The sequence below is a fragment of the Chiloscyllium punctatum genome, chromosome 30 (assembly GCF_047496795.1).
Source record: "Chiloscyllium punctatum isolate Juve2018m chromosome 30, sChiPun1.3, whole genome shotgun sequence".
In the NCBI taxonomy this organism is placed as follows: Eukaryota; Metazoa; Chordata; class Chondrichthyes; order Orectolobiformes; family Hemiscylliidae; genus Chiloscyllium; species Chiloscyllium punctatum.
Window position 1 is genome coordinate 15,218,650 of NC_092768.1, and position 72,089 is coordinate 15,290,738.

The window sequence follows — 72,089 nt, forward strand, 5'->3', positions numbered from 1 at the left end:
TACATGGGAACACCACTCCCTGCAAGTTCCCCTCTGAGCCACTCACCATCCTGACTTGGAAATTATCACCGTTCCTTCAATGTCACTGGGTCACAATCCTGGAACTCTCCCCCCACCAAGAGCATTGAGGGTCTACCAACAGCTTATGGCCTCTAGGGGTTCAAGAGGGCAGCTCACCACCACCTTTTCAAGGGAGCAATTAGGGACAGGCATTAAATATTGGTCAGACAACGATGCCCACCTCCCACAAATGAATAAAAGACAATCACTGGTGAACACCCCGACATTTGACCTTGTGATGGAGGGAAGGTCATTGATGAAGCAACTGAAAATTATTGGTCCCTGATGAACTCAGGGAAAATTGTACGCTTACACAAACACATACTGCATATTAACCTGAAGGTAATCCTGAATTAGTCCCTTTTTGTTTCATATTTATGAAGCTTTTCTCCATTTAGAAAATAGTCTGTGCCTCTGTTCATCCTCCCAAGTGTGTAACCTCACATTTTCCCACATTGTTTTCTATCAGCCGTTTATCTGCCCACTCTCCCAGCCTGTCCAAGTCCTTCTGCAGCCTCCCTGCTTCCTCAACACAGCCTGTCCCTCCACCTATCTCTGTGACATCCACGATCTTACAACAATGCCCTCAGTTCCTTTCTCCACCTCGTTATTGTATAACGTCAATCGGTGTGAGTCAAGATTAGAGTGGTGCTGGAAAAGTACAGCAGGTCAGGCAGCATCCGAGGAGCAGGAAAAATCGACGTTTCAGGCAAAAGCCCTTCACCAGAAAAATCAAAGTCAATTTTTCCTGCTGCTTGGATGCTGCCTGACCTCCTGTGCTTTTCCAGCACCACTCTAATCTTGACTCTAATCTCCAGCATCGTCAGTAACCACTTCTGCCTTATCAATGATTCTGATCCTAACACTGAGCCCTGTGGAACCCCACTAGTCACTGAGTACCATCCTGTAAAAGAGCCCTTTATCACTGCAGTCTGCCTTCTGCCAGTCAGGCAATCCTCTATCCATGCCAGTACCTTGCCCCTAACACCATGGGCTTATAGCTTATTTAGCAAACTCCTGTACGGCACCTTGTCAAAGCCCTTCAGGGAATCTAAATATGTCACATGCGCTGGCTCTGTTTTGTCTAACTTGCTCATTATATCCTCAAAGAATTCTAACAGATTTGTCAGGCATGACCTCCCTGAGATGAAGACAGTTCTTACCATGCACTCTACAATCTCATCTGTAATGATGGACTCTAACACCTTACCAATGACAGAGGTCAGGCTAACCAGCCTATAGCTTCCTGTCATCTGTCTCCTTCCCTTCATAAAGAAGGATGTTACATTAGCTATTTTCCAGTTCTCTGGAACCCTCCCTGAAGACAGTGATTCCCGAAAGGTATTGTGGAAGCCATGGTCGAGTGGTATTATCACTGGACTGTTCATCCAGAGATCCTTGTAATGTTCCGGGAGCCCGGGTTCAAATCACACCATGGGAAAAGATGGAATTTGAATTCAATGAATATTTGGAGTTAAGAATCTAATGACTCCTATAAATTCATTGCCAATTGTCGGAAAAACCCATCTGGTTCACTGACATTCTTTCGGGAAGGAAGCTGCCATCCTTACCTGGTCTGGCCTACATGTGACTCCAGACCCACATCAAAGTGGTTGACTCGTGAATGCCCTCTGGGCAATTAGGGATGGGCAATAAATGCTGCCCAGCCAGTGACACCGTCATCATCCTGTTAAAGAATAAAGAAAGAAAAGTTCCCCACCAATACCCCTACTATCTCCTCAGCTATCTCCCACAAAGGGCCAGGGTGTAGTTCATCTGTTTCAGCTGATTTATTCACCTTCAGACCTTTCAGCTTCCCCAGCACCTTCTTGTTTCATTTGCAAATCATTGGACATCTATGTCCCTCTCATTCTTGTTCCTGTTCCGAGTGGGAACTGTTTCTCCCTCTCTCCTCTATCCAGCTCAGGATTTCAAAAACCTCAATCAGATCTCCCTCTCAGCCTTCTTCTCTCCCAGAGAAAATACTCCCAAACTCTTCAATCTATCCTCATCGCTGTCATTTTTTATCCCTGGAACCATTCTTGTAAATCACTCCTGCCCTCTCTCCGATGTGTTCCCATCTTTCCAAGAATGTGGGGCCCACACCTGGACACAATACTCCAGCTGGGGTCAAACAAGGGTCTTGTACAAGTTCACCAACACCTCCTTCCTCTTGTACTCTGTGCCCCTGTTAGTAATGCGGAGGACACTGTGTGCTTTATTCACTGCTCTCTCTACCTGTCCTGCCACCTTCAATGGTCTGTGCACATATACCCCCAGTTCCCCCGCTCCTGCTGCACCCCCTTTTTGAATTGCCCCCCCCCCCCCATTTTATATTGTCTCTCAATGTCCTTCCCACCAAAGTGCATCACTTCCCATTTCTCTGCACTGAACCTCATCCGCCTCCCCTCCTCTTTCCCCAAATCCCACACTTATCAATGTGCTTTGGAGTTCTGAACTGTTCCCCTCACATTTTACAATTTTTCCTGGTTCGGTGCCATCCACAAACTTTGAATTTGTCCCCTGCACAGCAAGATCCCAATCATTACTAAATATCAGGTAAAACAAGGATCCCAACATTGACCCCTGACAATCTGAGGGATCTTCTCAGCAGTTTCAAGTCACACCAGGCACCAGCCGAGCCCAATTCAATCCCTTCACTGTACAATACCACCTCTGGAAGGACAGGAGCACACACCCTTGAAGATCAGGTGGATTCTGGGTGGGTGAGATAAGAAGCAAGGTATTTGTGGTTGAATATTAATTACTTCCCACACCATCAGGACAGAATTAATATGAGCTTCCTGCTATTGAGCAAACAGATTGAATAACCTCAAACCCTGAGACCATGCTGCCCAGCTGGTTCAACTGGTCTCTGAGGAAAGGCACCACTGTACCACCTTTACCTCAGTGTGACAACGTGACTCATTCTCTGTTGTTATAAATTAACACAACATTTCCCTTGGTAATCGCTCCTATGTCCAGCGGATTAACCCTTGGGCAAAAAAATCTCGTCAAACAGGAACCACAGAGAATTCCTGGAATGTTCACCATTCAACCGTGACTCCCTAACGCAATAGTTCCTACAAATCATTGTTTCATCCTGAGCACTCAGTACTCTGACAGTACACAGACCCACACATGTGTATAACATTTCACCAGCTCAGAATATACTGAACATCCTTCTCAGACAAATGAATGAGATCTCTGCAAAGCTCTGAAACAGTATCCACAGCACAGACCTTCTGACAGTTTGGCAATCTCTCAGCTCTGACCCTCTGACAATGCGACACTCCCCCAGCACTGACCCACTGACAGTGCGGCACTCCCTCACCACTGACCCTCTAACAATGCAACATTCCCTCACCACTGACCCACTGATAATGTGACTCTCCCTCAATACTCCTCCTCCTACAGTGTGAGACTCCCTCAGCTGTGACTTTATGACAGTGTGGTGTTCCCTCAGTACTGACCCTCCGACAGTACAGCAGCCCCTCAATACTGACCCTCCGACAGTACAGCACCCCTTCGGTACTGACCCTCCGACAGTACAGCAGCCCCTCAATACTGACCCTCCGACAGTACAGCACCCCTTCTGTACTGATCTTCCGACAGTATAGCAGCCCCTCAGTACGGACCTTCCCATTGTGCGGTATTATCCTAGCATTGACCCTCTGACAGGGCAATGCTCCCTCAGCCCTGACCCTCTAACAGTGTGATGGTTCCCCCAAAGCTGACTCTTCGACAGTGCACTCTCTCTCAGTACTGACCCTGCGACAGTACAGCAGTCCCTCAGTACTGACCCTTGAACAGTGCGGTATTATCAGAGTATTGACCCTCTGACAGTGCAATACTCCCTCAGCCATGACCCACTGACAGTGCAATTCTCCCTCAGCCATGACCCTCTGACAGTGTGATGGCCCTCCAAAGCTGTTCTCTGACAGTGCAGCGCTCCCTCAGTACTGACCCTCCAATAATGTGACACTCCTCAGCACTGATCCTCCAACAGTGTGGAATCCGCCCAGCACTGAGCCTCTGATAATACAATGCTCCATTAGCACTGACCCTCTGACAGTGCAGCATTCCACCAGCACTGAACCTCCAACAGGACAGTGCTCCCTTAATACTCACCCTCCGAGAGTGCGGCACTGCTTCAGCACCGATCCTCTGAGAGTGTAGCACTCCATCAGCACTGACCCTCTCACAGTATGGTCTATCTGTAAACCTGCACTGTTCCCCTTTTGGGCCTATTGTGGGAGTTTCATCACTCAAAGTCTTGGAGTAAGGTAGGGGCTGGTGTATCGAAGCTCCACATCCCTTAGATGTGCTGCGTGTCAAAACATGAGAAGGTGTTTCCAGGGAAAAGGTTTGCAGGGCCGAGGGAACAGGATGGGGGTGAGATATGGGACTAATTCAATGGTGTAAAGAGCCATCAGAGGCAGGATGGGTAGAATGGCCTTTATAAATCTAATCCAATCCAATCTTTGTTCCACCCCAATCCAGTGGTGTCTCAGTTTGTGAAATTCCTGGGAGTTCGCAGCAGTGAAACAAAGATTAAATTGGGTTAGATTTATAAAGGCCGTTCAACTCAGTTCCCAAGACCAGCTCGTGATGGAACTGAGGAATGTGAAGCAATAAATTAGACAGCTCTTAGGCTGATGTGATCTGGATAGTCTACAAAAAAATAAAGATCTGGGTTATGAGGAGATCTGAAAATATCAGAAAGTTCTGGCAAAACTCATTAGGTCTCGTACATACTACAGAGAGAGACAGAGTTAACGTTTCGAGTCTCGTGACCCTTGTTCCATGATGACCATCTCAAGTCATGCTGGGGAAGTTGACACCCCCTATTATAATTAACCACATTGGTGTTTTCATGCTAATTATGCTCCCAATGTTAGTAAATACATAAAGCACACACATTTCATCACAGGCTCCAGGATCGAGATCAAGAGAAATTGAGAGTCCTGGCTTTATACAAACAATGATGATTCAATGTCAATCTCCCACTGAGTTCCAACGGGAACCACCTATTCCCACAGCCATGACCTCTCATAAACTATTCAGGAGATAGTGGCACCTAATCCCCACCCACTCACTGCTTTCACAGGCAGCAGGTTGTCTTCATGATTTAACAGAGATATACCCGGTAAATCTGACGGGGTGGGGGGGGGGGGTGTTAAAAAACCAGCCCCTACCTCCAACCTCATTGTTTACCTCAAGCTTTACTCCGAGGCTGTGAGTGATGGAGCAACCACAATTGGCCAGGAAGAGGGACAGCACAGGGATACAGATAGACCATACTGTGGGAGGGTCAGTGCTGAGGGAGTGCCAAACTGTCAGAGGGTCAGTATTGAGTGCGCGCCTCACTGTCAGTGTGTGAGTGCTGAGGGAGTACTGCAGTCTCGGAGAGTCAGTGCTGAGGGAATGCCGCATTGTCAGAGGGTCAGTTCTGAGGGAATGCTGTACTGATGGAAGGTCAGTGCTGAGGGAGTGCCATATTGTCAGAGGGTCAGTTCTGAGGGAGTGCTATACTGATGGAAGGTCAGTGCTGAGGAAGAGCACTGTTGGAAAGTCAGTATTGAGGGAGTGCCCAGTGACCATAGAGTCACTGCTGAGAGAGTGCAGCATTATGGGAGTGTCTGTACTGAGGGAGTGCTGCACTGTCAGAGTGCCAGTATTGAGGCAACATCGCGCTGTCATAAAGTCACTGCTGAAGTAGTACTGCCCTATTGGAGGGTCAGTGCTGAGGGATCGCCACACTGTCAGAGGGTCAGTGCTGAGGGAGTGCCACACTGTCAGAGGGTCAGTGCTGAGGGAGTGCCGCACTGTCAGAGGGTCAGTGCTGAGGGAGTGCTGCACTGTCAGAGGGTCAGTGCTGAGGGATCGCCACACTTTCAGGGGGTCAGAGCTGAGCTAGTGCTGCACTGTCAGGGGGTCAGAGCTGAGCAAGTACCAGACTGTCAGGGGGTCAGAGCTGAGGGAATGCCACACTGTCGGGGGGTCAGTGCTGAGTGAGTGCCGCACTGTCAGGGGGATCAGAGCTGAGGGAGTGCCGCACTGTCGGGGGGTCAGTGCTGAGTGAGTGCCGCACTGTCGGGGGGTCAGTGCTGAGTGAGTGCCGCACTGTCAGGGGGTCAGTGCTGAGGGAGTGCCGCACTGTCAGGGGGTCTGTGTTGTGGATACTGTTTCAGAGCTATGCAGGTATATTGCTAATTTGTTTGTGAAGCGTTTATGGTGTATTCTGAGCTGGTGAAATATTAGAGACGTTACAAATCACACAACACCAGATCTAGTCCAATAGGTTTAATTGGAAGCACTCGCTTTTGGAGTGCTGCTCCTTCATCAGATGGCTGTCCAAATCATGTTATAGACGTGTGTGAGTCTCTATACGGTCAGAGTACTGAGTGCTCAGGGTGAAACAGCAGCTATTGCAATAGGGAGTTGTGTTTGAATGGTGAACATTTCAGAAATTCTCTGTGGCTCCTGTTTAATGAGATATTTTTTGCCTGAGGATTAATTTGACAGATATCGGGAAGAGCGATTACCCAGAGCAATGTTGTGTTTATTTATAACAACAGAGAATGAGTCACATTGTCACACTGAGGTAAAGGTGGTACAGTGGTCCCTTCCCTCAGAGACCAGTTGAACCAGCTGGGCAGCATGGTGCCAGGGTTTGAGGTTGTTCAATCTGTTTGGTCTAGGTACCCTGTTGCGAGAAGGCAACTGTACCATCTCTGAGGCTTGGGTGGTGGTGGTGGTGGTGGTGGTGGTGGTGGGTGGTGGTGGTGGGTGGTGGTGGTGGGTGGTGGTGGTGGTGGTGGTGGTGGTGGTGGTGGTGGTGGTGGTGGGTGGTGGTGGTGGTGGGTGGTGGGTGGTGGGTGGTGGGTGGGTGGTGGGTGGTGGGTGGTGGTGGTGGTGGTGGTGGTGGTGGTGGTGGTGGTGGTGGTGGGTGAGGGGGGGGGGTGGTGGGGGGTTGGGGGTTGGGGGTTGGGGGTGGGTGCCCCCTTGCCACTGACGTCATGTACAGGAATGCTCCCCTGAGACTGATTAATGTGTCTGCCCCAGTGGGTAAGAGTAAACGGTTGGTCATCCTGCAGCAGCTTCCACTGTTGCTGGTTAGGTTCTGGCCGGAGACTTCAACTGTATCATTGATGCAGATGGACAATCCGGTGGGGGGGACAGTAAACTGGACGCCACGTCCAGAGCCCTGATAGACACGGTAAAAGATGCCAAGCTGCACGACATCTTCAGCACCCCTGCAGATGGAGTGCAGCGTAGATACACCTGGTCACGGGCAGGTGGGTCTAGCCGCTCAAGGATGGATTACCTGTTTGTGTCCCGAACGGTCTCGGTCAGATCCACCGACGGCAAGCCGGTGTTCTTCTCTGACCACTGTCTCCTGCTGGCCGACTGTCACCTACAGGACGAGCAGCGGGCTGGTAAGGGAACGTGGAAGCTGAACACAAAGCTGTTGACCCCGGGAAACATTGAGGAGCTCAAGAAGGACTACGCAGGTTGGAGAACCATGAAGCCCCTCTTTGAGTCCCCAGCGGACTGGTGGGAAACAGTAAAAGGGAACATCAAGAGGTTCTTCATCCTCAAAGGTGTTCAGGAGGTGAGAGAGAGGCGGGGAAAACTGTCCCAGCTCCAGGAAAGTATGCAGAACCTGCTCCTGCTGCAGATGATGGGGTCGATGTCACGGAGGACCTCAAGGAGGTGAAGGGCCAGCAAGCCTCGCTCTTTGCCTCGGAGGCCTCCAAGATAATCTTCCGGTCCAGGGTCCGCTCGGTGGAGCAGGACGAGACGTGCTCACGTTTCTTCTTCCAGGAGGTGCACAAAGAGAGCTCTGTGCTCAGCAGCCTGAAGGAAGAAGATGGCTCAATAATGTCATCTCAGGCTGACGTCATGAGGATCAGTAAATCCTTCTACGCCAGTCTGTATGACTTGAAGCCAACCGACAGCGCGGCCTCCCAGTCGTTCCTGTCCTCTATCACGGAGGTCCTAGACGACGGAACACGAGAGAGGCTGGACCAGCCGCTATCTCTGGACGAGCTGACCAAGGCCCTCGAGTCCTTCGAAAAGAATAAAACTCCCGGAAGCAACAGCTTCCCGGGTCGAGCTCTATTCCGCTCTGTGGGACTTGATTGGCCAGGACCTGCTGGAGGTGTATGTCAGTATGCTTCGGGCAGGTACCATGAGTGAATCCATGAGGAAAAGCATCATCACCCTCGTCTACAAGAGGAAGGGGGAGAGGGAGGAACTCAAAAATTGGAAACCAATCTCACTGTTGAATGCGCATTACAAAATTCTGTCAAAGGTTATCGCCAACCGGATCAGGTCTGCTCTGGGGTCGGTAATTCACCCTGACCAAACCTGTGCTGTACTGGGCAGGAAGATCACTGAGAGTCTCGCACTCCTCAGGGATACGATCGCCTACGTGCAGGACAGAGGGTTGTACACCTGCCTGATCAGCCTGGACCAGGAGAAAGCTTTTCACAGGATATCACACAAGTATATGAGAGATGTTCTCTCCAAAATGGGCTTTGTGGAGGGAATCTGCAATTGGATCAGACTGCTCAACACCAACATTGTCAGTGCAGTCTCAATCAATGGGTGAGATTCAGATAGCTTCCCAGTCAGATCTGGAGTCAGGCAGGGATGCCCCCTCTCTCCTGCCTTGTTTGTGTACTGCATAGAGCCATTTGCTGAGTCCATCAGGAAGGATGCGAGCCTGAGAGGGGTGACTATTCCTGGCAGCGGGGGCCTGCAGGTTAAGGCCTCCCTGTACATGGATGACGTCGCTGTTTTCTGCTCGGATCCGCTGTCCGTGCGCAGACTCATGTGCATCTGTGACCATTTCGAATGGGCCTCGGGGGCCAAGGTAAACTGAGGCAAGAGCGAGGCCATGCTCTTCGGGAACTGGGCCGACCAATCCTCTATCCCCTTCACCGTCAGGACTGACCACCTGAAGGTGCTGGGTATTTGGTTCGGGGGGGAGCTGGGGTGTGCACCGAGTCTTGGGAGGAGTGTATCAGCAAAGTGAAGCAGAAACTGGGCAGATGGAAGCTATGGTCGCTCTCCATCGTGGGAATAAAACCTGGTCATCAGGTGTGAGGCACTGTCATTGCTGTATACGTGGCACAGGTGTGGCCTATTCCCAGAACCTGCTGCAGTCACCCGGGCCATCTTCCAGTTTATATGGAGGTCAAAGATGGACCGGGTCCGAAGAGACTCTATGTACAAAGACCGGTGCAATGGGGGAAAAAACACACCCAATGCCACCCTCACCCTGATGGCCACCTTTGTGTGTGGCTGCATCAAGCTGTGCGTGGATCCCCGGTACGCAAATACCAAGTGTCACTACGTACTGAGGTTCTACCTGTCCCCGGTGTTGCGAAGGATGGGCCTGGCCTCGCTGCCGGGGAACGCTCCGAGTAGTTGGACCATTCCGTATCACCTGTTGTTCATGGAGAAGTTTATGAAGAAAAACACCTTTGACCACAAGTCCATCAGGAGGTGGTCAGCACGTAGCGTCCTTGAGACCCTTCGGGAAAAGGAGAGGGCGGATCCTGTCGAGCGGTTCCCTGAGCAGACTGTCAAAGCCATTTGGCAGAATGCCTCATCGCCAGAACTTTCCAACAAGCACCAAGACATGGCTTGGCTGATGGTGAGAAGGGCTCTGCCTGTGAGATCCTTCATGCCCGCCCGGACTTTCAGCCGCACCGCACGTTGCCCTCGAAGGGGGAAGGGTGGGGGGGGGGTTGGTGAGACTGTCACACACCTCCTTCTGGAATGTGCCTATGCAGAAGGAGCCTGGAGAGGAATGCAGTGGTGTTTGTCGAGGTTCGTCCCGAGCAGCGCCGTGACGTGGGACTCCGTGCTCGACGGCCTGTTCCCCGGGACGCACACTGAGATGAACATCAACTGGAGGATCATCAACTCGGTGAAGGACACTCTCTGGGCAGTCCGAAACCTGTTGATCTTCGAGCTGAAGGAGTTGACCCCGACTGAGTGTTGCAGACTGGCCCATTCCAAGGTCCAGGACTGTGTGTTGAGGGATGCGCTGAAGCTTGGGGCAGCTGCCACCAAGGCGCGGTGGGGAAAGACCACCGTGTAACGTCTGCCTGCCTAAAGAAGAACAGGGGACCCACACAGTCAGTTGGGATCTGCTGATGCCTCAGCTAAATATGTAATCGTACAGACCAGGAAATAGGAATGATTACTCTGTTTTGGTATGCAAAGAAATGGAATGTTTACAGATGTATGGCATGTACAAGTGTACAGACCATCAAATTATTTTATGAATAAAGTATATTTTTGAAATAAAAAAAATCTGTTTGCTCAATAGCAGGAAGCTCACATTAATTCTGTTCTGATGGCATGGGAAGTAATTAATATTCAACCACAAATATCTTGCTTCTTATCTCACCCACCCAGAATCCACCTGATCTTCAAGGGTGTGTGCTCCTGTCCTTCCAGAGATGGTATTGTACAGTGAAGGGATTGAATTGGGCTCGGCTGGTGCCTGGTGTGACTCGAAACTGCAGAGCAGTTCCCCACAGCACACATACGCACCCCTCCCCACCACCCCCAACCCCACTTCCTCCCACCATCCCCCACACGCTTCCCCACCCACCATCCCCCACACGCTTCCCAGGAGGCAGTGTTAGGCATTTTGCTTTGCCTGATATTTATTAATGATTGGGATCTTGCTGTGCAGGGCACAATTTCAAAGTTTGGAGTTGGCACCAAATCAGGAAGAATTGCAAACTGTGTCAGGTACAGTGTGGGACTTTGACAATTTGGGGGAGTAGGGGGGAGAGAGGGGGCAGATGGGGTTCAGTGCAGAGAAGTGGGAGGTGATGCCCTTTGGAGGGAAGGACATTGAGAGACAACATGAAATGGAGGGGGGGTGGGGGCAAATCTAAAGGGGGTGTGCCGGGTTAGGGGGAGTTGGGCAATATATGTGCACAGATAATTGAAGGTGTCAAAACAGGTAGAGAGGGCAGTGGATAATGCACATTGTCCTCAGCTTTACGAACTGGAACAGTGAGAGGGACAGACTCAGAAAGGGAGAGGCTGAAACAGTGAGACTGACAGAGACACAGACAGAAATAGACAGAGGGAAACTGACATGGACAGAGAGAGAGTGTAACAGAAAGAGAGAGAGAAACAGGGGCAGACAGAGACTCAGACAGAGAGACAGAGAGAGAGAAGGAGTGGACTAGATAGAGAGAGACAAAATACTACAAACTGTGATTCCACAGGAATCGGTGACTGCTGTGGGAAATTGGTGATATTTTTCAGAGAAATTGTTAAGATGCATCCTTCGATGAAAAAGTGCGGAGTGTTTCAGGTAAACCAGGAACTCTAATCTTGACTCTGGTTTCCAGCATCTACGGGCCTCACTTTTGTCTCATTGATTTGAACCTTACTGAGAATCCTCTTGGAAGGATGCCTACCTTGAAGAAGTTCTCCGGTGCTCTCCACAAGAATCTCAGTGAGTCTCTCTCTCTCACTGCAACCCCCAGGTCATCTCCTCTGCCCTGAAGCTCTTCAACCATGTTCTGAAGATTTTCCTGCTCCTCGGATGTTTCCTGACCTGCTGTGCTTTTCCAGCACCACTCTGATCTAAACTCTGGTTTCCATCATCTGCAGTCTTCACTTTTGCCAGGAGCTCTGAGTGTCTATATCTGGTGCCCTGACATTCCACACTGAACTCGGTGTTCAATCCCACATCATGGTAACCCTGGCAATGTTTCCCACAGTAACAATACCAGCTCGGGTCTGTGAAGTAATCAGTAGGTGGTACCTTAGTGCCAAGGGAAGCTCTGATCTCAACACGGAGAGATGTGCTGGATCGGAATTATCTCTGAATTATAATGTTTCTGTCCCGAGACTGTGACACAATATCAATGGTAAAGGTCATCAGAAAATATTTGAAAATGTTGCCCATGATACTGAGTGTGAGCTGATGAACTCCGCCCTGTTCTGCCTTTCCATTTAAATATTCCACTAGCACAGGGAACTAAGCAGAGTGTTTTAACATTGAGGTAAGTCTCTGTCTCCCATCATCCACATCTCACAATCCTCCCTCCTGCACAGACTCAGCTAGATGGTATAGTCTGGAAGGTTGGGTTTGTAACTGAGTACACAGTCACAGACAGCACTGACTGAATACTCTTTTATCCAAACTCTCCTCATGTTTCACTGGGGCATTTGGACAGGAACAGCCTGACACTCTGTAAACTCTCATGGATTCTCTCCATCCCTGTCTCTCACACTCTTTCTCCATCAATCTCATTCTCTCTCTCCTTCTCTCTCTCTCTCTCTCTCTGTCTTGGTCTCTCAAACACTCTGTCTCTGTCCCTTCTCTCACTCCCTCTCTCTCTGTCCCTATCTCTCTCACACACTCTGTCTCTGTCCCTTTCTTTCATACTCTCTCTCTCTCTGTCCCTTCTCTCACTCCCTCTCTCTCTGTCCCTTCTCTCACTCCCTCTCTCTCTGTCCCTTCTCTCACTCCCTCTCTCTCTGTCCCTATCTCTCTCACACACTCTGTCTCTGTCCCTTTCTTTCATATTCTCTCTCTCTGTCCCTTCTCTCACTCCCTCTCTCTCTGTCCCTACCTCTCACACTCTCTCTCTCTGTCCCTCTTTCACACTGGAGAGGGTGACTCAGTGGTTTGCACTGCTGCCTCACTGCGCCAGGGACTCAGGCGACTGTCTATATGAATTTTGCACATTCTCCCCGTGTCTGCATAAGTTTCCTCTGGGTGCTCCGGTTTCCTCCCACAATCCAAAGATGTGCAGGTTGAGGTGGATTGGCCATGCTAAATTGACCATAGCTTCCAGGGATGTGCAGGCTAGATGAATAAGATGTGGAATTGCCTGGTTGGAGGTTGGGTCTCAGAGGATTAGATTAGATTACTTACAGTGTGGAAACAGGCCCTTCGGCCCAACAAGTCCACACTGACCTGCGTCCACCCAGCATCTAACACTACGGGCAATGTAGCATGGCCAATTCACCTCACCTGCACATTTGCAGACTGTGGGAGGAAACCGGAACACCCAGAGGAAACCCACACAGACACAGGGAGAACTTGCAAACTGCACACAGTCAGTCACCTGAGGTGGGAATTGAACCCAGGTCACTGGGGCACTGTGAAGCACCAGTGCTAACCACTGTGCCACCTTGCTGCCCAAGGCTGCATTTCAAGAGGTCAGTGTGGGCTGAATGGTCTGTTTCCACACAGTGCAGACACTGTCTCTCTCCATTATGGTTATTGGATCACACTTTGTAAGTTATTCTTGTCATTCAGATTAATTAATTCCCAGGATCAGAGGCTCAGCACAAACGGAAAACGTGACCTCACAGAAAAACCGTAAGTTCATTGGTTGCTAACTACTACTAATTTAACTGTGTTATGAATTTCAAATTTCAGGTAAATTGGGGAAATATTTACATGTTACAATGTAAAAGACGAGAAGGAAACTTTGAAAAAACACATTAAGAGCTGAGTAAATGAAATGGAGTTGCAGGGCCAGGGGATGTATTATACCTGGATGGTGGAGATGCTGGTACAGCCCATTGTGCTTCAAAGGGACCACATCTGGAGCAAGTGTTGGTGGTTTGAGGAATTCTGGCTCACAGTTGATGAGCTGGAGTCTGAGCTCCAAACACTGACACACATCAGGGATGGGGAGAGTTACCTGAATGCTGTGTTTCAGGAGGCAGTCACACATCTTCGATTAACTGCCTCGTATTCGGTCAGTGGTCAGGGACAGGAGGGTGTGACTATGAACAAGGCAGGTTCAGGGATCCAGGAGGTAGTGCTGAGGGAGTTAGTCAATCAGATTTGGGATTCTTGCTCCCTGTGTGGATGAGAGTGTGGGCTGGAGGGAGGGTGAGCAAACTGACCATAAACCTGTGGGACAGGATGATGGTCCTGATACAGCCATCCAAGATGGAGGGAAGAAAAGAGAAATGTAAATGTAATTGGGGATAGTATTGTTAGGGGAATGGACACAGCTCTCTGTGGGCAGGATTGTGAAATCTGAAGGCTGTGTTGGCTGGTGCCAGCATTCAGGAGATCTAATCTGGGCTCCAGGGGAATTAGGAATGGGAGGGGAAAGATCCAGTTGTTGTGGTCCATGTCAGTTCAAATGATGCGGGAGAATGAGGAAAACGTTTCTCCTGAGGGAATGTGAACAGCCAGGGGCTAAATTAAAAATCAGAACCAAAAAGGGAATAATCTCTGGATTACTACCCATGAGTTAATTGGCACAGGATCAATATGATTAAAGAGGTTAACGTGAGGCACAGAGATTAGTGTGGGAGAAATGGGTTTGAATTCACAGGAGATTGGCATCTGTACTGGGAAAGGAGGGAGCTGCTTCAGGGTAGTTGTTATGGGGGTCTTTAACTTCCCCAATATTGACTGGAAATACTATAGATCAAATAGTTTAGATGAGTCAGTTTTTGTTCAATGTGTGCAAGAGGTTTTTCTGACACAGTGTGTAGACAGGTCAACAAGAGACGATGCCATATTTGATTTGGTACTGGGGAATGAACCTGGCCAGTAGATCTGAGAACAGATAAGACCCCTGGGCTGGATGGGATTTATCCTCGGATTCTCTGTGAACCAGGGAGGAGATTACAGAGCCTTTGGCTTTGAACTTTATGTCATCATTGTCGACAGGAGTAGTGCCAGAAGAGTGGAGGATAGCAAATGTTGTTCCCTTGTTTAAGAAGGAGAGTCAGGATAACCCTGATAATTATAGGCCAGTGAGCCTTACTTCAGTTGTGGGTAAGGTATTGGAAAGGTTATGCGAGATAAGATTTATAATCATCAGGAAAGGAATAATTTAATTAGGGATAGTCAACACGGTTTTGTGAAGGATAGGTCATGAGTTCTTTGAGTAAGTGAGAAAACAGGTGGATGAAGGTAAATCGGTTGATGTGGTGGAAATGGACTTCAGTAAGATGGTGATCAGGTTCCACATGGTAGGCTATTGCACAAAATATGGAGGCATGGGATTGAAGGTGATATAGCGGTTTGGATCAGACGTTGGCTCACTGAAAGAAGACAGAGGGTGGTAGTTGATGGGAAATGTTCATCCTGGAGCTTGGTTACCAGTGGTGTGCCACAAGGATCTGTTTGGGGGCCACTGCTTGTCGTCATTTTTATAAATGATCTGGAGGCGGGTGTGGAAGGATGGGTTAGTAAATTTGCGGATGACACTAAGATAGGCAGAATTGTGGATAGTTCTGAGGGATGTTATGGGTTACAGAGGGACATAGTTAAGATGCAGAGCTGGGCTGAGAAGTGGCAAATGGAGTTTAATGTGGAAAAGTGTGAGGTAGTTCACATTGGAAGGAGTTACTGGAATGCAGAGTACTGGGCTAATAGTAAACCTCTTGGCAGTTTAGATGAACAGAGAGATGTCAGTGTCCTGGTTCATAAGTATCTGAAAGTTGCCACCCAGCTTGACAGGGTTGTTAAGAAGGCACATGGTGTGTTCGCATTTATAGATAGGGGATTGAGTTTCGGAGCCATGAGGTCATGCTCCAGCTGTACAAGACGCTAGTAAGGCCACACCTGGAGTATTGCGTGTAGTTCTGGTCACCGCATCATAGGAAGGATGTGGAAGCTTTGAAAAGGGTTCAGTGGAGATTTACTCAGATGTTGCCTGGTATGGAGGGAAGATCTTACAAGGAAAACATGGGGCACTTGAGTCTGTTTTCATTAGAGAGAAGAAGGTTGAGAGGTGACTTAATCAAGACGTACAGGATAATCAGAGGGTTAGATATGACAGTGAGAGCATTCTTCGTCAGATGGTGAAGGCGAGGGGACAGAGCTTTAAATTGAGGGGTGATAGATTTAGGAAAGATATCAAGGATAGTTTCTGCAGTCAGAGAGTAGTAGGGGCATGGAACGGCCTGCCTGCAATAATAATAGACACATCGACATTAAGGGCATTAAAATGTGCCTTGGACATAGATATGGATAATAATACAATGGTGTAAGTTAGATGAGCATCAGATTAATTTCACAGGTCAGCACAACACCAAGGGCTGAAGGGCATGTTCTGCACTGTAATGTTCTATGTTTTATGTTCTATGCTCCAATGGCATGGGCTCATGTGAATCAGACAGGGATCAGAGACCTGGAAAATTGCATAACTAGGGCTGTGGGTCGAGCTTTAAGCTGAATGAGGGGAGTTTCAGTCACATGGAAAATTGTGGCAAGTGTTAAAGCAGAGGGGAGGGCTGAGCAGAGGTTATTAAAGTTAACTGAAGAAGTATTAGGTCAGAGTGTCTGGGAAGGGCCAGGAATCTAACTTCAGGCACAGCACATGAAGGGACAACTATGAGAAAGGGTGCAGTCAACACAGGGCTGAGGGTGTTGTACTTAAATACAAACTGGATACAAAACAGGGTAAAGGAGCTTGTGGCCCAGATTGAAATTGGCAGGAAGCAAGGTCGAGTGGGGAAGATAATAGAGCAACAATGGCAGGAGTTTCTGAGTGTAATTAAGGACACAGTACAGAGGTTCATCCCAAAGAAAAGAAAGATTATCCAGGGAGGGTTTAGAAAGCCATGGCTGACAAAGGAAGTCAGGAAATGTATCAAAGAAAAAGAGAGAGCCTATAAAGTGGCTGACAGCACTGGGAAATCAGAAGATTGGGAAGACTACAACAACAAACAGAGGATAACAAGGAGAGAAATACGGGAGGAGAGGATCAAATATCATGGTAAGCTAGCCAGTAATATTAGAAATGATAGTAAAAGTTTCTGTCAATACATAAAAACAAATGAGAGGCAAAAATAGAAATTGGGCCATTCCAAATTGATGCAGGAATGCTTGAGCTGGGAGATGAGGAAATAGCTGAAGTACTTTGTGTCAGTCTTCACAGTGGAAGACATGTTTAATATCCCAACAATTAAGGAGAGTTGGGGGCAGAGTTGAGTATGGTTGCCATTACAAAAGAAAAAGTGCTAGAAAAACAAAACGGTCGTCACATTGATAAATCTCCTGGCCCCGATGGGCTACATCCGAGAGTTCTGAGGGAGGTGGCTGAGGAAATCGTGGAGGTGCTGACTGTGATCTTTCAAAAATCACTGGAGTCAGGGAACGTCCCAGAAGATTGGAAAATCACTGTTGTAACCCCTTATTCAAGAAAGGATCAAGACAAAGGATGGAATATTATAGGCTGATTAGCCTAACCTGGGTTGTCGGTAAAATTCTAGAATCCATCATTAAGGATGAGATTTCTAAATTCTTGGAAGTGCAGGGTCGGATTAGAACAAGTCAGCATGGATTTAGTAAGGGTAGGTCATGCCTGATAAACCTGTTAGAATTCTTTGAAGAGGTAACAATCAGGTTAGACCAGGGAAACCCAGTGGATGTTATCTCTCTATATTTCCAAAAGGCCTTTGGTAATGTGCCTCACGGGAAGCTGCTGAGTAAGGTGAGGGCCCATGGTGTTCAAGGTGATCTACTAGCATGGACTGGGGATTGGCTGTCTGACAGAAGGCAGAGAGTTGGGAAAAAGGGCTCTTTGTCATAATGAGGCATGTTGGTGCCAAGTGGGGTCCCGCAGAATTCAGTGTCGGGGCCACAGCTGTTCACTTTATATATTAATGATCTAAATGAAGGGACTTGGGGCATTCTGGTGAAGCTTGCCAATGATACGAAGTTCGGCAGACAGGCAGGTAATATCGAGAAGGTGGGGAGGCTGCAGAAAGATTTAGACAATTTAGGAGTGTGTTCCTGGAAATGGCTGGTGAAATTCAATGCGAGCAAGTGCGAAGTCTTGCACTTTGGAAAAAGGAATACAGTCATGGACTATTTTTTAAAGTGAGAAAATCCATACAGCCAAAGTACAAAGGGATCTGGGAGTGCTAGTCCCAGATTCTCGAAAGGTTGTGTTGCAATTTGAGTCCGTGATGAAGAAAGCAATTATAATGTTGTCATTAATCTCAAGAGGGTTGGAATACAAAAGCAGTGATGTGCTACTGAGACTTTATAAAACTCGAGTTAGGCCCCGTTTGGAATACTGAATTTGGAATTTTGGGCCCCATACCTCAGGAAGGACATACTGGCACTGGATGGTGTCCAGTGGAGATTCACACGGATGATCCCTGGAATGGTAGTCCTAACATATGATGGTCAGCTGAGGATCCTGGGATTGTATTCATTAGAGTTTAGAAGGTTGAGGGGATATCTACTGGAAACTTTCAAGATAATGCATGGCTTAGAAAGGGTAGATTCTGAGAATTTGTTTCCATTAGGTGGGGAGAGTCAGACCCATGGGCACAACCTTAGAATTAGAGGGGGTCAATTTAGAACAGAAATGAGAGGACATTTCTTCAGCCGGAGAGTGGTGGGCCTGTGGAATTCATTGTTTCAATTCATAAATATGTAAATCCCAGAATTTCTTTCAAATCACATTCACGATAAAACTTAAGGTTATATTAAAAAGGTGATATTGCAACTTAGACAATACTTTAAAGGTGTGATGTTCGAGTTTAGGAGAATATGAGGCCTGTGGATGCTGCAGATCAGAGTCGGAAAATGTGGTGCTGGAAAAGCACAGCTAGTCAGGCAGCCTCCGAGGGGCAGGAGAGTTTCGAGCTTGAGCTCTTCACCAGGAATCCTCAAAACGTCGACAGATTTCTGTGTGTGTGTATGTGTGTGCGTGTGTGTGTGTGTATGAGAGACTGTATGTGTGTGCGTAAGAGACAGCATGTGTGGGAGACCGTGCGTGTGCATGTGTGTATGTATGTCTGTGTGTATGTATGAGAGGGAGCATGTGTGAGAGTCTGTGCATATGTGTGTGTGTCTGTGTGTGTGAGAGAGAGCGTGTGTGACAGACTGTGTGTGTTTGTGTGTGTCTGTGTGAGTGAGAGACTGTATGTGCATGTGTGTGTGTCTGTGTTGTATGTGTGTGTTTTTGTGTCTGTGTGAGAGAGACTGTGTGTGTGAGAGACTGTATAAAAGTGTGTGTGAGAGACTGTGTATGTGTGTGTCTGTATTGTGTGTGTGTGTGTGTGCATGTGAGTGAGAGAATATGTGCGTGTGCATGTGTGTTTGTGTTTATGTGTGTATGTCTGAGAGAGTATGTGTATGAGAGAGTGTGCATGAGAGTGTGCATATGTATGCTTGTGTGTGTACGAGTGTGTGTGTGAGAGTGTGTAGTGTCGTGGGGTGACAAGTAGTGTGACATAAACCCAATGTCCTGGTTGAGGCCATTCCAGTTGAGGCTATCAGCCTCTGCTCGGCCACTCTGCGTTGTAGCGTATACCAAAGTGCATCTTGGACGACGGTCACCTGAAGATCCAACACCGAATGTCCCTGACCACTGAAGTGTTCCTTGACTAGGAGGGAACATCCCTGTCTAAGGTGCTTCTGCTGAAGTTAACTAGGGGTCCATTCAGTTATCCTCCCAGTGTCTCAGATATATGTAAATGCAAGAGATGCCTTGGTTTGATTTTATGAATTCCCAATGTTTGTTTGTTTCACGTACAAAGAGGATACAGGAATGGAAGAGCTAATTATGGCAGATGCTGGAACCTGTAATGATAAAAATAAATGCTGACGTTCACATTGGGTCAGACAGCATCCATGCAGAGACCAAATGACTTTTCACCAATGCATCGTGGGTGACTGCTTTGCAGAACACCTCTGGTCTGTTTACAAACAAGACCCTAATCTTCCTGTAGCTGGTCATTTTACCACAGCATCCTGCTCACATGCTGACATGTCTGTCCTCAGCACGCTGCAGTAGTATAGAGTCATAAAGATGTACAGCACAGAAATAGACCCTTTGGTCCAACTCATCCATGCCAACCAGATATCACAACCTGATCGAGACCCATTTGCCAGCACTTGGCCTATATCCCTCTTAACATTTCCTATTCGTATACCCATCTTGATGCCTTTTAATTCATACAATTGTACCAGCCTCCACCACTTCCTCTGGCAGCTCACTCCATCCACGCACCAACTTCTGCGTGAAAAAGTTGCCCCTTAGGTCCCTTTCATATCTTTCCCTTATCACCCTAAGCTATGCCCTCTGGTTCTGGACTCCCCCACCCCAGGGAAAAGACTTTGTCTACAGTATTTATCTTATCCATGCCCCTCATGATTTTATAAATGTCTATGAGCTCACCCCTCAGCCTCCGACACTGCAGGAAAAACAGTCCCAGCTTTTTCAGCTTCTCCCTATAGCTCAAATCCTCTAACCCTGGTAACATCCTTTCAAGTTTCACAAAATCCTTCACTCTTGTATGAGAAGCTAAGAAGCCTTTGCAGATTTGTATTTGCAGATACATTTTATTTTGTTCAAAAAGCACACAATTTGTAGACAGTCAGTCAATGTGGCATTTTATAAATTCCTACTTTGGAAATAAAGCCAGTCTGATTCCAGGTTAAGGTACAGCCACTTGAAACAAGGCCTTACACCTAAAATGTATTGTCTGAGTGGACATGTCACCTCCTTTATACTGATACAATCTCCATTTATCTCGAGGCAGTGATTTGAAAGAAATTCTGGGATTTGCATATTCATCAGTTGAAACCTGCATATCTCCTTCACCGCCGCTCCCTCACCACCAGACGCCTGGAGGAAGAAAGCCTCATCTTCCGCCTCGGAACACTTCAAACCCAGGGCATCAATGTGGACTTCAACAGGTTCCTCATGTCCCCTTCCCCCACCTCATCCTAGTTTCAAACTTCCAGCTCAGTTACTGTCTCCTTGACTTGTCCGACCTGCCTATCTTCTTTTCCACCTGTCCACTCCACCCTCTCCTCCTTGACCTATCACCTTCATCTCCTCCCCCACTCACCCATTGTACTCTATGCTGCTCTCTCCCCACCCCCACTCTCCTCTAGCTTATCTCTCCATGCTTCAGGCTCACTGCCTTTATTCCTGATGAAGGGCTTTTGCCCGAAATGTCGATTTCGCTGCTCGTTGGATGCTGCCTGAACTGCTGTGCTCTTCCAGCACCACTAATCCAGTATTTGGTTTTCAGCATCTGCAGTCATTGTTTTTACCTTATCCATTTTAACTGTTTGAAGATTTAATCGAGTCAAAGAGTCATAGCGATGTACAGCATGGAAACAGACCGTGCAGTCCAACCTGTCCATGCCGACCAGATATCCCAACCCAATCTAGTCCCACCTGCCAGCACCTGGCCCATATCCCTCCAAACCCTTCCTATTCATAAACCCATCCAAATGCCTCTTAAATGCTGCAATTATACCAGCCTCCACCACTTCCTCTGGCAGCTCATTCCATACAGACACCACCATCTGCGTGAAAAAGTTGCCCCTTAGGTCTCTTTTATATCTTTCCCCTCTTACCCTAAACCTATGCCCTCTAGTTCTGGACTCCCCGACACCAGGGAAAAGACTTTGTCTATTTATCCTATCCATGCCCCTCATAATGTTGTAAACCTCTATAAGGTCACCCCTCAGCCTCCGACGCTCCAGGGAAACAGCCCCAGCCTATTCAGCGTCTCCCTAAAGCTCAAATCCTCCAACCCTGGCAACATCCTTGTCAATCTTTTCTGAACCCTTTCAAGTTTCAAAACATCTTTCCGATAGGAAGGAGACCAGAATTGCACGCAATATTCCAACAGTGGCCTAACCAATGTCCTGTACAGCCACAACATGACCTCCCAACTCCTGTACTCAATGCCCTGACCAATAAAGGAAAGCATATCAAACGTCTTCTTCACTATCCTATCTACCTGCAACTCCTCTTTCAAGGAGCTATGAACCTGCACTCCAAGGTCTGTTTGTTCAGCAACACTCCCTAGGACCTTACCATTAAGTGTATATGTCCTGCTCTGATTTGCTTTTCCAAAATGCATCACCTCGCATTTATCTGAATTAGACTCCATCTGCCACTTCTCAGCCCATTGGCCCATCTGGTCAAGAATCTGTTGTAATATGAGGTAACTCTCTTAGCTGTCCACTACACCTCCAATTTTGGTGTCATCTGCAAACTTACTAACTGTACCTCTTATGCTCGCATCCAAATCATTTATGTAAATGACAAAAAGTGGAGGACCCAGCACTGATCCCTGTGGCACTCCACTGGTCACAGGCCTCCAGTCTGAAAAACAACCCTCCACCACCACCCTCTGTCTTCTACCTTTGAGCCAGTTTTGTATCCAAATGGCTAGTTCTCCCTGTATTCCATGAGATTTAACCTTGCTAGTCAGTCTCCCATGGGGAACCTTGTCGAACGCCTTACTGAAGTCCATATAGATCACATCTACTGCTCTGTCCTCATTGTTACTTCTTCAAAAAACTCAATCAAGTTTGTGAGACATGATTTCCCATGCACAAAGCCATGTTGACTATCCTTAATCCGTCCTTGCCTTTCCAAATACATGTATATCCTGTTCCTCAGGATTCCCTCCAACAGCTTGCCCACCACCGAGGTCAGGCTCACTGGTCGATAGTTCCCTGACTTGTCTTTGCCGCCCTTCTTAAACAGTGGCACCACGTTAGCCAACCTCCAGTCTTCCAGCACCTCACCTGTGACTATCGATGATACAAATATCTCAGCAAGAGGCCCAGCAATCACTTTTCTAGCTTCCCACAGAGTTCTAGGGTACACCTGATCAGGTCCTGGGGATTTATCCACCTTTAACCATTTCAAGACATCCAGCACTTCCTCCTCTGTAATCTGAACATTTTGTAAGATGTCACCATCTATGTCCATACAGTCTATATCTTCCATATCCTTTTCCACAGAAAATACTGATGCAAAATATTCATTTAGTATCTCCCCCATTTTTTGTGGCTCCACACAAGGCTGCCTTGCTGGTCTTTGAGGGCCCTATTCTCTCCCTAGTTACCCTTTTGTCCTTAATATATTTGTAATAACCCTTTGGATTCTCCTTAATTCTATTTGCCAAAGCTATCTCACGTCCCCTTTTTGCCCTACTGATTTCCCTCTTAAGTATACTCCTACTTCCTTTATACTCTTCTAAGGATTCACTCGATCTATCCTGTCTATGCCAGACATATGCTTCCTTCTTTTTCTTAACCGAAACCTCAATTTCTTTAGTCATCCAGCATTCCCTTTACCTACCAGTCTTCCCTTTCACCCTGACAGGACTATACTTTCTCTGGATTCTTGTTATCTCATTTCTGAAGGCTTCCCATTTTCCAGCCGTCCCTTTACCTGCAAACATCTGCCTCCAATCAGCTTTCAAAAGTAATTGCCTAATACCGTCAAAATTGGCTTTCCTCCAATTTAGAACATCAACTTTTAGATCTGGTCTATCCTTTTCCATCACTATTTTAAAACGAATACAATTACGGTTGCTGACCCCAAAGTGCTCCCCCACTGACACCACAGTCACCTGCCCTGTCTTATTTCCCAAGAGCAGGTCAATTTTGCACCTTCTCTAGTAGGTACATCCACATACTCAATCAGAAAATTGTCTTGTACGCTCTTAAGAAATTCCTCTCCATCTAAACCTTTAACACTAGGGCAGTCCCAGTCGATGTTTGGAAAGTTAAAATCCCCTACCATATCTACCCTATTATTCTTACAGATAGCTGAGATCTCCTTACACGTTTGTTTCTCAATTTCCCTCTGACTATTAGGGGGTCTATACAACAATTCCAATGAGGTGATCATCCCTTTCTTATTTCTCAGTTCCACCCAAATAACTTCCCTGGATGTATTTCCAGGAATATCCTCCCTCAGTACAGCAGTAATGTTATCCCTTATCAAAAATGCCACTCCCCCTCCTCTCTTGCCTCCCTTTCTATCCTCCGAGAAGCATTTGTATCCTGGAACATTAAACTGCCAGTCCTGCCCATCCCTGAGCCATGTAATTGCTGTAATTGCTATGATATCCCAGTCCCATGTTCCTAACCATGCCCTGAGTTCATCTGCCTTCCCTGTTAGGCCTCTTGCATTGAAATAAATGCAGTTTAATTTATTAGTCCTACCTTGTCCCTGCGTTCCGTGACTGTTTGACTCACTTCTGTTCTCAACTGTACCAGTCTAAGATTAATCTCTGACCTCACTCTCGCCCTGGGATCCTCCCACCCCCCAACCTTACTAGTTTAAATCCTCCCAAGCAGTTCTAGCAAATTTCCCTGCCAGGATATTAGTCCCCTTGCAATTTAGGTGCAATCCATCCTTCTTGTACAGGTCACTTCTACACCAAAAGAGATTCCAATGATTCGCCATCCTGGGTTTGTTCAATGCATTTACATCAGTTGTATGACCCTTTGACCTTTTACTTATAAATTGTGTGTCTGATGTCCCCTCTCTCCCAGCACCTGAAGGAGGAGAGAGGTTCTGAATGCTTGTGTTTTCAAATAAAGCTGTTGGCCTATAACCTGGTGTCGTACAATGTTTGACCTTATTGCAAAGACTGATCCGAAATGTTTTAGTAACTGTGTATATAGACATATTCAAGTTTTTTATGAATGAAGTATATTTTTGTAACAAAAGATGCTCTCACACACAAAACAAAACTGTCCTTCTCAGTCTCTTGCTCTGTAACTCCTCCTTTTTCAGATTGGATCTTGGAGTTGGAATGGATCAGCACTTATTTAGCTGTTAGCAGTCAGCCTTTTTTAGTCTTTTGTGTGGGAGTGCTGCACTCTTCAAGGGCCAGTGCTGAGGGAATGCTGCACTATTCGAGGGTCAGTGCAGAGGGAGTGCCCCACTGTCGGAGGATCAGTGCTGATGGAGGAGTGCTGCATTGTTGGAGATCAGCACTGATGGGGTATTGCACTGTCAGAGGGTTAGTGCTGATGGAGTGAACATAGAACACAGAACAGTACAGCACAGTGCAGACCATTCAGCCCTCAATGCTGTGCCAGCCTTTCATCCTACCCTAAGATCAGACTAACCTGCATACCCTTCATTGTTCTATCTTCCATGTACCTATGCAAGAATCGCTGAAATATCCCTTATGTTTGTGACTCTACGACCACTGCTGGCAGTGCATTCCACACACCCACCAATCTCTGAGTAAAGAATCTAACTCTGGCATCTCCCCTAAACTTTCCTCCAATTACCTTAATATTATGCCCCTTCATGATAGACATTTCCGCCAAGGGGAAAATGTCTCTGGCTATCCACTCTATGTCTCTCAATATCTTGTACACCTCTATCAAGTCACCTCTCATCCCTCTTTGTTCCAATGAGAAAAGCCCTAGCTTCCTCAACCTTTCTTCATAAAACATACCCTGCAGTCCAGGCAGCATTCTGATAAATGTCCCTGCACCCTCTCGAAAGTTTCCACATAATCCCTCTAATGAGGCGATCAGAACTGAACACACTATTCCAAGTGTGGTCTAACCAGGATTCTATAGAGCTGCAGCATAACCTTGTGGCTCTTAAACTCAATTCCCCTGCAAATAAAAGCTAACACACCATATGCCTTCTTGACAACCCTATCAACCTTGGTGGAAACTTTGAGGGATCTATCAACATGGACCCCAATATCCCTTTTCTCCTCCACGCTGTCAAGAATCCTACCTTTAATCCCATATTCGGCATTCAAATTTGACCTTCCAAAACATATCACTCCACACTTTTGCAGGTTGAACTCCATCTGCCACTTATCAGCCCAGTTCTGCATCCTGTCAATGTCTCGTTGCAACTTACAACTGCCCTCCATATTATCCATGACTCAACCAACCTTTGCGTCATCGGCAAACTTACTAACTCACTTAAAAATCACAAAGACCAGAGGTCCCAGAACCTATCCCTGTGGAACACCACTGGTCACCGAGCTCCAGGCTGAAGACTCCACATCTATTACCACACTCTGTCTTCTATGGGCCAGCCAATTCTGTATCCAGACAGGCAGGTTTCTCTGTATCCCATGCCTCCTTACTTTCTGAATGAACCTATCATGGGGAACCTGATCAAATGCCTTGATAAAATCCTGATACACCATATCCACTGCCTGACCTTATCAATATGTTTTGTCACATCCTCAAAGAATTCAATCAGATTTGTGAGACATGACCTACCCCTCAAAAAAGGTATGCTGTCAATCTCTAATCAAACTATGGTTCTCCAAGTAATCATAAATCCTGTCTCTCAGAGTCCTGTCCAATACTTTGCCCACCACTGACGTAAAACTGACTGATCTGTAATTCCCATGATTCTCCCTATTCCCTTTCTTGAACAAGGGAGGAACATTTGCAATCCTACAATCATCTGGCACTACTCCATTGGACAGTGAGGATGCAAAGATTATCGTCAAAAATGCAGCAATCTTTTCCACGACTTCCTGCAGTGACCTAGGTTATATCCCATCTGACCCAGGGGATCGATCTATCTTTATGTTTTTCAAAATTTTCAGCACATCCTCCTTCCTAACATCAACCTGTCCTAACACAAGGACATGCAACACTGTCAGTGGGTCAATACTAAAGGAGTGCTGCACTGTCAGAGATTCAGTGCTGACAGAGTGCTGCACTGTCAGAGGGTCAGTGCTGACAGAGTGCTGCACTGTCAGAGGGTCAGTGCTGAGGGAGTGCTGCACTGTCAGAGGGTCAGTGTTGATGGAGTGTCTCACTGTTGGAGGGTCAGTGCTGAGGGAGTGCTGCATTGTCAGAGGATCACTACTGAGGTACTGGTGAAATGTCAGAGAGTCAGGACTGAAGGTGTGACCCACTGTTAGAGGGTCAATACTGAGGTAATGCTGCATTGTTGGAGGATTAGATTGACGGAGTGCCGCCCTATTGGAGAGTCAGTCCTGAGGGAGTGCAGCATTGTCAGAGGGTCAGCACTGATGGAGTGCTGTACTTTCAGAAGGTTAGTACTGAGGGAGTGCTGCACTGTCAGAGGGTCAGCACTGAAGGAACGTGGCATTTTCAGAAGGTCAGTGCAGAGGGAGTGCTGCACCTTCAGAAGGTAAGTGCAAAGTGCATGTGACACTGTTAGAGGTCAATATTAAAGGCCCCCTGCACTGTCAGATGATCAGTTCTGATGGAGTGCCGCAGGTTTGGAGGGTCAGTGTGGAGGGAGTAGCAGAAGGCTGATCCTCACAGCTGGGGGTTTTAGGGGATGGGGGATTACCAAGATCCTGGGAGGATATTAAACTGCGCCCCCCCATAACCCCTCCCTCTGGGTCTGACAGCCTCACCCCTCCTTGTCTGTGGTCAGGTTATCAGTTCTCCCTTGAAGTTAACGTCTTCTTACTCTTTGATGGATGGGTTGATCCTTGGATCTGCAGTGAGCAGCTGAAGGGAGCTGATCTTCTAATCAAGCACTCCCAGTTTCTCATGCTCTCCCTCCTCGAATATCTTGTGGTTGCTGTGTAGTTGTTGCCAATGTAAACCACCCAGGGGTTCCCCTTCACCTTCAGGGAGTGAGCAATATTACTGAAGAACTTCAATCCGAGGTTCAGGGTACAACTGTAAAAGATTTCATTGTTCCCCGTGCAGCCCTCGTGTTCATACAGACTTATCTCATTCATCGCTGCGGTGATCTCCCAGAGAGTCTGGGAGGGAGGGTAACAGTCTCTGTGTCTGAGAGGAGAAGCCTTTATATCTGTGTCTGATCCCTGACAGCTCAGCAACTGTGACCAGGAGGTGGGATCTCAGTGCCCTCCTCCTCCTCCTCCTCCCCCTGGAACAGTTACCATCGCTGCTTCTCAGAAACCAGCATCACTGAGGGACAGGAAGGCACTGTGTCATCACACTGTGGTTTTTGGGAGGTTCACTCTGAGCAGCTCTTTGGGTCAGTTTCCCGGGACTCACACTGAGACAAACATTGACTGTGCCTGAAGGGTGACCAGAACTACACACAATTATCTAAATGTGGTCTCACCAAGTTCCAACTTCCACCCTGCTCTCACCTTCAACTTGGTCCCTCTCTGACTCCTCACTTCTCTTCTTCAACATGTTTTCCATTTCTGGGGATAGGCTAGCTACCAATTCCCACGGGAACAGGAAACCATTCTCTCTGACTCTCAGTTCTTATTGTCAGTCATTCACTTAAATCTCTGTCCATGCATCCTTTCAATAATCCCCTCATCTGCCAACCCCTTTCCTATCTCTCTCTCTCTAGATTCCACTTCCAACATTCCACACACCTTTCCCCTACACCCCCACCCCAACATCACCTTCTGCATAAATACCACGTTTTCTGAACTGCAACCAGTTCTGATTAAAAGTCACCAGCCTTGAAATGCTAATTCTGCTTTCTCTCTGCAGCTACTGTATTTTCGCAGCAATTTCTGTTTTTCTTTCAGAACATTATGCCAATATTTCATGGAAATAGCGCAAACTTCAGATTTGAAGTGGGGAAAAGGTACCATGGAACACCAGTTATCATTGGGGACCTCACCTTCTTACATCAGTCTCATCATTGGATACTGATCAGGATAATGAAACCTCCAGCAGCTTTGGTCTTCTTTAACCCAAGGAAAACTGAGGCCAATGACAGTGTCCCTCCTGCAGCCTTGAGGTGGGGTCAGTGAATGAAGCACAAACTCAGTGTTAGCCCCAGGTCATTCAAACCAAAAACTATTTTGTGTCAGATTTTCCTCATGGCAATTCTTGTTTTGTGGAACATAAACATATAATGTCTCACACACATGATTGAGGTCAACACTGAAGCATCATGGTCTAAGACCTATTAAGTCAAAGTTCTGCCTGCTTCCATGAAAGAAAAGATCCCAAATCACCATGTTAGGATCAGAAAGTTCTCTTGCCTTCCTGATCAATATTCCTCTCTGCCACTGGATGCAATGTGGCTGTCTGCTTTGTGGATAGAAGTGACTCAGTTGTAAGTTCACTCCTGAGCAGAGAAGTTTTTAGCCCTTACAAAGTCAAGATTAAATGGCATCAAGGTCATGTTTGACACTTAAAGTTTTTGGAGAAGCTCATTCCTTCTCAAATTATAAAGGTTACAAAAACAAGAAAACACATGCAACTCACATTTCAATAGAATGAAGCTTCTTTCACAAAGCAGAAACAAATATCACTTGTAGGTCTGATCAAGCTCAACCATAAAGCTGAGTAATTATCATGTCACCTTCTTCTTGGAGCCGGTGATGAAATGTGTGTACTTTATATATTTAATAACATTATCAGCATAATTAACATTAAAACACTCATCTAGTAGTTATGGCAGACGATTTCAAATCCTCCAGCATTAATTGGGATGGTCATCATGGAAGAAGAGTCACAAGACTCAAAACGTTAACTCTGTCTCTCTCTCTTTCTGTCTGTGTCTCTACAGTTGCTACCAGATCTGCTGAGTTTCTCCAGCACTATTAGATTGTTTTAGATCTCCTAACTCCCCAGGTTTTAATTTTTTTTTGTCGGTTATCCAGATCACATCAGCCCATTAATTGTGTAATTTATTTCTTCACATTGTTCAGTTACATCATGAACAGGTATTGGGATAGACCAGTCACTGTAACTCGTCACCTGATCTCATTCAGAGACACACAATCCCCACAGAATTGTCACAGTGCCAAATGAGACCATTCAGCCCCCATCCTGCCAGCACTACTTTATCTCCTCACAGCCAATCTCCTGCCTGTTCCCCACATCCCTGTTCCCCATTTATATGCATATACCCATCCAATATCCTTCTGGAATGCCTCAGTTGAACCTGCCTTCCCCACAGTAGGAACAGCTTCTCTCTCTCGACTCTACCCAGGCCCCATTCAGGATTTTGAAAATGGAGAAAGAGCGAATCCCTGAGGGAGGAGAGAAATGAGGAGACTGGGAGGTATCTGACTGAGTTCGAGCTGATCACACACCAACTTTCCAATGGAATTGAGAAGGTGTTTAAAGGGAAAAGGTATGTCGGCCCACAGGGAAAAGGAAATGGGTGAGGTACGGGACTAATTCGATGATGTAAGAGCCATCAGAGGCGTGACAGATAGAATGGCCTTTACAAATCTAATCCAATCCAATCTTTGTTCCACTCCCATTCAGTGGGTTTCTCAGTTTGTAAAAGTCCTGGGAGTTCACAACTGTGGGGCGGTTATTGTGACAGGTATGGGCAGGTCTGAAGATGTTTGTTCCCATCGGTAATTAATTGGAATGTTGTTGTAAGACTGAGCATGTCCTCAGGCAGTTGGAGTTGCAGAATGATGCAGGAAAACAATTGATCAACTCTCAAAGACAGACACATTACTCAATGACTTACAGAATAAGGAACTCTAAATGAACCAATACAGTCTGGAACAAAATTACTGTACACTCCGGATTAACATTGTGAAGGTGTTTTCCAACTCACTGACTGTAAGTTCACTGTTAGCCATCAGTCACATCCAGGTCACATCCAACCTGTTCTGAATGGGGTTTGAAAAACTGCATATTGACAGGTCACTTTTGTACAAACAAGCGAGAAGTGGAAATGTAGCTCCAAACATTCCATTAACATGGGAAGAACCAACATCCTCAGCTGGTCAAAAAATTCTCCCCATCTGCAATTCATGATGGAGGTGTGAAATGGATACTGTCAATCTGTCTTTACTGAAGAGGAGGATTCAGCCCAGACCATGGGATAGAGGAGAAAGCTCTGTCACTGGGAAGGTTCAGAATTAATATAAACGTCTTGGATCGATAGTTAGCTACTTAGATAGCACCTTCCAAACCCATGGCCACTTCCATGTAGAAAGACAAAGACAGCAGATACATGGGTACGTTATCACTGCAAGCTCCCCTCCAGGTCACTCACTGCCCTCAATTGGAAATATCTCGCTGTGACCCACCAGTCCTTCAAGAAGTCGTCAGCACAGAGTATCCTCAAGACCCTGAGGGCAAAGGAGAGTCATAGAATTATAGAGCTGTACAGCACGGATTCAGACCCTTCAGTCCAGCTTGTCCATGGCAACCATGTATCTGAAATTATTCCAGTTCTATTTGCCAGCACGAGGTTTATATCTCTCCAAACCCTTCCTATTTGTAGACCCATTCAGATGCCTTTTGAATGTTGTAATTATACAACCTCCACCATTTCCTCTAGCAGCTCATCCCATGCATGTTCCAGTCCCTGCGTGAACAAAATTACCCCTCAACTTCCTTTTAAATCTTTCCTCTCTCACCTTAAACTTATGACCTCTAGTTTTGGACTCCACTACCTCAGGGAAAATACCTGAACTATTGACCGCATTATGGAGTTGTAGGTGTGTACTGTACCTTTGAGAGAGAGTGAATGCTATTCGAAACTGAGAGCTTACATCTCCTGCGTGATATGACTAGATGTCAGTCCCAGAGTGCACTGGACAATTGAAAATCTGTAACATTTGGCTGTGAAATAGAAACCTGAGTTGTTTGCAGTTTTGACAACAACTTATATTTATTCAATCAGTTTAAATTATGACTCAGAAAAATAAAATCCAATCCAGTTTGAATGTATTGTTTTGCAAAAATTAACCAATGATCAAAATTGAAAAATTGAACCTGCACGGCAGGTTAGTGCAGAGGAGAAATGGGCAGAGGTGCACCAGATTGTGTTTCCGGTGGCATACAGACAGGAAGTGTTACGGGTAGCACATGAATTACCAATAGGAGGTCACCTCGGTGTGAGGAAGACACAGGCTGAGGTAGAAAAACACTTCTATTGGCCTGGACTGCACAAGGATGTGGTTAAACATTGCTGTCCATGACATCTCTGCCAAATGGTAGGTAGGCCACAGACGGGAATAAAACCAGCACTTTTGTTGCTAATTCCTGCATTCAAAGAACCTTTCACACGGGTCATGGCTGATTGTGTAGGTCCCTCCCAAAAACTAAAAGTTGGAACCAGTACTTGCAAACCATAATGGATGTGTCTACCAGAATTCTGGAAGCAATTCCATGATGGAGTATTCGGCAAAAAGTGCGGTGGAAGAGTTAGCAGCTTTCTTTTCACAGTATGGGCTACCCAGAGAGATTCAGTCAGACCAAGGGGCTAGTTTCACTGCTAACCTGTTTCAGAAAGTCATGGATAGCTGAGGCATACAGCACTTAAAATCAAGTGTGTGCACTTTCCTGAAACCCAGAGAGTCTGGGAAAGGTGGCATCAGACACTGAAGACCATGTTAAGAGCTTAATGTCCGGCCTACCTGAATGATTGGGATAAATGGATCCCATTCACATTGTTTGCCATTAGAAATGCCCCAAACAAATCTACTCAGTTTACTCCCTTTGAGTTAATATTTGGACATGAAGTGAGAGGGACTTTGAAATTAATTAAAGAAAAATTGACAGGACCAAAGTCAGAGATCTCACACTTGGATTATGTGTCTGAGGTGTGGGAGAGATGAAATCGGGTCGGTGAGTTAGTTAAACAGCACCTGAAAAGGGCACAGCATAGAATGAAACAGGTGGCAGATAAAAAACACTAATACTTGAATGTTTTCCCAAGGGGATGACATATTAGTATTGTTACCAGTGGGAGGAGATCCCTTCAAAGCCAGGTTTAGTGCTCCCTCTCAAATTGAGAAAAAGCTGAATTAGGTAAACTATCTGGTAAAGATACAGGATAGAAAAATCTGTGTCAGCTATGTCATGTGTTTATGTTGAAACTTTATTAAAATAGAGACAGGGAACAAGAGAAACTGGTGTTAGTTCCTGCCCCACAGAATGAGGAATCAAATCCAGATGTCATGGAGATTAATGTGTCTCAAAATATGTGAAGTAATGAGGAAGCCCTTGAGGAGGGGGATAGGTTAGTGAACTATCTGTCTCAGGAGCACAGAACTCAGTTGGAAGGTTGGTTGCAGCAGTATGAGGACATATGCAGGAATAAGATGGGGAGGATTATTACTATTGTGCATGAGGTGGAAGTAAGGAATCTAGATTAGAGTAGTGCTGGAAAAGCACAGCAGGCCAGGCACCATCCGAGGAGCAGGAAAATCTACATTTCAGACAAAAGCCCTTCATTAGCAATGAGGCAGGGAGCCTCCGGAGTGGAGAGATTAATGGGAAGTGGGTGGGGCTAGGAAGAAGGTAACAAAGAGTACAATAGGTGGATAGAGGAAGGAGTAAAGGTGATAGGTCAGAGAGGAGGATGATGCGGATAGGTGGGAAGGAAGATTAGCGGTTAGGACAGGTCATGAGAATGGCGCTGAGGTGGAAGGTTGGAACTGGTGTAAGGTGGAGGCGCAGGGAAATGAGGAAACTGGTGAAATCCACATTGATGCCCTGGGGTTGAAATGTTTTGAGGCGGAAGGTGAGGCATTCTTCCTCCAGGTGTCAGGTGGTGAGGGAGCGGTGGTGGAGGAGGACCAGGACCTGCATGTCCTTGGCAGAGTAGGAGGGGGAGTCAAAATGTTTGGCCACGGGGTTGATTGGTGCGGGTGTCCCAGAGATATTCCCTAAAGCACTCTGTGAGGAGGCATCCAGTATCCCCAATGTAAAGGAGACCACATTGGGAGCAACGGATACAATAAATGATATTGATGGATGTGCAGGTGAAACTTTGATGGATGTGGAAGGCTCCTTTGGGTCCTTGGATGGAGGTGAGGGAGGATGTATGGGCGCAGGTTTTGCAATACCTGAAGTGGCAGGGGAGGATGCCAGAATGGGAGGGTGGGTTGTAGGGGGTGTGGACCTGACCAGGTAGTCACAGAGGGAACAGTCTTTGCTGAAAGCGGAGAGGGGTGGGGAAGGAAATACATCCCTAGTGGTGGGGCCTACCCCTCCAACCGCAATAAGGACGCAACGTCCTGGTCCTCACCTTTCACCCCATCAACCTCAGCATAAACAGCATCATCCACTGACATTTCTGCCACCTCCAAACAGACCCCACCACCAGAGATATATTTCCCTCCCCACCCCTTTCCACGACCAACTTTGAAGACAGAGGTGCTTCAATTTTTGGGACTAAATGGATTCTTCTGGAAGTTTGTTCCAAACATCAGCAGTGTATGGCACCATTGACAGATTTGCTGAAGCAGAACACAAATTTTCAGTGGATAGAACAATGCCAGGAGGCATTTGTGAATTTAAAAGCAATACTAACCACCGCATCAGTTTTAGCTCTAAAACTCTTTTTGACACCCTTCAAAGTTGCAATCGATGCTCACGATATCTGAGTTGGAGCTGTACTGCTCCAGGAAGATGATGATAGAATTGAACGACCAATTAGCTGCTTTTCCAGGACACTCAACACCCTCCAAAGAAAATACTCTACCACTGAAAAAGAATTATTGAGTGTGGTGCTGGCCTTCCAACATGTGACAAACAATGTGTCAGTGATAGTTGTGTACATTGACCACAATCCTCTTGCAATCTTGGAAAGATTTAAAATTAAAATATGAGACTATTTTGTTGGAGTCTTATGTTACAGACTTTTAATGTTCAAATTGTACATGTTGTTGGTTGTAAAAATGTGATAGCAGATGTGTTATCATAGATTTAAAGGAAAAGGTACAGATAGATTCCAAAGTTTCATGTGTGTGTGTGCATGCAGAAATTAATATGAACTTAGATTAATGACCTATGGCTTTCATTGTAATGGGATTAAGAATTAGAAAATAAAGAAGCTATCTTTTCATTATGATGGTTCTATTTTTTTTCTTTCAGGGGAGGTGTTAGGAAGTTGAAGACATGTACTGACCTTTAAGAGAGAGTGAATGCTGTTTTGAACTGAGAAATTACAAGTGCCTGTGATCTGATGAGATGGCAGTCTCAGAGTGTACTGGAAAATTGAAAGGATGTCACAATTAGCTTTGAAATGGATACCTGAGACTTGGTTGCAGTTTTGACAACAACTTGAATTTAGTCAATCAGTTTAAATTATGCCCCAGAATACTAAAACCCAACCATGTTTGAATTTATTATTTTGCCAACATCAAACCAATGGGACAATCCGATTGTGGGGAGAAGGGCACTACCTGTGAGATCCTTCATGCATGCCTGGACTCTCTGTACCACTGCAGGCCACCCTCGAAGCAGGTGCAGAGGGTGTAGAGACTGTCACACATATCTCCTCCTGGAATGTGTCTTTGCAATGTAACTCTGGAGAAAGATGCAGTGGTTTTTGTCGAGGGGTTATGTGCTATACAGTCTGTTCCCTAGGATGCACTCCCACACAAACACTGATTGATCTGGAGGACTATCAACTCAGTGAAAGATGCTCTTTGGTATTCCAGAAGTAGACCTGACCGAGTGTTGCAGACTGGCACATTCCAAGGTCCAGGACGATTTGCTGAGGGACGGACTAAAGCTTGGGGTAGGTGCAGCTATGGCACAGTGGGGAAAGACCACCATCTGATGACATTCTGATGACATTTTATCAGACCGTCCTAGTCCCTCAATATATACCTTTTAGTATTGCATGTATCGGGGAGGGCTTTGGTTTTTGATTTGGATAGAGTCAAACTCCACTCTGCAGAACTGAACTGCATTTCTGACTATGTCTGCGTACAAAGAGATTTTTAATGATTTTGTTTTAAATTATAAAAAACATCAAAGTTCCTTTACTATCTGTAGAGCAAATTCCTGCAATGCTCTCCCTCAGTGTTCTTGGACTGTAGCAGTTGGATAGAGTGAAAGGTATGAGGCTTTTTCCCAGAGTGGAGGGGTCAAGAATTGGGGGACACAGGTTCAAGGTGCCATCAGGGGGTTGTTTAAAAACAATGTGCAAGGCAAGCTTCTCACACAAAGGGTGGTGAGTGCCTGGAACGTGCTGCCAGAGGAGGTGGTGGAAACAGACACAGGAGCAGGATTCAGGAAGCACCTGGATGAATCCATGAATAAGAAGGGAATAGAGGGATATGGATCCAGGACGTGAAGACAGTTTTAGTATGGAAAGGCAAACAGTGTCAGTGCAGGTTTGGAGGGCCAAAGGCCTGTTTCTGTGCTGTATTGTTCTATGTTCTTTGTCCCACCCTCAAACCCTGAAACCATGCTGCCCAGCTGGTTAAACTGGTCCCAAATGTATCTATTTACAAACTAACTCAGTGAGGTAATGAGCAGCTGCTTCACGATTCCCTTTAATCAGGAGACGCTGTGGGATATCAAGATGTCATACCTAACGTCTATTTTCTTAAAAATTTGTGAGACTGGCAAGATCAACATTTCTTGCAGACAGTGGATTGGTTTTGGCATGTCAGGAGATGAGTTACTCGTTGCAGGATTCCCAGCCTCTGACCTGCTCTTATAGGCACTTTGTTAATGTGGCCCGTTCAGGTGAGTTTCTGATCAATGGTAACACCCGGAAGTTGTCTCCTGGTTTCTGACCTCTCCACCAAGGAGGAAACTTTCTCCTGTTGTCCCTGTCAATGTCCAAAACACTCAAGAAGCTCGACACCATCTAGGGACAAAGGAACCCACTTGATTATCTCCACATCCTCAAACATCCATTCCCTCCACCAGTGATGCACAGGAGCAGCAGTGTGTACAATCTACATGATGCACTGCAGGAATTCATCAAAGATCATCAGACAGTACCTTCCAAACATACAACCACTTCCATCTAGAAGGACAAGGGCAGCAAATACATGGGAATTCCACTCCCTAATAGTTTCCCTTTGAGCTGCTCTCCATCCGAATTTGGAAATATATCGCCATTCCTTTAGTATCATCAGGAATCCTGGAAAATGATGGATCTCCCTCCCTAAGGGCATTGTGAACCTACAGTGGTTCAAGCAGGCAGCTCACCAAGACCTCCTCAAGGGGGCAATTAGGGATGAGCAATAAATGTGGGCAGCCAGTGATGCCCACCTCCCACAAATACATTTTCAAAAAATCATTGGTGAACACTCCCCTTCTGACCTTAATGTGGAGGGAAGGTCATTGATGAAGCAACTGAAAATGAGTGGAACCTGAAGAACTCAGGGAAACACTGAGTCCACTTACACAAACACATATTGCATGTTAACCAGAAGAGAATCCTGATCTCTGACTCCTAAGTCCCTTTTTCATTCATATCCCTGAAGCCTATCTCCATTTAGAAAACAATCTATCCTCTATTCTTCCTCACAGAGCATATAACCTCAGATTGTCTGACATTATATTCCATCTGCCACTTCTTTGCCCACTCTCCCAGCCTGTCCAAGTCCTTCTGCAATTTCCCTGGATCCTCAACACTATCTGTCCCTCCACCTATCTTTGTATCATCTGCAAACTTAGCAACAATGCCCTTAGCTCCTATGTCTAGATCATTAGTGTACAACGTGAATAATTGTTGTCCCAACACTGACTCCTGTAGAACTCCACTAGTTACTGATTGCCATTTGAAAAAGGCTCCTTTAACCCGACTCTCTGCCTTCCGCCAGTCAGCCAATCCTCTATCAGTACCTTGCCCCTAATACCATGGACTCTTGTTTGATTTAGCAGTCTCCTGTGCGACCCCTTGTCAAAAACCTCCTGGAAATCCACACATGTCACATGCACTGGCTGCCTTTTTTCTAACTTGCTTGCTACCTCCTCAAAGAAACCTGACAGATTTGTGAGGCATGATCTTCCGGTGACAGAGCCATGCTGACCCAGCCAGATTTCACCATGCACTTCCAAGTACTCCATAATTCATCCTTAAGAATGGGACTAAAATCTTACCAATGACCAAGGTCAGGCTAACTGACCTATAGTTACCTGTCTTCTGCCTCCTTCCCTTCTTAAACAGGGGTGTTATTTTCATCAATTTCCAGTTTTCTGGGACTCTCCATGTCTCAAGTAAATCCTGAAAGATCACCATCAATGCCTCTATTATTTCCTCAGCTTTTTCCTTCAGAACTCTCAGGTGTGGATGAGTTATTCACCTTCAGACCTTTCCACTTCCCCAGCACCTTCTCCTTGTTTCATTGACAGATCTCGGCCCCTTCAGTTCTTGTTTGTTTTCTGAGAGGGAAAAGCTTCTCCCTCTACTCTGTCCAGACCCTGCTCGGGTATTTGAAAACCTCTATCTGAACTGAATTGGATTGAATGGAATTGAATTTATTGTCTTGTGTTCCGAGGCACAGTGAAAAGCTTTGTCTTGTGAGCAATACAGGCAGATCGATAGTTAAATAGCATAGGTAAGTAAATCGTTGGTAAACATCAGTAAAAACAAAGAAAACAACACAAGTACAGGTGAATGCTAAGAGTTTCTGAGAGCTTTCAGGATTCTAACAACAGGAGGGTAGAAACTGTTTCGAACCCGGCTGGTGTGTGTGTTCAGGCTTCAAGTAGAGGTTGTAGAAAAGCATTGCCAGGGTGGGATGGATCTTTGAGAATGCTGGTGGCCTTTCCATGACAGCTGGCCTGGTAGATGGATCAGATCTCCCTCTCAGCTTTCTTCTCTCCAAGGAGAACAGTCCCAATTTGTGGAGTCACAGAGTCATACAGCACAGAAACAGATCCTTCAGTCAACTGGTCAATGCTGAACATAATGGACAAGGAGAAAGTGAGGACTGCAGATGTTGGAGATCAGAGTCAAAAAGTGTTGTGCTGGACAAGCACAGCCGGTCAGGTGGCATCTGAGGAGCAGGAGAGGCGACGTTTCAAGCATAAGCTCTTCATCAGTATTCCTTTTTGACTCATGCTGAACAGAATCCTAAACTAAACTCATCCCACCTGCTTGCTCCTGATCCATATCCCTCCAAACCTTTCCTATTCATGTACTTAACAAATGTCTTTTAAACATTGTAACTGTGCCCACATCCAACACCTTCTTAGGAAGTTCATTCTCCACTTGAACCAATCTCTTTATTCAAAAGTAGTCCCTCATGTCTTTTTTTAAATCTTTCTCCTCTCAGCTTAAAGATGTGACCCCTATTCTTGAAATCCCCCATCTGAGGGAAAAGGGAACTACCATTAACCCTGAATTATACCCCTCATTATTTTATAAACTATGGTCTCCTCTCAACCTGCTAATTTCCAGTGAAAAAAGTCCCATCCTATCCTGCCTTTCTTTATAACCCCAACCTTCCATACCTGGCAGCATCCTGGTAAATCTCATCTGAACCTTCTCCAGCTTAATAATATCCTCCCTATAACTGGGTGACCAGAACGGGACACAGTACTCCAGCTGCGGTCCAACAAGTGCCTTGCACAAGTGTAACATCATCTCCTTGTTCTTGTACTCTGTGCCCCTCTTAATAAAGCTGAGGACACTGTGTGTTTTATTCACTGCTCTCTCCAGCTGTCCTGCCACCTTCAATGATCTGTGCACATATCCTCCCAGCCTCGCCCTGCTCCTGCCCCACCCCCTTTAGAATTGCCCTCCCCCCCCGGCCACTTTATATTGTCTCTCAATGTCCTTCCCTCCAAAATACATCACCTCCCACTTTCGTGCAAGGAACCTCATCTCTCCCACTTCTCCCCTGACTCCACCAACTCGCAAATGTCCTTTTGGAGTTCTGCACTGTCATCTTCATCATTTGCACTTCTTCCTGGTTTAATGAAATCTGCAAACTTGGAAACTGTCCCCTGCACAGCAAGATCCCGATCCTTACCGTACATCAGGAAAAGCAATGATCCCAGCACTGACTCCTGGGAATTCGGGGGAGGAACCTCTCTGCAGTTTGGAGTCACACCAGGCACCCGCTGAACCTAATTAAATCCCACTGCTGTATGATACCATCTCTGGAAGGACAGGAGCACACACCCTTGGCATTAAAGTGGATTCTGGGAACGGGGGGGCGCGGGGGTGAGGTAAGGAGTAAGATATTTGTGGTTGAAGATTAATTACACACCACATCACCAGGAGAGAATTAACATGAGGTTTCTGCTATTGACCAAACAACTGACCAACCTCAGACCGTGAAACCATGCTGCCCAGCTGGTTCAACTGGTCCCACCTTTATCTATTTACATGAGGTAATTCACAGCTCCTTCACAATCCCATTTATCAAGGGACACAAAACCAGAGGCTGTGGGATATCATGGTGTGAAACCTAAAGTCTATTTTCTTATTAATTTGGGAGAGTGGAGAGTCCAGCATTTCTTGTAGATGATGGGAAGGCTTTGGGGAGTCAGGAGGTGAGTTACACACTGAAAGGATTCCCAGCCTTTGATCTGATCTTGTAGTCACTGTGTTCATGTGGCAAGTTCAGTTGAGTTTCTGGTCCATGGTAACCCCCAGGATGTTGTCTCCTCGTTACTGATCTCTTGATTAAGGAGAAAACTTTCTCCTGTTGAGCCTGTCAATGCCCAAAACACTCAAGAAGGTAAACGCCATCCAGGGACAAAGCAGTCCCTGCTTGGTTGGCACCACGTCCACATCCACTCCCTCCACCATCAATGTTCAGTCGCAGCAGTGTCTACCATCTACAAGATGTACTCAAAGGAACAGTCAAACAGTCAGGGCAGGCAGGAACAAAGCAGAGAACGAGATAGGACTGATAGATTAAACTGCATTTACTTCACTGCAAGAGGCCGAACAGGGAAAACAGGAGAACTCAGGGTATGGTTAGGAACATGGGACTGGGATATTATAGCAATTAGAGAAATGTGGCTCAGAGATGGACAGGACTGGCAGTTTAATGTTCCAGGATATAAATGCTATAGGAAGGATAGAAAGGTGGGAAAGCGAGGAGAGGGAGTGGCGTTTTTGATAAGGGATAGCATTACAACTTTACTTAGGGAGGATATTCCTGGGAATACATCCAGGAAGATCCTCAGACAGCACCTTCCAAACCCATGGCCACTTCCATCTAGAAGGACAAGGAGCAGCAGATACATGGGAACACCACCCCCTGCAAGTTCCTCTTCAAGCCCTTGCCATTCCTTCAGTGTGGCTGGGTCACATTCCCAGAATTCCTTCCTTAAATGCATTGTGGGTTTACCTACAGCAGATGGACTGCAGCGGTTCACAAAGGCAGCTCACTGCCATTTTCTGAAGGGAGGGGCAACTAGGGACGGACTGATAAAAACCAGCGCTCGGTCAGAGCCATCCATGTTGCACGAGTGATTGGGGACTTGCTCCTGGTCACTGGAGCACCTCCTCAAGAACACTCTGACCACAGGAATTTAACCAGATGGTCCTCAAGGGTAGTAATATCTGGATTACTCCCAGTGCTAGGAGCTAGTGAGGCTAGGAACAGAAGGATAGAGCAGATGAGTGTGTGGCTGAGGAGCTGGTGCATGGGAGAAGGGTTCGCATTTTTGGATCATTGGAATCACTTCAGGGGTAGAAGTGACTTATACAAGAAGGATGGATTGAACCTGAAGTGGAAAGACACTAATATACTGGTCGGGAGACTTGCTAGAGATAGTCAGGAGGATTTAAACTTATGAGGTGAGAGAGTGGGACTCAGGGAGATAGTGTGGAAAGATATCAGTCTGAGACTAATACGGTTGGGAAAAGGAGCAGTCAAACAGTCAGGGCAGGCAGGAACAAAGCAGAGAACAATATAGAACTGATAGATTAAACTGCATTTACTTCACTGCAAGAGGCCAAACAGGGAAAACAGGTGAACTCAGGGTATGGTTAGGAACATGGGGCTGGGATATTATAGCAATTAGAGAAATGTGGCTCAGAGATGGACAGGACTGGCAGCTTAATGTTCCAGGATATAAATGCTATAGGAAGGATAGAAAGGTGGGAAAGAGATGAGAGGGAGTGGCGTTTTTGATAAGGGATAGCATTACAACTTTACTTAGGGAGGATATTCCTGGGAATACATCCAGGGAAGTTATTTGGGTGGAACTGAGAAATAAGAAAGGGATGATCACCATATTAGGATTGTATTATAGACCCCTAATAGTCAGTGGGAAGTTGAGAAACAAACTCTTAAGGAGATCTAGCTATCTGGAGGAATAATAGGATGGTTATGGTCTGGGGTTTTAATTTTCCAGATATAGGCCGGGACTGGCATAGTGTCAAGGGTTTAGATGGAGTGGAATTTGTTAAGTGTGTACAAGAACATTTTCTGATTCAGTCTGTGGATGTACTTATTGGAGAAGTTGCAAAACTTGACCTACTCTTGGGGAATAAGGCAGGATAGGTGACTGAGGTGTCAGTGGGAGAGCACTTTGGAGCCAGTGACCATAATTCTATTAGTTTTAAAATAGTGATGCAAAAGGATTGACTCTATCTAAGAGCTGAAGTTCTAAGTTGGAGGAGGGCTAATTTTAATGATATTAGACAAGAACTTTCAAAAGCTGATTGGAGGCAGATGATTGCAGGTAAAGGGATGGCTGGAAAATGGGAAACCTTCAGAAATGAAATAATGAGAGTCCAGAGAGAGTATACTCCTTTTAGGGTGATAGGAAAGGCTGATAGAAAATAGAACATAGAACAATACAGCGCAGAATAGGCCCTTCTGCCCTCAATATTGCACCGACTTGTGAACTAATCTAAGCCCATCCCCTGACACTATCCCATCATCATCCATATGCTTATCCAAGAACTGTTTAAATTCCCCTAATGTAGCTGAATTAACTACATTGGCATTCCACGCTCTCATCACTCTCTGAGTAAAGAACCTGTCTCTGACATCTATCTTAAATCTATCACCCCTCAATTTGCAGCTATGTCCCCTTGTACAAGCAGATGTCATCATTCTTGGAAGAAGACTCTTACTGTCCACCCGATCTAATCCTCTGATCATCTTGTATGTCTCTATTAAATCCCTCTTGCCTCTGATGAGAACAGACCAAGTGTCCCAGCTTTTCCTCATAAGACATTCCTTCCAGACCAGGCAACATCCTGGTAAATCTCCTCTGCACCTTTTCCAATGTTTCCACATCATTCCTGTAATGGGTACAACTGGAAATATTCACAATATTCCAAGTGAGGCCACACTAAAATTTTGTATAGTTGCAGCATGACATAAGAGCTCAAGAACTCAATCCCTCTACCAGTAAAACCTAACACACCGTATGCCTTCTTAACAGCACTTTCAACCTGGGTGCCAACTTTCAGGGATCTATATACAGGGACTCCAAAATCCCTCTGCACATCCACATGACCAAGAATCTTTCCATTGACCCAGTATTCTGCCTTCCTGTTATTCTTCTCAAAGTGAATCACCTCACATTTGTCTGCACTGAACTCCATTTGCCACCTTTCAGCCCAATTCTGCAGTCTATCCAAGTCCCCCTGCAACCTGTAACATTCTTCCACAGTGTGCATCACTCCACCAACATTAGCGTCATCTGCAAACTTACTAACCCATCCACCATGCCTACATCCAAGTCATTTATTAAAATAACAAACAGCAGTGGTCTCAAAACAAATCCTTGTGGCACACCACTCATAACCCGACTCTGGGCTGTATATTTTCCATCAACCACGACTCACTGCCTTCTTACAGAAAACCAGTTTCTAATCCAAGCTGCTAAACTGTTCTCAAACCCAAGCCTCTGCATTTTCTCCAAGAGCCTACTGTGTGGAACCTTATCAAAGGCTTTACTTTGTCAACTGGTCGACCCTCATCCACATGCTTGGTCACCTTCTTAAAAAGCTCCATGCGGTTTGTGAGACACGAGCTGCCCTTGACAAGACCATGTTGACTATCTCCAATCAAATTATTGCTTGCTCAATGATTATCAATCCTATCTTTGATAATTCCTTCCAAAATTGTTCCTACAACAGACCTAAGGCTCATTGGTTTATAATTACCTGGGTTATCTCTACTGCCCTTCTTGAACATGGGCGGAACATTTGAATTCCTCAAGTCCTCTGGTACTAAATCTGTAGACAATGAACACTCAAAGATCAAGGCCAAAGGCTCTGCCATCTCCTCCCTAGCTTCCCAAAGAATCCTCAGATAAATCCCATCCAGCCTTGGGGTCCTATCTACTTTCACACCATCTATACTTGATAACACCTCCTCCTTACTAGCCTCAATCCTTTCTAGTCTAATAACCAATATCTCAGTCTCCTCCTCTCCAATATTCTTCTTTTCTTGAGAGAAAACAGATGAGAAATATTCATTTAGGTCCTGTCCAATTTCCACAGGGTCCACACACAACTTCCCACTTCTGTCTTTGATTGGCCCTATTCCTACCTTAGTCATCCTTTTATTCCTCACTAACTGATAGAAATCTATAGGGTTCTCTTTTATTCTACCTCAAAGACTGCTCATGTCCCCTCCTTGCTCTTCTGAACTCTGTAAATCGGTAATTCTCCATCGCCTCATCTGAACCATCTCATCTCAACGTCACATAAGCCTCCATCTTCCATTGAACAAGAGATACAATTTCTTTAGTAAACCTTATCACTTCCTCCCTGCCTGACAGGGACATACCTATCAAGGACACACAATATTTGTTTCTTAAACCAGCTCCACAATTCGATTGTCTGCATCCCTTGCATTTTGCTACCCCATTCTATGCCTCTGAAGTCTTGCCTAATCACATTATAATTGCCCTTCTCCCATCTCTCACTGTTGCTCTGTGGCATGTACCGCTCAGTTAAACAAAACGTAACTGAATTATGGTCACTCTCTCCAAAGTGCTCACCGACAACTAAATCAAATACCTGGCCTGGTTCAGTATCAAGCACCAGATCCAGTGTGGTGTCCCCTCTTGTCGGCCCTTTGACATACTGTGTCAGGAAACCCTCCTGCACACATTAGACAAAAACTGATCTATCAGACATACTAGGGTTAATGCATTTCCAATCAGTGTTGGGAAGTTAAAGTCCCCCTTACTGACTACCCTGATCCTTTCACTCCTATTCAGAATTGTTTTCCCAATCCTCTCCCCCACATCCCTGGAACTTTGCAGAGGCCTGTAAAAACCTTCCAGCAGTGTGACCTCTCCTCTCCTGTTTCTAACTTCAGCCCACACTACCTCAGTAGATGAGACCTCGTCAAAAGTTCTTTCAGCCATCTTATACTGTCCTTGATTAACAAAGCCACACCTTTCTCTCTTTTACAAGCTTCTCTAATCTTAATGAAAGATCTAAAACCTGGTACCTGCAACATCCATTCCTGACCCTGCTCTATCCATGTCTCTGAAATGGCCACAACATCGAAGTCCCAGGTACCTATCCATGCTGCAAGCTTGAGTTCCTTATTCCGGATACTCCTGGCATTGTAGTAGACACACTTCAAACCAGCTTGCTGTCTGCCAGCACATTCCTTTGACCGTGAAATCCTGTCCATGTCCTCCCTGCTCACATCCTCCTGTGAACTGGAACTATACCACGGGTTCCCATCCCCCTGCTGAGCAAGTTTAAATCCACCCGAATAGCAAGACCAGATTTTCCACTCAGGATATTAGTTCCCCTCAGGGTCAAGTGAAGACCGTCCTGTTTGTAGAGTCCCACCTTCCCGAAAGTGAATCCCAATTATCCATATACCTGAAACCCTCCCTCCTGCACCATCCCTGCAGCCACATGTTCAGCTGATATCTCTCGCTGTTCTTTGCCTCACTATCACGTGGCATGGGTAACAAACTAGAGGTAACAACTCTGTTTGTTCTAGTTCTCAGCTACCACCCTAGCACAGAGGATAACAAAGAGAGTAATAAGAAAGGAGAGGATCAAATATGAAGGTAGGGTAGCCAGTAATGTTAGAAACGATAGTAAAAGTTTCTTTCAATACATGAGAAACAAACGACAGACAAAAGTAGACATTGGGCCACTTCAAACTGATGCTGGAAGCCTAGTGATGGGAGATAAGGAAATAGCAGGAGAACTTAACAAGTACTTTGCATCAGTTTTCACAGTGGAAGACAGGAGTAAAATCCCAACAATTAAAGGGAGTCAGGAGGCTGAGTTGAGTATGGTTGTCATTACAAAAGAGATAGCGCTAGAAAAGCTAAAAAGTCTTAAAATTGATAAATCTCCTGGCCCCGATGGGATACATCCTAGAGTTCTGAGAGAGGTGGCTGAGGAAATAGTGGAGGTATTGGTTGAGATCTTTCAAGAGTCACTGGAGTCACGGAAAGTCCCGGATGATTGGAAGATCGCGGTTGTAACCCCATTGTTCAAGAAAGGATCAAGACAAAAGATGGAAAATTATAGGCCAATTAGCCTAACCTCGGTTGTTGGTAAAATTCTAGAATCCATCATTAAGGATGAGGTTTCTAAATTCTTAGAAGAGCAGAGTCTGATTAGAACAAGTCAACATGGATTTACTAAGGGGAGGTCATGCCTGACAAACCTGTTGGTATTCTTTGAAGAGGTGACAAGCAGGTTAGACCAGGGAAAACCAGTGGATGTGGTCTATCTAGACTTCCAAAAGGCCTTTGATAAGGTGCCACACGGGAGGCTGCTGAGCAAGGTGAGGGCCATGGGGTTTGAGGTGAGCTACTGGAATGGATTGAGGATTGGCTGTCTGACAGAAGGCAGAGAGTTGGGATAAAAGGTTCTTTTTCCGAATGGCAGCCGGTGACGAGCGGTGTCCCGCAGGGTTCAGTGTTGGGGCCACAGCTGTTCGCATTATATATTAATGATTTGGATGAAGGGACTGGGGGCATTCTAGCGAAGTTTGCAGATGATACGAAGATAGGTGGACAGGCAGGTAGTACTGAGGAAGTGGGGAGGCTACAGAAGGATCTAGACAGGTTGGGAGAGTTGTCCAGGAAATGGCTGATGGAATTCAACGTGAACAAATGCGAGGTCTTGCACTTTGGCAAAAAGAATAAAAGCACAGACTACTTTCTAAACGGTGAGAAAATTCGTAAAGCCAAAGTACAAAGGGATCTGGGAGTGCTAGTCGAGGATTCTCTAAAGGTCAACATGCAGGTTGAGTCCGTGATTAAGAAAGCGAATGCGATAGAACATAGAACATAGAAGAATACAGCGCAGTACAGGCCCTTCGGCCCTCGATGTTGCGCCGATCAAAGCCCACCTAACCTACACTAACCCACTATCCTCCATATACCTATCCAATGCCCGCTTAAATACCCATAAAGAGGGAGAGTCCACTACTGCTACTGGCAGGGCATTCCATGAATTTACGACTCGCTGAGTGAAGAACCTACCCCTAACATCAGTCCTATATCTACCCCCCCTTAATTTAAAGCTATGCCCCCTTGTAATAGCTGACTCCATACGTGTAAAAAGGTTCTCACTGTCAACCCTATCTAACCTCCTAATCATCTTGTACACCTCTATCAAGTCACCCCTAAACCTTCTTTTCTCCAATGAAAACAACCCCAAGTGCCTCAGCCTTTCCTCATACGATCTTCCTACCATACCAGGCAACATCCTGGTAAACTTCCTCTGCACCCGTTCCAGTGCCTCCACATCCTTCCTATAGTATGGCGACCAAAACTGCACACAATATTCCAGATGCGGCCGCACCAGAGTCTTATACAACTGCAACATGACCTCAGGACTCCGGAACTCAATTCCTCTCCCAATAAAAGCCAGTACGCCATATGCCTTCTTCACTGCACTATTTACCTGGGTGGCAACTTTCAGAGATCTGTGTACATGGACACCAAGATCCCTCTGCTCTTCCACACTACCAAGTAGTCTACCATTAGCCCAGTAATCCATCTTTTTATTACTCTTACCAAAGTGAATCACCTCACACTTAGCTACATTGAACTCCATTTGCCACCTTTCTGCCCAGCTCTGCAGCTTCTCTATATCCCGCTGTAACCTGCCATATCCTTCCTCACTGTCTACAACTCCTCCGACTTTCGTATCATCCGCAAACTTGCTCACCCAACCTTCTAATCCATCCTCCAGGTCATTTATAAAAATGACAAACAGCAATGGTCCCAAAACAGATCCTTGCGGAACACCGCTAGTGACGGCACTCCAAGATGAACCTTTGCCATCAACTACTACCCTCTGTCTTCTTCCAGCCAGCCAATTCCGAATCCAAACCTCCAACTCACCCTCAATGCCATATCTCTGTATTTTCTGCAGTAGCCTACCATGGGGGACCTTATCAAACGCCTTACTAAAATCCATATATACCACATCTACCGCTTTCCCCTCATCTACCTCCTTAGTCACCTTCGCAAAGAATTCAATAAGGTTTGTGAGGCACGACCTGCCCTTCACAAAACCATGCTGCCTATCCTTGATCACATCATTCTTATCCAGATGTGCATAAATCCTATCCCTTACAATTCTCTCTAAGACTTTGCCCACAACAGAAGTGAGACTCACTGGCCTATAGTTACTAGGATTATCCCTACTCCCCTTCTTGAACAAGGGAACCACTTTCGCTAGCCTCCAGTCCTCTGGCACTACTCCTGTAGACAAAGAGGACACAAAAATCAAGGCCAAAATGGCTCTGCAATCTCCTCCCTTGCTTCCCAGAGAATCCTAGGATAAATGCCATCAGGCCCAGGGGACTTATCTATTTTCACCCTTGCCAGAATTTCCAACACCTCTTCTCTACATATCTCAAAGCCATCCATTCTACTTATTCGTGCCTCAGTATTCATATCGACAACAATGTCCTTTTCCTGAGTGAATACTGACGAAAAGTATTCATTCAGTGCCTCCCCAATCTCTTCAGCCTCCACACGCAACTTCCCATTACTATCCTTGATTGGACCTATTCCTACCCTAGTCATTCTTTTATTCCTAACATACCTATAGAAAGCCTTAGGGTTTTCCCTAATCCTACCAACTAAGGACCTTTCATGTCCCCTCCTTGCTGCTCTTAGCTCTCTCTTCAGGTCCTTCCGGGCTACCTTATAACTCTCAATCGCCCCTATTGAACCTTCACGCCTCATCTTTACAAAGGCCGCCCTCTTCTATTTAACAAGGGATTCCAACTCCTTATTAAACCACGGCTCCCTCACACGACCCTTTCCTCCCTGCCTGATAGGTACGTACTTATCAAGGACACTCAATAGTTGCTCCTTGAACAAGTTCCACACATCAATTACGCTCTTGCCTTGGAATCTACTTTTCCAATCCACACATCCTAAGTCATGCCTCAACGCATCATAATTTCCCTGCCCCCAGCTATAACTCTTTCCCTGTAGTACACACTTATCCCTCTCCATCACTAGAGTAAAAATCACCGAATTGTGGTCACTGTCCCCAAAGTGCTCACCTACCTCTAGTTCTAATACCTGGCCTGGTTCGTTACCCAGAACCAAATCCAGTATGGCCTCACCTCTTGTTGGCTTATCTACATATTGTGTCAGGAAACTCTCCTGCACACATTGCACAAACACTGACCCATCTAACGAACTTGAGCTATAGCTTTCCCAATCAATATCAGGAAAGTTAAAGTCTCCCATAACAATCACCCTATTACTGTCACTCTTCTCCTGAATCATCTTCGCAATCCTTTCTTCAACGATTCTAGGACTATTAGGAGGCCTGTAAAAGACTCCTAACAGGGTGACCTCACCTCTTCTATTCCTAACCTCAACCCAAACTACCTCAGATGGCAAATCCTCGTCCATCTTCCTTTCCACCGCTGTAATACTATCTTTGACAAGCAAAGCCACACCCCCCCCTCTTTTACCCCCACCTCTGACCCTACTGAAACATTTAAACCCTGGAACCTGCAACAGCCAATCCTGTCCCTGATCTAGCCACGTCTCCGTAATAGCCACAACATCGAAGTCCCAGGTACCAACCCACGCTGCGAGTTCACCTACCTTATTTCGTATACTTCTGGCATTAAAGTATACGCACTTCAAGCCACTCTTCTGTTTACAGGCACCCTCCTTTAAGATTGATGCCATATTCCTAACCTCCCTACAGTCCAGGTCCTGCACCCTAAAGCTACAGTCTGGGTTCCCATGCCCCTGCAGAGTTAGTTTAAACCCCCCCCAAGAGCACTAGCAAACCTCCCCCCAAGGATACTGGTGCCCCTCAGGTTCAGGTGCAGACCATCCTGTTTATAGAGGTCCCACCTTCCCCAGAAAGAATCCCAGTTATCCAAGTACCGAAATCCCTCCCTCCTGCACCATCCCTGTAGCCACGCATTTAACTGTTCTCTCTCCCTATTCCTCGACTCTCTATCACGTGGCACGGGTAACAAACCAGAGACAACAACTCTGTTCGTTCTAACTCTGAGCTTCCAACCTAGCTCCCTAAAAGCCTGTCTAACATCCTCAGCACTCCTCCTACCTATGTCATTGGTGCCAATATGGACCACGACTTCAGGCTGCTCCCCCTACCCCTTAAGGACCCGGAAAACACGATCAGAGACGTCACGTACCCTTGCACCTGGGAGGCAACATACCAAACGTGAGTCTCTCTTGTTCCCACAAAACCGCCTATCTGTGCCCCGAACTATCGAGTCCCCAATTATTATCGCTCTGCTCTTCTCCACCCTTCCCTTCTGAGTAGCGGGGAAAGGCTCCGTGCCAGAGGCCTGAGCCCCGTTACTTACCCCTGGTAAGTCGTCCCCCCCACAAGTATCCAAAACGGTATACTTGTTCTTGAGGGGAACGACCACAGGGGGTCCCTGCACTGGCTGCTTCCTCCCAGTCCCCCTCACTGTCACCCATCTATCTGCCATCTTTGGAGTTACTACTTCCCTATAGCTCCGATCTATGACCCCCTCTGCCTCCCGAATGATCCGAACTTCATCCAACTCCAGCTCCAGTTCCCTAACACGGTCTTGGAGGAGCTGGAGATGGGTGCACTTCCTGCAAGTGTAATCAGCAGGGACGTCCATGGCATCCCTCACCTCATACATGTTGCAGGAGGAACATTGCACTGCCTTCACTGCCATCCCTCTAAAGCTAACCTTTATTTTAAAACAAAACTGGGTCTAAAGAATACAACAAGCAAAATTACCTACTTACCACAACGGATCTTATTATTAGGTTAGAGGAGGAGGGCGGGTGGGAGGCACTACCTCCGTAGTGCCTCGGGTTCTTCAGCTGCGCGCTTTTAAAGGGGAAACAAACCTACCCAGGTAAGCTTACGCTCTACCTGCTTCCGGGTCTCGGTTGCCTCTCTGGTCGTCGTCACTTCCCCCTGCTGCTCCCGCTCTTTCTGTGAAGAGAGAGTGAAAAAAAAAACACCGCTGCCCACTACCGGTAAGTACTTTTAAAACAAACAGTCTTACCTTAGCTGCTGCTCGCACTCAAAATGTTGTCACTTATCTCAAGAGGGTTGGAATATAAAAACACCGTTGTGCTACTGAGACTTTATAGAGCTGTGGTTAGGCCCTATTTGGAGTACTGTGTCCAGTTTTGGTCCCACACCTCAGGAAGGACATACTGGCACTGGAACGTGTCCAGCAGAGATTCACATGGATGATCCCTGGAATGGTAGGTCTAACATATGAGGAACAGCTGAGGATCTTGGGATTGTATTCATTGGAGTTTAGAAGATTAAGGGGAGACTTAATCGAGACGTACAAGATAATACATGGCTTGGAAAGGGTGGATGCTAGGTAATTGTTTTTGTTAGGTGAGGAGACTAGGACCCATGGACACAGCCTTAGAATTAGAGGGGGTAAATTCAGAACAGAAATGCGGAGACATTTCTTCAGCCAGAGAGTGGTGGGCCTGTGGAATTCATTGCTGCAGAGTGCAGTGGAGACCGGGATGCTAAATGTCTTCAAGGCAGAGATTGATAGATTCTTGTTGTCTCGGGGAATTAAGGGCTATGGGGAGAATGCGGGTAAGTGGAGTTGAAGTGCCCAGCAGCCATGATTGAATGGCGGAGTGGATTCGATGGGCCAAATGGCCTTACTTACACTCCTATGTCTTATGGTCTTACGGTATCCCTGAAATCCTGCCTTTCATCCCTATCCCTCTTTCTACCGATGTTGTTGGTACCTATGTGGACCATGACTTGGGGCTGGTCACCCTCTCCCTTCAGGACCCCAAAGACATGATCTGAGACATCATGGACCCTGGCACCTGGGAGGCAACACACCAACTGTGAGTCTATTTCTCACCCAATAATCCTTCTATCTGACCCTCTAAATATTGAGCCCCCAGTGAGTGTCAGGAATGCTGGATGACTAGAGAAATTGAGGTTTTGGTTCAGAAAAAGAAGGAAGAATATGTCAGGTTTAGACAGGTGATATTAACAAAATCCTGAGAAGAATATAATGGCAGTAGGAGTGTACTTAAGAGGGAAATCAGAAGGACAAAAAGGGGACATGGATAGCTTTGTCAAATAGGGTGAAGGAGAATCCAAAGAGTTTTTAAAAATACAATTCGGACAAAATAGTATTATCACTGTGGAGAGGGATACAGAAGATGTGGAATGTGGGGAAGTAGATGGTGACATCTTGAAAAATGTCTATGTTACAGAAGAGGAGGTGCTGCATGTCTTGAGATGAATAAAAGTGGTTAAGTCCCAGAACCATTCAGGTGTACCCTAGGACTCTGTGGGAAGCTAGGGGATTGATTGCTGGGCTCTTTGCTGAGATATTTGTATCATGGATAGTCACAAGAGAGGTGCCGGAAGACTGGAGGTCGGCTAACATGGTACCATTATTTCAGAAAGGTGGTAAGGAAAAGCCATGGAACTATAGATCTATGATCCTGATGTTGATGATGGGCAAGTTGTGATTTCCCCTTCATAAATCCATGCTGACTCTGACCTATCCTGTTACTACTATCCAGATGTGTTGTAATTTCATCCTTTATAATAGATCCCAGCATCTTTCCCACCACTGAGGTCAGACGAACTGGTCTATAATTTCCTGCTTTCTCTCTCTCACCTTTCTTAAAAAGCGGTACAGCATTAGCCACCCTCCAATCCACAGGAAGTGATCCCTAATCTATCGAACTCTGGAAAATAATCACCAACGCATCCACAATTTCTCGTGCCACCTCCTTCAGTACCCTGGGATGTAGACCATCAGGCCCCGGGGACTTATCAACCTTCAGACCGAACAGTCTCTCCAACACCAATTCCTGGCAAATATAAATTCCCTTAAGTTCCGGTCCTTCAGCCACTGTTACTTCAGGGAGATTGCTTGTGTCTTCACCAGTGAACACAGATCTGAAGTACCAATTCAATTCTTCTGCCATTTCTTTGTTCCCATAATATATTCCCCTGTTTCTGTCTTCAAGGGCCCAATTTTAGTCTTAACCATTTTTTTGCCTTTCACATACCTAAAGAAACTTTTACTATCCTCTTTTATATTATTGGCCAGTTTACCTTCGTACCTCATTTTTTTCTCTGCGTATTTCCTTCTTAGTAATCCTCTGTTGTTCTTTAAAAGCTTCCCAGTCCTCCGTTTTCCCACTTATCTTTGCTATGTTATACTTTTTCTCTTTTAACTTTATATGTTTCTTAACTTCCCTCGTCAGCCACGGCCACCCATGCCTCCTCATAGGATCTTTCTTCCGTTTTGGAATGAACTGATCCTGCAACTTCTGCATTATATCCAGAAATACCTGCCCTGGTTCCTCCACTGTCATCCCTGCTAAGGTATTGCACCATTGAACTTTGGCCAGTTCCTCCCTCATAGCTCCATAGTTCCACTTATTCAACATAAATATTGTCACTTCCGATTGTACCCTCTCCCTCTCAAATTGCAGATTGAAGCTTATTGTATTATGGTCACTACTTCCCAATGGCTCCTTCACTTCGAGTTCCCTGACCAATTCTGGTTCGTTACACAATACCAGATCCAGAATTGCTTTCTCCCTGGTCGGCTCCAGCACCAGCTGTTCTAAGAATCCATCTCTGAGGCACTCCACAAAGTCTCTTTCTTGAGGTCCAATACGATCCTGATTCTCCCAGTCTACCTGCATGTTGAAAACCCCCATAACAACTGTAGTAACATCTTTGCGACAGGCTAATTTCAGCTCCTGATTTAACTTACATTCGACATCCAGACTCCTGTTTGGGGGCCTGTAGATAACTCCCAAGAGGGTCTTTTTACCCATAGTATTTCTTAGCTCTATCCACACTGACTCTACATCCCCTGATTCTAGGTTCCCCTGCGCAAGGGACTGAATATCATTCCTTACCAACATGGCCACTCCACCCCCTCTGCCCATCAGTCTGTCCTTACAATAGCACGTGTAGCCTTGAATATTCATTTCCCAGCCCTGTCCACTTGAAGCCATGGTAAAAACAATGACTGCAGATGCTGAAAACCAAATACTGGATTAGTGGTGCTGGAAGAGCACAGCAGTTCAGGCAGCATCCAACGAGCAGCGAAATCGACGTTTCGGGTAAAAGTCCGTCATCAGGAATAAAGGCAGTGAGCCTGAAGCATGGAGAGATAAGCTCGAGGAGGGTGGGGGTGGGGAGAGAGTAGCATAGAGTACAATGGGTGAGTGGGGGAGGAGATGAAGGTGATAGGTCAAGGAGGAGAGGGTGGAGTGGATAGGTGGAAAAGAAGATAGGCAGGTCGGACAAGTCCGGACAAGTCATGGGGACAGTTACTGAGCTGAAAGTTTAGAACTAGGGTGAGGTGGGGGAAGGGGAAATGAGGAAGCTGTTGAAGTCCACATTGATGCCCTGAGGTTGAAGTGTTCCGAGGCGGAAGTTGAGGCGTTCTTCCTCCAGGCGTCTGGTGGTGAGGGAGCGGCCGTGAAGGAGGCCCTGGACCTCCATGTCCTCGGCAGAGTGGGAGGGGGAGTTGAAATGTTGGGCCACGGGGCGGTTTGGTTGATTGGTGCGGGTGTCTCGGAGATGTTCCCTAAAGCACTCTGCTAGGAGGCACTTGAAGCCATGTCTCAGTTATCCCCACAATGTTGTATCTGCCAATCTCCAAAAGAGCCTCAAGCTCATCCATCTTATTTCTTCGTGCATTCATGTACAGTATTTTTAATTTGTTACTGCCCCCACCCTTCCCATCAACTCCTATTTCACTCACCGTTACAGCATGATCCCATTCTGAGTTTTCTGCTTCATTGATACACTTGTCTTTCTTGACTTCCCTTGTTCTAACTTTCCCTTCAATTTCCTTCTTAAGCATTCAGTTTGTCCCCTCCACGCCCCCCCCCTCCCCCCCCAACCCCACTACTTAGTTTAAACGTAGCTGTGTTGCAGGAGCAAACCTGCCTGCCAGAATGCTGGTCCCTAACCCATTGTCTCTCTTGTAGAATTTATGCTTACCACAAAACATACCCCAGTGATCCAAGAATTTAAATCCTAGCTTCCTGCACCAGTTCCCCAGCCACACGTTCAAGTCCATTATCTCCCTGTTTCTGGCCTCACCAGCTGAGGAACTGGAAGCAAACCGGAGATAACCATCCCGGATGTCCTGCTTTTCAACCTTCTTCCTAATTCTCCGAAGTCCCGCTGTAGTATGTTCCTCCTCTTCTTCCCGACATCATTTGTACCGATATGTACCACCACCTCTGGCTCTCCACCTGCGCCCTTGAGGATTTCCTGCACTCTGTCTGCAATGTCCATTAATCCTGGCATGAGGAAGGCAACACACCATCCTTAAATCCTGCCTGTTGCCACAAAAACCCCTGTCAGTTCCTCTCACTATGGAGTCCCCTATTACCACGGCTCTGTGCAATGTCTGATTCTTCCGCTCTGTCTCCACGCCAACTTTTGATTGACAGACCTGGCCGCCTCGCAGACTGGCAGTGTCATCTGTCTCTACTGTTTCCAAAAGGTTCACCTTGTTCCTGACAGGTACTTCCCCCGGGGTACACTTTTCCACTCTGATTTCTAACATCTTCACTTTCTCCTAAACTCTAACCACGCAACTTTAATGTATTGTCTGAGCTAAGATGTCACCTTTTTAAAAGAAAATATAATCCTGAAGTTATCGCGCAATGAGACTTAAAAGAAATTCTGGGATTTACCTGAATCGAAACTTGCAAACACATTCTAAGTGATTAAAGACTGAACATCAATCTCAGTTTGCTCAATACATCACATCAACTGTAGGACACTTTAATCTTTTACCATAAACTCTGTGCCCTATGATCCTGCCTCACTAGCTACCTGATTACCCTCTGTAATGTCACTGTGACTATGCTGTATTCAGACACCACATGGAATACTGCCACTCCCCACCACCTTCTCCGGGGTAGTGAGGAACATGAGATTAAAGCTAAACCACACAGTGACAGCTACATTCCCCCAAGTCAATTATTGACAAGAAAACTGAGGAGATTGTCAGGACTGGAGCTGGAGGATTCACTGTCTCTCTCCACCCCTGTAACAAATCAAAACCCTTACTTTACTCCAGTGACTAGAATCTCCAATCCAATATCTTCTAAAAAGATCAATCCTAAATAAATATACTCACTATAGAGACACAGAGTTGTGCAGCATGGAAACAAACCCTTTGGTCAAACTGGTACATGAATTCCAGATATTTGAAATTAACCTCATCCCATTTGCCAACACTTGGTCCACATCCCCCTAAATCCTTCTTATTTGTTTACCCAACAGGATGCCTTTTAAGTCTTGTCATGTACCAGCCTCCACCATCTCCTCTGGCAGCTTGTTCCATATGCACACCGCCCTCTGTGCAAAAAAAGTGCCCCTCAAGTTCCTTTCAAATCTTTCCCCACTCACCTTAAACCCATGCCCTCTAGTTTTGGACACCCTACCCCAGGAAAAAGACCTTAGCTGTTCACCCTATCCATGCCACTCATGATTTTATAAACATCTATAAGGTTGCCCCTCAGCCTCTGATGCTCCAGGGAAAATAACCCCAGCTTATTCACCCTCTTCATATAGCTCTAACCATCCAAGCCAGGCCCCATCCTTTTAAATCTTCTCTGAACTCTTTCAAATTTCACAACGTCCTTCCTATAGCAGGGAGACCAGAATTGAATGCAGTATTCCAAACGTGGCCTCGTCAATATTCCATACAACCTCACCATGACCTCCCAACTCCTATACTCAAGGCACTGACCAAAGCTTATTATCAAAGTCTAACATTAATTGAAGATGCAATAACTGTTTAACACAAAGCCAAGTAACATACACATATAAATAGCGATCCCTCTCAACATCCCCAAAACACACCAACATAATCTCAATCAAAACCAAAAGAACTGCAGATGCTGTAAATCAGAAACAAAAACAGGAGTTGCTGGGAAAACTCAGCAGGTCTGACAGCATCTGTGGAGAGAAATAAAAAGAGTTAGCTCTTCTGAGGAAGGGTCACTGGACCTGAACTGTTAGCTCTGATTTCTCTCCACAGTGTTGCTAGACCTGCTGAGCTTTTCCAACAATTTTCTGTGGAAAACGTGAGTACTGCAGATGCTGGAGATCAGAGCTGAAAAATGTGTTGCTGGAAAAGTGCAGCAGGTCAGGCACAGGAGCAGGAGAATCGACGTTTCGGGCATGATTCCTGAAGCAGGGCTTATGTCCAAAACGTCGATTCTCCTGATCCTTGGATGCTGCCTGACCTGCTGCGCTTTTCCAGCAACACAGTTTTCAGCAACAATTTTCTGTTTTTCTCTCACACAATCTCACTCTTCATGAAAACAGAAAAACGAATATTCTCTGCAGGGACTGTATTTGTGAAAGTAAGAACACTCCAGCCAATCGGTCATTCTTGAAGACAGAAGGATGAAGCATAAAACTTTGCAAAGTCTATCACCTCTGTGTTCTTACACGTGTGGCCATCACTAATCACACACACACAGGGCTGTCCCCAGTATCTATCAGCTTGTTCAGGGAAATACAATCGAGAAGTTCATTCGATCACTCTTTCAGAAGGAGGGGAAAGGTTTCATCCTGAACTCAACAAGTGGGTTGTTTCTTTCACCAACCATGGGAGTGATCAGATGGGGAGCCCTTCCTCACAGGCTTTATGTCCCTCAGCTAATTACAGACACAAAGCACTCTCTCCATCCAGTTACTGTACAAACAGCCACAGCACGGTGTACAGCACAGCGAGCAGTGAGCACAAGTCATGTCATTTCATGGAAGTTTGGGTTTTAGAAAAGCAGTGTCTGGTGACCTTTAAAGAAACCACTCGAGGTGTTTATACAAAACGTAAAATATTTTCCACAATCATCCAAAATGCAGGTTTTCAAATAAAACTGTCCACATAATAAATGGGAACACCATTTCTGGCAAGATCCCTATGAAACCACTCTTCATTCTGACTTGGAAATATATCACCGTTCCTTCAGTGTCATTGGGTCGAAATCGTGTGTGTGTGTGTGTGTGTGTGCGTGCGTGCGTGCGTGCGTGTGTGTGTGTGTGTGTGTGTGTATATGTATGTGTGTGTATGTATGTGTGTGTGTGTATGTATGTGAGTGTGTGTATGTGTGTGTATGTATGTGTGTGTATGGGTGTATGTGTATATGTGTGTGTGTGTGTGTGTGTGTGTGTTACTGTGCAGGTCTCCACATTTGGACATGTATATCTGTGAAAATGCAGACCTTAACGTTCCATGTTGATGTTTGTCTCAGTGCACGTCAATATTTGTACCTAAAGCAAACAGAAAGTGAAAATTATTGGGAAGCCACAGGATTGGGAATCTTTTGAAAACTAGCTGAGGATAACTAAAACAGCAATAAGGTAAGAGAAGATGAAATCTGAGAGTAAGCTAGCTCGTGATATTAAAGGAGATTGGAACAAGTTTTCATGGTGGAATATACCAACAGCATATTCAATCATTTACAGTCACTGTCCCCCAGCGGGTCCTTCACCTTAATCTCCCTAATCCAGTCTGCCTCATGACACATCACTGAATCCAGAACTGTCTGTTCCTTTTTAGGATCTGCCACAGGTTGCTAAAAACAATCCTAGACTTTCCACAAATTCCTTTTCTTTGGATCTGTGACTAAACTGACTCTCCCAATCCACTTGCCTTTTGAAGTCCTCCGTGATTATTAGAATAATGCCTTTCTTACATGTCTTTTCTCTCTCCTGATTTATTTTCTGCCCTCCACACTGACTACTGCTAGGAGCCCTTTGCATAGCACCCATCTGGGTTATTTTGCCTTTGTGATTCCTCAACTATCCTCACACAGATTCTACGTATTCCGAATCTGTATCACGTTTTGCTATCAATTTAGTTACATTTCTTACTATTTAGATAAACCAACCTCCTGCACCCATCTCCCTGTCCTTTCAATCTGATGTGTATCCTTCGATATTTAGCTCTCAGACCTGATCACCTTGCAGCCACCTCTCTGTGATACCCACAACATTATACCTGCCAATTTCAAACTGTGCTGAAAATGTATCGCTGGAAAAGTGCAGCAGGTCAGGCAGCATCCAAGGAACAGGAGAATCAACGTTTTGGGCATAAGCCCTTCTTCATAAGACCATAAGACATAGGAGTGGAAGTAAGGCCATTCGGCCCATCGAGTCCACTCCGCCATTCAATCATGGCTGATGCGCATTTCAGCTCCACTTGCCAGCGTTCTCCCCGTAGCCCTTAATTCCTCTAGACAACAAGAACCTATCAATCTCGGCCTTGAAGACATTTAGCGTCCCGGCTTCCACTGCACTCCGTGGCAATGAATTCCACAGGCCCACCACTCTCTGCCTGAAGAAATGTCTCCGCATTTCCGTTCTGAAATGACTCCCTCTAATTCTAAGGCTGTGTCCACGGGTCCTAGTCTCCTCGCCTAACAGAAACAATTTTCTAGCATCCACCTTTTCAAAGCCATGTATTATTTTGTACGTCTCTATTAGATCTCCCCTTAATCTTCTAAACTCCAACGAATACAATCCCAGTATCCTCAGCCGTTCCTCATATGCTAGACCTGTCATTCCAGGGATCATCCGTGTGAATCTCCGCTGGACACGTTCCAGTGCCAGTATGTCCTTCCTGAGGTGTGGGGACCAAAACTGGACACAGTACTCCAAATGGGGCCTAACCAGAGCTTTATAAAGTCTTAGTAGTACATCTCTGCTTTTATATTCCAACCCTCTTGAGATAAGAGACAACATTGCATTCGCTTTCTTAATCACAGACTCAACCTGCCTGTTGACCTTTAGAGAATTCTCGACTAGCACTCCCAGATCCCTTTGTGCTTTGGCTTTATTAAGTTTCTCACCATTTAGAAAGTAGTCCATTCCTATATTCTTTTTGCCAAAGTGCAAGACCTCGCACTTGCTCACGTTAAATTCCATCAGCCATTTCCTGGACCACTCTCCCAACCTGTCTAGATCCTTCTGTAGCCTCCCCACTTCCTCAGTACTACCTGCCTGTCTACCTAACTTTGTATCATCGGCAAACTTCGCTATAATGCCCCCGGTTCCCTCATCCAAATCATTAATATATAATACGAACAGCTGTGGCCCCAGCACCGAACCCTGCGGGACACCGCTCGTCACCGGCTGCCATTCTGAAAAAGAACCTTTTATCCCAACTCTCTGCCTTCTGTTAGATAGCCAATCCTCAATCCATCCCAGCAGCTCACCTCGAACACCAGGAATGAGGCTTATGCCTGAAACGTCGATTCTCCTGTTCCTTGGATGCTGCCTGACCTGCTGCACTTTTCCAGCAACACATTTTCAGCTCTGATCTCCAGCATCTGCAGTCCTCACTTTCTCCTCGAAAATTTCAATCTGTGCCACAAGCTCATTTACCCTGTTTTGTATCCTGTTTGTATTTAAGTACAACACCCTAAGCCCTGCATTGACTGCATCCCTTCTCATAGTTGTCCCTTTATATGCTGTGTCTGAAATTAGATTCCTGGCCCTTTACCGACACTCTGACCTGTTAACTTTAATAACCTCTGCTCAGCCCTCCCCTCTGCTTGAACATTTTCCACAATTTTCCGTGTGACTGAAACTCCCCCATTCTGCTTAAAGCCCCACCCACAGCCCTAGTTATGTAATTTACCTGGTCTCTGGTCCCTGTGTGATCCACACAGAGCCAATCCCATTGGAGCAGAGAACATAGATCTTTACAGCACAGTACAGGCCCTTCGGCCCTTGATGTTGCGCCGTTTTGTAAAATTAATCTGATGCTCATCTAACCTACACTGTTCCATTATTATCCATATCTATGTCCAATGTCCATTTAAATACCTTTAACATTGACGGGTCTACTAGTTTTGCAGTTAGGGCCATTCTACACCCCTCCTGCTCTCTGAGTGAAGATAAGGTGCCACACGGGAGGCTGCTGAGCAAGGTGAGGACCCATGGTGTTCGAGGTGAGCTACTGGAATGGATTGAGGATTGGCTGTCTGACAGAAGGCAGAGAGTTGGGATAAAAGGTTCTTTTTCGGAATGGCAGCCGGTGACGAGCGGTGTCCCGCAGGGGTCAGTGTTGGGGCCACAGCTGTTCGCATTATATATTAATGATCTGGATGAAGGGACTGGGGGCGTTCTAGCGAAGTTTGCCGATGATACGAAGTTAGGTGGACAGGCAGGTAGTACTGAGGAAGTGGGGAGGCTACAGAAGGATCTAGACAGTTTGGGAGAGTGGTCCAGGAAATGGCTAATGGAATTCAACGTGAACAAATGCGAGGTCTTGCACTTTGGCAAAAAGAATAAAAGCATAGACTACTTTCTAAACGGTGAGAAAATTCGTGAAGCCAAAGTACAAAGGGATCTGGGAGTGCAAGTCGAGAATTCTCTAAAGGTCAACATGCAGGTTGAGTCCGTGATTAAGAAAGCGAATGCAATGTTGTCACTTATCTCAAGAGGGTTGGAATATAAAAGCACCGTTGTGCTACTGAGACTTTATAAAGCTCTGGTTAGGCCCCATTTGGAGTACTGTGTCCAGTTTTGGTCTCCACACCTCAGGAAGGACATACTGGCACTGGAACGTGTCCAGCGGAGATTCACACGGATGATCCCTGGAATGGTTGGTCTAACATATGAGGAACGGCTGAGGATCCTGGGATTGTATTCATTAGAGTTTAGAAGATTAAGGGGAGACTTAATCGAGACGTACAAGATAATACATGGCTTGGAAAGGGTGGACGCTAGGAAATTGTTTCCGTTAGGTGAGGAGATTAGGACCCGTGGACACAGCCTTAAAATTAGAGGGGGCCATTTCAGAACAGAAATGTGGAGACATTTCTTCAGCCAGAGAGTGGTGGGTCTGTGGAATTCATTGCCGCAGAGTGCAGTGGAGGTCGGGATGCTAAATGTCTTCAAGGCAGAGATTGATAGATTCTTGTTGTCTTGAGGAATTAAGGGCTACGGGGAGAATGCGGGTAGGTGGAGTTGAAATGCCCATCATCCATGATTGAATGGCAGAGTGGACTCGATGGGCCAAATGGCCTTACTTCCACTCCTATGTCTTATGGTCTTATGCACTTATTTAAAAGCCAGGTCCCTCACATTATCCTTCACCATCCAAGGAAAAAGGCTCTCACTGTCCACCCTATCTAACCTTTTGATTATCTTATATGTCTCAATTAAGTCACCTCTTAACGTTCTTAACTGAAAACAGCTTCAGTTCCCTCATCCTTTCCTTGTAAGACCTTCCTTCCGTACCAGACAACATCTGAGCAAATCTTCTCTGAACCCTTTGCAAAGCTTCCACATCCTTCCTATAATGCGGTGACTAGAACTACAAGCAATACTCCATGTGCAGACTTACCAGCGTCTTGTACAGCTGAAGCAAGACCTCATGCCTCTGAAACTCAATCCCGTTACCAATAAATGACAACGCAGCATATGCCTTCTTAACAACCCTGTCAACCTGGTGGCAACTTTCAGGGATTTATGTACCTGGACACCATGATCTCTCTGTTCATCTAAACTACCAAGATTTCTACCATTAGCCCAGTACTCTGAATCCCTGTTACTTCTTCTGAAGTGAACTACCTTACACTTTTCCACATGAAACTCGACTTGCCTCTTCTCAGCCCAGCTCTGCATCTTATCTATGTTCCTCTGTAACCCACAACATCCCTCAGCACTATCCACAACTCTGCCTACCTTCGTGTCATCTGCAAATTTACTAACCTATCCTTCCACACACACCTCCAGATCATTTATAAAAATGACAAACAGCAGTGGCCCCCAAACAGGCCCTTGTGGCACACCACTGGTGACTGAGCTCCAGGGTGAACATTTTCCGTCAAAGAAGAACAAAGAACAAAGAAAATTTACAGCCCAGGAACAGGCCCTTCGGCCCTCCAAGCCTGAGCCGATCCAAATCCGCTGTCTGAACCTGTCACCCAATTCCTTAGCATCTGCTCCCCACCTCCTCAAGCATCTGTCCAGACGCACCTTAACTTAATCTACCGGGCCTGCCTCCAGTATCTCTGCTGGCAACACGTTCCAGGCACCTACCACCCTCTGTTTACCGTATTTGCCGCGTGTATCCCCCGTAAATATTCCACGTCTCACCTTGAAAACGTGACCTCTTGTTATTGAATCCTTCACCCTGGGAAAAAGCTTATCTCTATCTATCCTGTCGATATCCTTCACGATTTTGTAGACTTCAATCAAGTCCACCCTCAATTTTCTTTTTTCTAATGAAAACAATCCTCTTGTACTCAACCTCTTTTCATAGCTAGCAACTTCCATACCAGGCAACGTCCTTGTAAACCTTCTCTGAACCCTCCCCAAAGTGTCCATATTCTTTTGGTAATGTGACACCCAGAAATCAACCACCAGAAATCAACCACTCCCTTCTGTCTTCTTTCAGTGAGCCAACTTCTGATCCAAACCACTGTATCACGTTCAATCCCAAAACTCCGTATTTTGTGCAATGTCCGACCGTGTGGAAACTTATCAAACACCTTACTGAAATCCATATACACCACGTCAACAGCTTTATCTTCATCCACCTGTTTTGTCACCTTCTCAAAGAACTCAATAAGGTTAGTGAACTACTCTTCACAAAACTGTGTTGACTATCCCTAATCAAATTATCCCTTTCCAGATTATTATATATCCCACCTCATTTTGCCTTTTCCAACACTTTACCCACAACTGAAGTATGACTTTCTGGCCTATAGTCATCAGGGTTGTCCTGACTCCCCTTCTTAAACAAGGGAACAGCATTTGCTATCCTCCAATCTTCTGGCACTGCTCCTGTCGACAATGACAACATAAAGATCAAAGCTAAAGGCTCTGCAATCTCCTCCCTGGCTTCCCAGAGAATTCGAGAATAAATCCCATTCAGCACAGGGGTTTTTTCTGTCTTCATATCCAAAATTGCTAAAACATCCTCTTTGTCAACCTCAATCCCATCTAATCTAGTCGCCAGAATCTCCATATTGTCATTAACATTGCCCTTTTCCAATGTGAATACTGACGAAAAGTATTCATTAAGCGCTTCCCTTATTTCCTCAGATTCCACACACAACTTCCCAATACTGTCTTTGATTGGCCCTAATCTTACTCTAGTCATTCTTTTATTCCTGATATACCTAGAGAAGGCCTTAGGGTTTTCCTTGATCCTATTTACAAACAACTTCTCATGTCCTCTCCTGGTTTTCCTTAGCCCTCTCTTTCGAACTTTTCTGGCTAACTTATAACTCTCAAGCCCCCCTATATAAGCTTTCATGCCTCATCCTCACATAAACCTTCGTCTTCCTCCTGACAACAGCTTCAACTTCTTTAGTAAACCATGGCTCCCCCTCTCGACCACTTCCTCTCTGCCTGATAGACATATACTTATCAAGGACCCGCAGTCGCTGTTCTTTGAATAAGCTCCACATTTCATGTGTGTCCATCCCCTGTAGTTTCCTTCCCCATCCTCTGCATCCTAAATCTTGCCTAATCGCCTTTCCATCCAGCTACAATTCTCGCTCTGCGGTATATGCCTATCCCTGCCCATTGCTATTGTAAACATAAGCAAATTATGGTCACTATCGGCAAAGTGCTCACCTCCCTCCAAATCTAACATCTTGCCGGGTTCATTCCCCAGTACCAAATCCAATATGGCATCACCCCTTGTTGGCCTTCCCAGTCAATGTTGGGGAGGTTAAAGACCCCCATAACAACTACCCTGGAGCAGCTCCCTCCTTTCCCAGTACTGATCGCAATGTCCCATGAATTCAAACCCATTGCTCCCACACTAATCTTTGAGCCATGCATTAACCTCTTTAATCTTAATGATCCTGTGCCAATCAATCCGTGGTAGTAAACCCGAGATTATTCCCTTTCTGGTTCTGATTTTTAATTTAGCCCTTAGCTGTTCACATTCCCACAGTAGAAATGTTTTCCTCATTCTCCCAATATCATTGGAACTGACATGGACCACAACAACCGGATCTTTCCCCTCCCATTCCTAATTCCCCTTTATCCCAGCTTAGATCTCTTGAACATGGGCATCAGGCAACACAGCCTTCAGATTTCACAATCCTGCCCACAGAGAGCAGTGTCCATTCCCCTAACAATACTATCCCCAATTACATTTACATTTCTATTTTCTCCCCTCCATCTTGGATGGCTGTATCAGGACCATCATCCTGTCCCACAGGTTTATGGTCAGTTTGCTCACCCTCCCTCCAGCCCACACTGACATCCACACAGGGAGCAAGAATCCCAAATCTGATCAACAAGCTCCCTCAGCACTACCTCCTGGATCCCTGAACCAGCCTTGTTCATAGTCACACCCTCCTGTCCCTGACCACTGACCGAATACGAGGCAGTTAATCGAAGATGTGTGACTGCCTCCTGAAACACAGCATTCAGGTAACTCTCCCTGTCCCTGATGTGTCAGTGTTTGGGGCTCAGACTCCAGCTCATCAACTGTGAGCCAGAATTCCTCAAACCACCAACACTTGCTCCAGATGTGGTCCCTTTGAAGCACAATGGGCTGTACCAGCATCTCCACCATCCAGGTATAAGACATCCCCTGGCCCTGCAACTCCATTTCATTTACTCAGCCCTTGATTTGGTTTTTAAATGGTTCCAGGGTAAAAACAAGGACTGCAGATGCTGGAAACCAGATTCTAGATTAGAATGTTGCTGGAAAAGCACAGCAGTTCAGGCAGCATCCGAGGAGCAGGAAAATCGAGGTTTCGGGAAAAGCCCTTTAAATGTTTGCGACTCACCTTTTACTTTGTGACCTGTAAATATTTCCGCAATACACCTGAAATTTGACATTTATAAAACAGTTAAATTCGTAGCAGTTGGCAACCAATGAACTTACAGTTTTTCTGTGAGGTCACGTTTTCATTTGTGCCATAACCCTGATCCTGGGAATTAAAAAAAACTTACAAAGTATGATCCAAACACCATAATGGAGAGAGACAGAGATGGAGAGGGGCAGAGTATCCTACAGTGTGGAAACAGGCCATTCTGCCCACACTGACCTCCTGAAGAGCATCCCACTGAGACCCAACCCCCAACCATGTAATCCCACCTTTCCAATGTCTAAACCATCTCGCCTGCATATCCCTGGAAACTATGGTCAATTTAGCATGGCCAATCCACCGAACGTGCACATCTTTGGATTATGGGAGTTAACCAGAGCACCCGGAGGAAGCTCACACAGGCAGAGAGAGGTTGTGCAAACTCCACACAGACAGTCTCCTGAGGCTGGAATCAAACCCGGGTCCCTGGCGCTGTGAGACAACAGTGCTAACCACTGAGCTACCATCCCACCCTCTCCAGTGTGAGAGAGGGACAGAGAGAGAGTGTGTGAGAGATAGGGACAGAGATAGAGGTAGTGAGAGAAGTGATAGAGAGAGGGAGTGAGAGAGAGTGAGTGAGAGATAGGGACAGTGGGAGAGGGACTGAAAGAAGGCACCGGGAGAGAGAGAGAGAATATGGTAGATAGGGACAGAGAGTGAGTGTGTGTGCAAGAGACGGACAAGGGGAGAGGGACTGAGAGAAGGCACAGGGAGAGAGAGAGAGTATGGGAGATAGGGACAGAGAGAGAGTGTGTGAGAGGTGGGGGCAGAGATAGAGGTAGTAAGAGAGGGAGAGAGAGATAGTGTGTGCAAGTGTGGAACAGAGAGTGTGAAAGGTAAGGACAGAGAGAGAGAGGGAGTGAGAGATAGGGACAGAAAGAGAGTGTGGGGAGATAGGGACAGAGAGAGAGTATGCGAAAGATAGGGACAGAGAGAGAGTGTGTGAAAGGTAAGGACCGAGGGAGAGTATGTGAAAGATATGGACAGAGAAAGAGGGAGTGAAAGATAGGGACAGAGAGAGAGTATGTGAAAGGTAAGGACAGAGAGAGAGTATGTGCAAATTAGAGACAGAGAGAGTATGTGAAAGTTAGAGACAGAGAGAAAGAGAGTGAGACAAGGGATAGAGAGTGTGTGAGAGATAAAGAGAGAGAGAATGTATGAGAGATGGGAACAGAGATAGAGTGTTTGACAGATCAGGAGAGAAAGAGAAAGAGAGAGATAGCGATGGAGAAAGAGTGGGAGTGACAGGGATGAAGAGAATCCGAGAGTTTACAGAGTGTCAGGATGTTCCTGTCCAAATACCCCAGTGAAACATGAGGAGTGTTTGGATAAAAGAGTATTCAGTCAGTGCTGTCTGTGACTGTGTACTCAGTTACACACCCAACCTTCCAGACTATACCATCTAGCTGAGTATGTGCAGGAGGGAGGATTGTGAGATGTGGATGATGGGAGACAGAGACTTACCTCGATGTTAAAACACTCTGCTTTGTTCCCTGTGCCTTGGGAATATTTAAATGGAAAGGCTGAACAGGGAGGAGTTCATCAGCTCACACTCAGTATCATGGGCATCACATTCAGGTTTTCTGATTACCTTAATCACTGATATTGGAACATAGTCTCGGGACAGAAACATTTTAATTGAGAGATAATTCTGATCCAGCACATCACTCCGTGTTGAGAACAGAGCTCCCCTTGGCACTAAGGTACCACCCACTTATTTGATCACAGACCTGAGCTGGTATTGTTACTGTGGGAAACATTGCCAGGGTTACCATGATGTGGGATTGAACACTGAGTACAGTGTGGAATATCAGGGCACCAGATATATACAGCCAGAGTTCCTGTTCTCCCTGAAACGCTCCTGGCTTTTTCATCAAAGGATGCATCTTAGCAATTTCCATAAAAAATATCACCAATTTCCCACGGCATTCACCAATTCCTGTGAAATCACAGATTGTAGTATTTTGTCTCTCTCTGTCTATTCCACTCCGTCTCTCTGTCTGTCTTTCTGCCTGAGTGTCGGTCTGCCCCTGTTTCTCTCTCTCTCTCTGTTCCACTCTCTCTCTCTCTCTCTCTCACACACACTCTCTCTCCCACCTCTCTGTCACTCTCTCTCTGGCCCTGTCAGCCTCCCTCTGTCTATGTCTGTGTATCTCTCTCACTGTCTGTGTCTCTGTCACTCTCACTGTTTCAACCTCTCCCTTTCTGGGTCTGTCCCTCTCTCTGTGCCCCTGTTAATAAAACTGGGGACACCATGTGCTTTATTCACTGCTCTCTCTACCTGTCCTACCAGCTTCAATTATCAGCGTACATATAACGCCCAACTCTCCATGCCTCTGCTGCACCCCCTTTAAAATTGCCCCCTATCATTTTATGTTGTCTCTCAATGTCCTTCCCACCAAAGTGCATCACCTCCCACTTCTCCGCACTGAACCCCATCTTCCCCCTCTCTCACCCTACTCCCCTTCTCTGCACTGAATCCCATCTTCCCCCTCTCTCACCCTACTGCCCCAAATTGTCAAAGTCCTTTTACAGACCCACACTGTACCCGTCACAGTTTGCAATTCTTCCTGGTTTGGTGCCATCTCCAAACTTTGAACTTGTCCCCTGCACAGCAAGATCCCAATCATTAATAAATATCTGGCAAAGCAAAATGCCTAACATTGACTCCTGGGAATATAAGTGACCTGGATGAGGGCATAGAAGGATGGGTTAGTAAATTTGTGGAGGACACTAAGGTCGGTGGAGTAGAGGATAGTGACAAAAAAGGTTCTAGATTCTAAGAGACATAGATAAGCTGCAGAGTTGGGCTGAGAGGTGGTAAATGGAGTTTAATGTGGAAAAGTGTGAGGTGATTCACTTCGGAAAGCGTAACAGGAATGCAGAGTACTAGGCTAATAGTAACATTCTTGGTAGTGTACTTGAGCAGAGAGGTCTCTGTGTCCAGGTCATACATCCTTGAAAGTTGCCACCCAGGTTGATAAGGTTGGTAAGAAGACATACGTTGTGTTAGCTTTTATTGGAGAGGGATTGCATTTTGGAACCATTAGGTCATGTTGCAGCTGTTCAAAGCTCTGGTGCGGCCACATTTGGAGTAGTGTGTACAGTTCTGGTCATTGTATTATAGGAGGGATGTGGAAGCTTTGGAAAGGGTTCAGAGGAGATTTGCTAAGATGTTGTCTGGTATGGAAGAAAGGTCTTATGAGGAAAGGCTGAGGGACTTGAGGCTGTTTTCGTTAGAGAGAAGGTTGAGAGATGACTTAATTGAGACATATCAGATAATCAGACGGTTAGATAGGGTGGAGAGTGAGAGCCTTTTTCCTCAGATGGTGATGGCTAGCACGAGGGGACATAGTTTTAAATTGAGGGGTGATAGATATAGGACAGATGTCAGAGGTAGTTTCTTTACTCAGAGTGTAGCAGGGGCACAGAATGCACTGCCTGCAACAGTAGTAGACTCAGCAACTTTAAGGCCGTTCAAATGGTCATTGGTTAGACATATGGACAAGAATAGAATAGTGTCAGTTTGATGGGTTTCAGATTGGTTCCGCAGGTTGGTGTAACAGCAAGGGCCAAGGGCCCTGTCCTGTGCTGTCCTGTTCTATGAATTCACTGTTCAAAAGCGACTTTCTGACTTCTTTTAAATAAAAAATGTAGAACTGAGAACTCAAATCTATTTCCTTCTGCTTTAGAGTACAATTCTCAAACTGTGTCACAAAGTTTCACCAGGGTTAACCAGGCAGAGCCTTGCGTTTCAACACTGAGAGCATTGATGATGTGGGCAATGTATGACTATAAAATTGATGAAGTCTGGAAGATTTGTCGGGATGGTGTCAAACAGTGAGGGAGGGGATTCTGTCAGGGGGTAGATGGGATGAACTGAGTTTACCCACTCACTCTGCACTTCCCTGGAGGCTGCCAGCCTCTGTCTATTCCATGGGAACTGGTGAAGGCCATTCAACCCCTCAATTCTGTTCGAGATTCAAAGATTCATGGAGTCATAAAACAGACCCTTCAGCCCAACCCATCCATGCCAAACATAATCCCAAACTAAACTAGTCCCACGTGCTTGTTCCTGGATCATATCCCTCCAAATCTTTCCTATTCACATACTTATCCAAATGTCTTTTAAACACTGTTACTGTGTCCACATCCACTACTTCCTCAGGAAGTTCATTCCACAGCCGAACCACCCTCTGTGTAAAAATGTTGCCCCTCCTGTCTGTTTTAAATCTCTTTCCTCTCACTTTAAAAATGTGCCCCGAGTCTTGAACCTCCCATCCGAGGGAAAAGGCACTTACCATTCATTATCGTATAAACTTCTATTCTGCCATTCTGTAAGATGAAGGTCTAACTCCATCTATTTCCCTTTTGCCCATATCCCTTCATCCCTTTGTTTAACAAACATATATCCATAAACAACTGATCCAGCATCCACTGCCATTTGTGGAAGAGTTCCAAACTTCTCCCAACCTTTGTGTGTGGGAATGCTTCCTAACAGCTCTCCTGAACACTCTGGACCTCATTCACAGACTCCACATTCCCCAACCAGTGGGATATTGTATCATTGAATCCCTACAGTGTGGGAGTAGGCCATTCAGCCCATTGAGTCCACACTGACTCTCTGAAAAGCATCTCTCCTAGACCAACCCCATTACCCAATTCTTGTGTTTCCCAAAGCTAATCCACATAACCCGCACATTCCTGCTCACTATGGCCAAGTTGCCTAACCTGCACATCTTTGGATGTGCAGACCCACGCAGACATGGGGAGAATGTGCAAACTCCACACAGACAGTTGCCTGAGGGTAGAATTGAACCTGGGTCCCTGGCACTGTGAGGCAGCAGTGCTAACCACTGAGCCATGTATCTTTACCTACCCTATCTTTTCCTCTTATTATCTTGAAGATTGCAATCAGATCATGCCTTAACCTTCTAAATTCTAGACAAAACTGTCCTCATTTGAAAAATCACTTCCCTTCATATCACCCATGCAGTTTAGGTATTGTTCTGAGACACCTACACTGTACTCCCTCTGAGGCCAACCTCTCCTTCTGAAGGTGTGGAGCCCAGATTTTCTCATTTTGCCCATTTTCCTCAAGCTCTCTGTGAATAACGGGGGCTGGGGAGGTCAGTTTCCAGCGAAATACTCCTGTGAGGGGGTGGGAATGTTATACAGGAAGCTCAGGCCTGAAAATAAGACCCAGACGGACACAGACACGGACAAACACACACACATACACACACACACACACACACTCACACACTCATCATTACCACCCCCCCACACACATACTCTCTTCATCTCTCACACTCACATACACACAGACATATACTCACACACACGCACTCACTCACTCACACACACAGACATGCACAAACACAGACACACACAGAAACACTCTCTATCACACACTCTCACACATACGCACTCACACACGCTGTCTCTCACACACATCCTCACACACACACACTCTCTCTCACACACACTCTCACACATACACATGCACACTCTCTCACAAACTCTCACACACATATTCTCACATATATACTCATAAACACGCACACACACTCTCACACACTCTTACACAACACATTCTATCACACACACATTCACCACACACACTCTCTCATACGCACTCTCTCACAAACTCTCTCTCACACACACACTCACACATTCTCTCTCACACACTTAAATACACATTATCTCACACACACACACATTCCTTCAGTATTTCGTGTTAAAGTGAAACTTGTGCCTGTGGTAATGACGAAAACGATGATCTACTATGTGTGGTGGTGGGACTTGGTGAAGCCTGAATCCAACACAGTGACAGGAACTCCATCCTCAATTCTATTTGCCTGTACCACGACCTCTGGCATCCTGTTCCAGATACACACCACCCTCTGTGTGAAAGAAATTTTATATCGCTGCCTCTCACCTTAAACCTTTTCTCTCTAGTTTTAGACTTCCCTACCATGGGGAAAATCTGTCAGCTATCTAACTTCTGGATGTAGGTTTGCTCGCTGAGCTGGAAGGTTCATTTTCAGACGTTTCATCACCATACTAGGTAACATCTTCAGTGAGCCTTCGGATGAAGCACTGCTGGTGTTTCCTGTTTTTGATTGAAATGTTTGGGTTTCCTTGAGTTGGTGATTTCATTTCCTGTGGTGACATCATTTCCATTGGTGATGTCATTTCACGTTCTTCTTCTCAGGGGGTGGTAAATGGGTTCCAAGTCAATGTGTTTGTTGATAGATTCCAGTTGGAATGCCATGCTTCTAGGAATTCTCATGTGTGCCTCTACTTGGCATGTCCTAAGATGCATGTG